The sequence below is a fragment of the Crotalus tigris genome, unplaced genomic scaffold (assembly GCF_016545835.1).
Source record: "Crotalus tigris isolate CLP2741 ecotype Arizona unplaced genomic scaffold, ASM1654583v1 scf7180000024340.7048381, whole genome shotgun sequence".
NCBI lineage: Eukaryota > Metazoa > Chordata > Lepidosauria > Squamata > Viperidae > Crotalus > Crotalus tigris.
In genome coordinates this window covers 6085485-6157573 of record NW_024100510.1, presented here as the reverse complement: position 1 = coordinate 6157573, position 72089 = coordinate 6085485, and the positions used below count along the sequence as shown (strand labels likewise).

Sequence of the window (72089 nt, the reverse complement as noted above, 5' to 3'; positions counted from 1 at the left end):
GCCAATAAGGGCGGGTTTCCAAATGGCTGGTAGGCGGGAGGTATCATCTCGCTTGTTCATGCTGTGTGGACGTTTTTCTATCTCGATGGCTTTTCTGATTATTCTGTTATTAAAATGTTCACTTTTGGCAATGGTTCTGGTATTTTTAAAGTCAATTTCATGTCCTGTGGCTTTAAGATGTTGGACCAGGGAAGATGTTGGTTCCTCTTTTTTGACTGAGTTCTTATGTTCTTCAATGCGTGCACTTATTCTTCTGTTGGTAGTTCTTATGTTCTTCAGTGCACGCATTGAAGAACATAAGAACATTGCTCCTAGAAGCACGAAGCCGAAAGCACCAGCCTGAAGATGACGAATGAGATTTCGTCGAAACGTCGCCAAGACACTTCCAATTTTACGTGGGAGAAAACCCGAATAACCAAAGACCTACATACAAACACCCGCGAATATATATATATATATTACAGCTTGCAACACAGAATTACACTTGCAACACAGAAACTACGATCAAAACGCAGGTGGATTGGCTGGGACCCATGACGAGGTCAAGAAGCCGGGCGCAAAGAACGCCATATATATATATGATCGTAGTTTCTGTGTTGCAAGCTGTAATTTCCTCACTTTCCTTACTTGTGCTGGTACCGCAGCTCTTCCTCCCTTCTTTGCATAACTGAAAAGTCGGGGGGACTCCTTAATTCCACGTAATTAGATGTGCACTGTCTTTGTTTATGTTGTTTATTCACCTCATCCTCCTTCTTGGTACTCTCTATTTCTCTTCTCCTCCCCCTGTTTCTCTGTTTACGATCCTCTTTCAAAACTATATCCTCATTGTTTGTCTCTGTAGCCCAAGATTCCATTGTGTTTACATCATCCTGTTTCCCGATCCTTCGTATCACTTTATTAACTCCCCTTTCTATTTTCTCTTCAATGGGGGTGATTTTAACACCCTCTCCAGAATTCGTGGCACCCACAAATTGATTGCTGACCCCTTTTTCCGAGGGAGCTGTCCCTTCACTATTGTTTGTGTATTCGCTCATTACTTGGGGGTATGCAATCTTCTTTAAAAGGAGAGGGGCGGAATCCTTACAGTTGTGACTTGCATCTCCTTGTGCATTCCTACGGGGAGTCGTACCTCTCAAATGTCTGTAGGAGCGTGCGGAAACTCTAAGATTATAGCGAACAGGCTTCTCATCTCGCCGTTGTTCTCCTGCGTTCCCAAGGCAATAACAATTCAAACGAGAAATGTCATTAATAAAGTTAGTTGCATGATCGCCGGTGGAATTACACGTGGCATTCCAATCCTTCGAATCATGATTGTTTAATAACCCAAAGTCTATACCAGATCGCTTTTTTGTCAAACTCCTCGCTGTTCCCGGGGAGACCCTCAATTCATCGGCACTTGGCTCTTGGTTGTCAATCCACTCCTGTATCCATGAGGGAGGGGCATATGTTTCAGCAGGTAGGGAGTTACTCTGCTGCTGGTTATTCCCTGTCTGGGTGTTTCCAAGGCCCGTCTCCTCCGTCAACCCTCTTTGCCAAAGGCACGTAATGTTACATCGTTTTTCTCCGGAGGGACGGTCGTGCATTGCCCATGCTCTTAATATTACATGTGCTGGGCATAGGTCCACATGTCTGTTGATGGATTCTTCGTTAGAGAGCCACGCCTCTTTAAGGAGCCGCCCCCCCTTCGTGCTGTCACTGGCAATCACCTGCACGTTGCTAAAATCGAACCTATGCCCAGATTCTAGCATATGCGCCCCGATTTGGGAATACTGGTCGCCTCTCCTTACTGCCAACTTATGCTCGTGAATTCTACTTTTGACACGTTTGGAGGTCTCCCCCACGTAATTAGCAGAGCAACCTTCACAGTTGATCCTGTAAATGACATTGGACTTCTCTATGGTGGGGAGTGGATCTTTCAATCTCATCACCTTAGATCGCAGCGTCTGGTTGGGGTTATGTGCCACCCTCACATCATAGGGTGCCAATATCCTAGCCGTGGCTTCTGAGATGGTGTAATATACGGAAGAGTGATACGAAGTCTCTGTGATGTATGTTCTTCTGTTTGGGACCTGATGGGGAGGGAGGGTCTGGATGATAGTCCATGGCACCTGATGAACTTCATAGGGTAACCATTGTGCCTGCACACCTTAAAAAGGTGCTTCTTTTCTTCCGTCCTAGCCTTGGCAGTGCTGCAGTGGGAGCCTACTCTCTTGAAGAGTGTTCTAATACAGCTGGCCTTGTGGGCCACTGGATGGTTGTTATCATAGTGTAGAATTCTATCTGCGTGCATGGACTTGCGGTAGACCCTGATCTTCAGGGTTCCATTAGGTTGGCGGTGGACCAGGACATCAAGAAATGCCAACTCACCCTGGTGCTCTTCCTCTTCCGTAAACTGTTAGGACGGAAGAAAAGAAGCACCTTTTTAAGGTGTGCAGGCACAATGGTTACCCTATGAAGTTCATCAGGCGCCATGGACTATCATCCAGATATATATATATATATATATCGATGGCTTCTCTGATTATTCTGTTAATAATAATCAGAATAATCAGAGAAGCCATCGAAATAGAAAAATGCCCACACAGCATGAACAAGCGAGATGATACCTCCCGCCTACCAGCCATTTGGAAACCCGCCCTTATTGACAAATGACTCCCTAATACAAAAAATGATACCAGACCCACACTCACAAAAACCACACAGGATGTCACCACCACACATCCACGCAAAAAGCAAACCCAAAGCCACACCGATGATGAGGCACGACCACAAACCATAAGCCAGACCAGAGCTGCATCATTAGCCACTTTAAAGCCCTCCAATCCATACATGAAGCAAACTGACACCCTCCATGAAAATGAGGCACGACCACAAACGCGAAGCCAAAAAATAGCAAGGCAGCCCAAAATATTAAACCCCTCTGCAACTCAGACTAACCTGAGCACAACCAAACAGAACACTCCCCCAGCCAATCAGAGCACAGCCAGCCCCCCAGCCAATCAGAGCACAGCCAACCCCCCAGCCAATCATAGCACAGCCACGCCCCTAACCAATCAGAACACACCTCCAACCAATCAGAACACAGCCAAGCTCCCACCCAATCAGTTCATACCCCCACTGGCAGTTAAAAGGAAGAAATAGCTAAGACCACACATTGCTGCTCGAAGCACGAAGCTGAAAACACCAGCCTGAAGATGACGAATGGGACTTCGTCGAAACATCGCCAAGACACTTCCATATATATATATATATATATATATATATATATATATATATATATATATAATAAAAGCAGGGCACCCAGAACGGAGTTCCGGCACCTTTTTTGGATGGAACCTTGTAGGGTAGGCAAGGCAGATTGTATGACATGTGTGAATTCCGGCACCTTTTTTTAAAAGAAAAAAAGCACTATATATAAGCTAAAAACCAATTGATGAATGTAATAAATATTTTTTAATCTAGCAGTAATAATAAGAATTATTAGCTTAAATGTGAGATAGTAGATATTAAGAGAAAAAGACAGGAAGTATTAAATGTTTAAATAGGAGGAATTTTGGCTACTAAATTTACGATATATGGAAATTACCAGAAAATAAGAATATTATATTGTATTATTAATTAGTTGGTGTAAGATGGTGAGAACTCAAATAGATAAGATGTGTATTCTGAACATTAGATCTTGTGATGAATTGTGATAAAGGGAATTGGGGTTATTGAAAATTTGGATTATAACATGAAATATAAATATTAATGGGAAACCTAGAGTAATGTAAGCGGGTCATGAGTCAAAAACCGCTGGACACATTGGTTTTGTAAATTCCTTGCATCTTGTTAAGAGACAATTCTGGTTGCCTGCATTAAAAAAGGACATAGAAAGTTATGTGGCTAACTGCCCCACTCCTGCTGCAGCAAAAAGACAAAAAGGGAAATCCCCTAGGTTACTGCAGCCAGTTACCAGTCTGTCAGCACCCTGGAGAGATATCTATGGATTTCATTGTGGAACTGCCTGAAAGTGCTGGCAATACTGTGATTTGGGTCGTAACAGATTTGTTCTCCAGACAAGTTTACTTCATCCCATGCCCTAAGATTCCTACTGCAAAAATCCAAACAAACTTTTTGTACAGAATATATATCAATTTCATGGGGCACTACATCACATAATCTTAGACCGGGGAGTACAATTCACTTCCAAGTTCTGGAAAGATTTTCTAGACCTAATGAGTTCTAATCAAGGGTTATCATCCTTCCACCATCCCCAGACAAATTGGGGGGAGGGACAGAGATACTTAACTTAGTTCTAGAACAATATTTGAGATGTTTATTAATTATCAACAGGACAACTGGACTGACTTGCTGCCATTTGGTGAGGTTGCTTACAATAACACTGTACATTCAAGTATCCTTTTGAGACAATGCCTGTTTCAAGAGTTCTGCTTTCTTGGGTGATTAGTTGAAATGGGTCCTTACAACTCCTCTCTTGACTATGGTTTTATTTGAGTTTATGGTTGATGGTTTGCATTGTTTGTTTGGGAATCAACACAATGTGAGCACATGTGCTCATTCAATACTATGGTAGAAAATAAGACTTTCTCTTCCAAAACCTGTGTGGAGGTTTAGCCCATGGGATATGGGGCTAGGTGAATTAACAAAATTGACTATCCAAAGCTAATTCAGCCATGTGATCTGCTTATTACTCCATTTTGTAGACTTGGAGAACATAACAATGTTTGAGATGTCTATCTGAGAAATTAAAAGTTTTCACTTCCATAATATGTGTTTTCCTTTACCATTGTTTCAGCTATATAATTTGTTTCCCAAGTTGGGGGTCCTTTTGGGTGCTCATCAAATAATAATGAAGAACCAAAAGGAGCTCCATGATTTCATACATACCACCTTCATAGAATATCTCCAAGACGTTGATGAATATAACGAGAGGAATTTTATTGAATCATTTCTTATTCGGCAAAGACAGGTAATGGATTATTTCATACATGTCTTTAACTCAGCGGTTCTCAACCAGTTGGTCGCGACCCCTTCGGGGATCGAATGACCCTTTCACAGGGGTCGCCTAAGACGATTGGAAAACACATATTTTTGATGGTCTTAGGAACTGAGACACTATCTCCTCTATCTCCTTGCCCTCCTCTTCCTCCTCCCCTTCTTTCTCCTGCTGCCCCCCAGTGGGCGCTGGGACAAGAAGGGTGCCTGGAGAGGGAGCAGCCGGGCTGGCGGAGGGGCTGGCAGGGGCCGTGTGGCACCAGCCCCCACTGCAACTCCATCGGATGGGCAGAGGGTGAGGCCGGGCAGCGCGGAGTCCCGGATGGGGCGGCAGTGGCTGCTTCCTTGCCCTCCTCCTCTCCTTCTTCCTCCTGGTGCCCCCCAGGTGGCTCGGGCGGGCGCTGGGGCAAGAGGGGTACCTGGGGGAGAACAGCCGGGCTGGCGGAGGGACTGGCAGGGGCTGCGCGGCACCAGCCCCCTCCACAGATCCATTGGATGGGCAGAGGGCGAGGCGTAGCAGTGCGGAGTCCCAGCTGGGGCAGTGGCAGCAGTTTCCTCACCCTCCTCCTCTCTTTCCTCCTGGTGCCCCCCAGGCAGCTTGGGCGGGTGCCGGGACAAGACAAGTGCCTGGGGAGAGCAGCCAGGCTGGCAGAGGGGCTGGCAGGGGCTGCACGGCAGCAGCCCCCACCGCAGCTCCATCGGATGGACAGAGGGCGAGGCCAGGCAGCGCGGAGTTCCAGCTGGAGCCACTGCCTCCCGTCCTGCTCCCCCTCCCCACCTGTTCAGCTGAGGACACGGCGGAGGCCGGGCCGGGGGGGGTGGCGGGGACCCCTGACGATGCTGCCATAAGAGAGAGAGATAAAGAGGAAAGAGAAAGAGAGAGAGGAAAGAGAGAAACAGAGGAAAAGAGAGAGGAAAGAGAGAGAGAAAGAGAAAGAGAGGAAAGAGAGAAAGAGGAAAGAGAAAGAGAGAGAGAAGAGAGAGAGGAAAGAGAAAGAGGAAAGAGAGAAAGAGAGAGACAGAAAGAGAGAGAGGAAAGAGATAAAAAGACAGAAAGAGAGGGAGAGGAAAGAGAGAAAGAGAGAAAAGAGGGAAAGAGAAAGGAAAGAAAGAGAGAAGAGAGAGAGAGGAAAGAGCAAGAAAGAGAAAAGAGAGAGGAAAGAGAAAGAGAAAGAGAGAAAAGAGAGAAAGAGGAAAGAGAGAGAAACAGGAAAATAGAGAGGAAAGAGAGAAAGAGAAAGAGGGAGGAAAGAGAGAGAGAAAGAGAAAGAGGAAAGAGAAAGAGAGAGGAAAGAGAGAAAGAGAGACAGGAAAGAGAGAGAAAAAGGAAGAGGAAAGAGAGAGAGAAAGAGAGAAGAAAAAGAGAAAGAAGGAGAGAGGAAAGAGAAAGGGGGAGAGGAAAGAGAAAAAGAGAGGAAAGAGGGAAAGAGAGGAAAGAGGGAAAAGAAAGAGAAAGAGAAAAGAGAAAGAGAAAGGGGGAGAGAAAAGAGAGAAAAAGAGGAAAGAGAGAGAGGGGGAGAGGAAAGAGAAAAAAGAGAGGAAAGAGAGAGAGAGGGAGAGGAAAGAGGGAGGATAGAGAGGAAAGAGAAAGGAAAGAGCTGAAAGAGAGAGACAGAGAGAGACCATTTTGACATCTAAAATGAAGATAACACTGCATATATCCTTGTTTACCTTTATTTTATATATACACACACAAACACAGATACATACATACATACATACATACATACATACATACATTAAAGGTAAAAATATATGCAGTGTTATCTTCATTTTAGATATCAAAAGGGTTTTGCGGCTCCCAGTGTTTTGTTTTCGGTGGGAAACGTGTCCAAGTGGCTCTTTGAGTGTTTTGGGTTGCCTACCCCTGTCCTAAGGGAGGCTGTGCTGCTTCGCAGCCCTTTCCGCGGAGGAGGCTGAACTAAGCTCTGCTGGTGCTGTCGCCCTCTTGGCACTCTCTCTCTCTCTCTCTCTCTCTCTCTCTCTCTCTCTCTCTCTCTCTCTCTCTCTCTCTCTCTCTCTCCCTCTCCCTCTCCCTCTCCCTCTCCCTGCCTGGGTGCTTCTCCAACCAGGCTGGGCGGAGCCAGTGGAGCAGCCTTCCTGACCCCCCTTCCGGTCAGCTGGATGGGGGGTTGGGGGTCACCACAATATGAAGAACTGTATTAAAGGATCGTGGCATTAGGAAGGTTGAGAACCACTGCTGTAACTACTGGTTATATTTTTTTACATATTTTAAAATAAGTCTCCATATAAACTATCTGCTGATTGATTAAGACCCTTGTTTCAGAAATGTGGAAGAAAACAAATTTCTAAAGCAATTTCTAAACTCTTCAATACTTTATTTCAGAATCTGCAGCTGCTTAAAATTACACCCAGATTGCTTTTTTTCTCTCTATTAAAATGCCATAAATATTGATCCTTTTCTGGAGGAATGTCTCCTAGTAGGAGTGGGAGTGGGTGATCCAATGTTTTCTCTTTCAGTATAATTGTTTTTTTTAGAGTTTTAGAGTTTTCCTTCTGTCCATCCCAAAATTCAGTTTGGGCATCTGTAACCTTTGGGGGAAGATATTATCCATATATGAAGTCTCTTAGAATTCAGGAATATTGAGTATGCAGATTCCCTTACAGTATTTTCTTTAAATACTTCAGGAGAATATGAAGATGACAAAAGATGGTTATTTCCATAATGAAAACCTTAAATCCCTTGCACTTGATTTATTTGTTGCTGGTACAGAAACGACAACAAGCACTCTGCACTGGGCCATAATCCTAATGATGAAGTATCCAGAAATTCAAAGTAAGTACTTTCATTTCATTGGTTTGCAATAAATATATAAAAATGACTGGAAAAGTATTGTTGGCATCTGTAGTGTTATTTGAATGAAGAAAAAAGAGATGAAGCAAGAATTAATTTTAGATAGGGAAGGCAACACTGTACTCACTAAAGGAAAATAGACTAAACTTACATCATAAATAGAAAGAATTTTAATAAACTCAAAACATTTAAAGCTGATAATGTTAATCTTAAGAAACACACAGAAAACAAAGCATGTCAAATTGATGAAACAAAGAAAACTGGGCTAGGAATATAGAGTACATGTATATTCATGTATATGAACTGGCAGATGTGATCTCAGAACTATTGACCCATATCTTTTAAAGTTCTTGGAGCACTGGGGAAGTATCTGAGGACTGGAAAAGAGATGTTGTGGTTCCTATCTTCAAAAAAGGAAGAAAAAAAAAAAAAACAGATCCAGGAAACTTCAGATCAATCAGGCTGACATAAATACCTTGGAAGATTTTAGAAAAGATAAGCAAGCAACAAATCTGCAAACACCTAAAAGCAAACCAAGTTATAACTAGAATCCAACATGGATTTGTTAAAAACAGATCATGCCTGCAAATCTTATTTCATTCTTTGACTAAGTTACTAAATTAGTGGATCAGTGAAATGCTATGGACATAATATACTTAGAACTCAGTAAGGCATTTGACAAAGTAGACTACAATCCACTTTTTGTTAAGCTAGAAAAATGTGGGATAGACAGCAGCACCACCAGATGGATTTGTAACTGGCTGACAAATCATATTCAATGTGTAGTCCTTAACGGAACTACATCCACATGGAGGGAGGTGGGCAATAATTACACCAGGTTTCCATTTTAGGCCCAATATGATTCAATATCTTCATCGATTATTTCGATGAGGGAATAGATGGGGGATTCATCAAATCTGCAGGCAACACTAAGCTAGAGGAATAGCCAACACCACAAAAGATAGGCTCAAGATCCATATGGATCTTGACAGATTTGAAAACTAGGCCCTATCTAACAAAATGAAATTCAGTGTAGATAAAAATAAGATTTTACACTTAGTCAAGAAAAAACATTTGTACAGATACAGATTGGGTGAAACTTAGCTCAATACTAGTAACTATGAGAGGGATCTTGGAATCCTAGTAGAAATCACTTAAATATGAGCCAACAGCATTCAGCCAAAAGGGGCGTTGTCTTACCTGAATGCCTTTTCTCAGCATAATGATGGAGAATCCACAAGTGGGTTGTCTTAATCTTCCTGCTCCAATAAGACTAAGTCTGAAGTGTAGATACGCCTCTGCTATGCAATTGCACCCCAGTTTGAGACTAAGGCGATACATAGACGTTAGTCCGATACGTGTGCTTTCCTAACATCGGAACCAGGGACAAACTGACCCTAGATGGGACGGAGTGGATTCTCCATCATCATGTTGAGAAAAGGCGTTCAGGTAAGACAACACCCCTTCTCCAGCATGATTGGATGGAGATACCAGATTGGATTGGACATACCAAAGCCCTGTGTCCCTAAGGGGGGGAATTAGTTTGGGCCTGGGTCCCACTAGATAACAACACATGTTGCAACACCCTGCAACTAAAGGAGGCCTCTGAAGAAGCATATTTGTCAATCTTATAGTGACGGACAAAGGACGAGGGCGAGGACCATGTAGTTGCCCTGCAAATCTCTCCAATAGATGCCTGGGTCGCCCAAGCTGCTGAAGTAGTGGTGCTCTGGGTAGAATGAGCCGTGATATGCCTAGGAACTGTCAGTGATTGCATCTTGTATGCTAGGGTGATGCAGGCTCTAATCCATCTCTCTATTGTTGAGGAAGAGACCTTCTGGCCCATGGATGAAGGTTGAAAGGATACAAACAATGCTTCGGATTTACGGAAAGCCGAAGTCCGTTTGATGTAATGTCACAGAGCTCTGTGAACATCAAGTGTGTGCCACTGCTTCTCAAGGTCATTGGATGGGTTAGGACAGAAATTTGGTAAAACCACCTCCTGGGACCTATGGCATAAGGAATTTATCTTGGGAATAAAGGAAGGGTCTAGTCTGAGGGTCACCCTGTCGGCATGGAAGATGCACAAGTCCTCTCTGATAGAAAGAGCGGCCAGTTCTGAAATTCACCTGGCTGATGTGACCGCCATGAGAAAAGCCACCTTCATAGATAATAGTTTAAGCGAGAATGTGGTAATAGGCTCAAACGGCGGTGAAGTGAGGGCCTGTAAGACCTGGAGGGCCTGTAAGAAGGGTAACGGTGAACCATTGGTGGCTTGGCATTAGTCGCTCCCTTTAAAAAGGAGCGCACCATAGGGTGGTGTGTCAAGGGAGTGGTATTGTCATGCACGAGTACTGTAGAAAGAGCTGCAACCTGTCTGAGGATGGTGCTTGGAGATAGTCCCTTGTCCAACCCATCCATCAGAAATTCCAAGACAATTGGAACAGAGATGTCTGAGAGCTCTACTTTATGACCTGAACACCAAATGCAGAAACTCCTCCATGTGGCATCATATATCCTATTCGTTGAGGGGTGCCTGGATTGTTGAATCATGGCTATCACCCTCGATGAATAAGAATCTCGGCTCAAGGCCTGCCTTTCAAGTGCCAAATGGTTAGCTGGAGCCACTGAGGATCCGGAAGTTGAAGTGTCCCCTGAGTGAGGGAAATACGACCTGCTGGAATCCTCCATGGTGGGGAGACAGAGAGCTCTACCAGGTCGGCGAACCATGGACGTCTCGGCCAATGTGGTGCAATCAGGAGGATCTCCGCTCCTTTGTGTAGAGTCTTGCGGATCGTAGCGGAAAGGAGTGGCAAGGGAGAAAAGGCGTAAAGCAGTTCCCTGGGCAAGGGACTGTGAGCATGCTGCCTGCTGCCACCTCCAACTCCTCCAAAAGTCTCTCTCCCTTCCTCTGGGTCTGCTGACAGCCTCATCCATATGCATGCTTTCGAACTGCTATTGTAGGTAGGCAGGAGGTGGGGCAAGAAAGAGAGCTCACCCTGAACCTGGGCTGTCAGCTTTCCAGCTGAGAAGCTCAGCATCTTTAACTACTGAGCCACTACCCCCCCCCCAGTTATATTTTAAGGATCTTAAAATATAACGAATATGAAGAGAGAGGTATAAGATATTTCTGCATTAAGGATTCACATCATCACCCCATTATTATTTCTTAGAGCATCAAGCAGATCACATTCGAATATGAGCCAAGACTGAAGAGACTGTTCCATTAAGAATAATGTATTCCAACCATGATATGACCTTGACTCATCTCTATGTGCTGCACCCAACATCTCATTCTTTGAGGGTGAAGGTTTGTTCTCCAAGCTTGTGGATTGGTTTCCAAACGTTTCATTGCCAGACCAGGTAACATCTTCAGCGGCATTTAGGGGATTTCATTCTTTGTAAGATTTGAAATGTAAACTCATAGCAATCCTTAGTCCATCTCTCTTCTGGATACAAATATTCAATAAAAAAGGAAAAAGATGGGGAAATGCTTACATAAAAGATCATAGCTTTGTATTATTTGGTGTGAACCACCAATGTATTTAGATTACAGCCTTACCTTCTCACCTTGAAGAGGAAACATTACTGAATATACTTAAGCAAGTCAAAACCTCCAAATAAATTCCTTATGACTTTTTAAAATTATCACTAACAGTTTTATTTTCTTTACCTTTATAATATTTTCTTCTCTAACATACAACCAAGGTCCTTCAGGTTTTAGGACCAGTTTTCCAAACTGTTCAGGCATCTTAGTTGATGACTGTGGAATCCTTTAAAATTTGGAATCTTTGTCTAAACTTCCATTTAAAGCACAATTCAAACAATTTTGGGCCAATCTCTCTCAGCCCAACCCATTTCATAGGGTAGTTATTGTGGGAAAATCAGAGGAGGGAGGAGCACTGGGTATGTTCATCAGTTTGAGTGGTTGTTTATAGAAATAATAGACAGAAAATAAACAAAAATATAATAAAAATAAGTAAAGGGCGTAATGGATATATATATATATATATATAGTACTCCTCATTTGTCACTAAACTGAGTCATGTCTAAATATGAGTAGGGAGGGAAGGATAAATAAGTTTCACCTCCTTCTCACAATCTGTTTTGCTGGACAGTGGCTGCAACAGCTTCACCTGCCCACAAACTCTTTCTGTGCTGCCAAAACAAAGCAAGGATGGGACAAAATTAGTAAATTCATGTCCCTTCTACCTGCATATATGTAGAAATTCAAGGGTATAATTCCCACATCAATTAAACAGATGTTTGGGCCGTTTTGCTCAGAATTTTAAAAACAAATAAATTGAAATACTCACTTGGGATTCCAGGAACAGAGTTTTAGGGAGATTTAAAACTTTTGCAAAAGTTGGTGGTCTTAGTCTCTCTCAGGAGATCAAGCCACATCAATAATTGTTAAAATCACATTTTAAAACCCTTTTCACGATGCTGGTTTTCCCCAACCCCATCGCACTCCAGCCCATCTGCTTCTCCTCCCCCCCCCCATATGCTAATCCGAAGCATCTAAACAAAATAAATTTTATTCGTACCCTCCCAGGAAAAAGCCCCTCACACCTGTTGTACCATTTAACCATAACCTTTTGCTAGCCTAAGCCCTATCTTTATTTTTGTGTTTCCTCTGCTTGCGGTTATGCCTAGCTTCCTACAGAACCTACATGTTTCAGAGTAATTATCCTGCATGTGTCAAAGCCCCTACTTCTAAAAGCCCAAGTTACTCCATTCTACAACTGTGCTTAAGCTTCAGCTATGCCATTAGGATTAATTTTCTTCATAAGATCATTAAACAGTTTCTGATCTTATTATCCCTTACACAGAGAAAGTAAAATGATCTAGCTTTTGATCCACCCACTGCTGTTTTGTGAACCACAGTCTTTTTGCGAAGAGGACTGTTCTGAGGCAGAGTTCCCTGAACATGGTGTTCCAAAGTCTCTCTACTTTTGAATAGAACGTGCACTGTATCAGTCAAAGCCAGGGAACAGAATCAAGGACTGAGAACAAGAGGCGCTGAACTAAAGAGAGCCCGTCTTCCCAAAATATTCAATCTCACAACTATTCCGTTCTGCAAAAATGAAAAGCATATCCTTAATTTCCACTTGACTGATAGACAGATTTATATACGTCTAAACATCTGGGTTATTGTGTAGTACAAATATGTGAAACTGGTTTGGTATGTTTTTTGCCGATTTCACTAGTTGTGTAATACATGCAAGGACAGATCAAATTTCTGTGGAAAAAACAAGGGTAAAGTTCAGAAGCCCTTTATTGAACAGAGCAGTCTGAGGATTCAGCAGAAAGAGAAGCTGGGCTCTGCTTATACCTTGCTTTCAAATACATGCTGGGATCATTTCAGTTTTCAAAATTCCTTGTAATTTTTACTGAAGACTACTTACTAAAAGGAAATGGATTGGACTGGAGCAACTTTAATTTTATTACTATTTGTTCTTGCAATTATGTTCCTTTTGAAAAAGGGCAATTCCAGGAATAACAGCTCCCCCAATCTCCCTCCAGGACCCAGGACCATACCTATTTTGGGAAATCTGCACATGATGGATCTGAAGAGGCCTTACAGAACAATGATAGAGGTAAACCCTGATTTTCAGATTCATTTGTAGAATATCTTTTAAATTCTGTCCTTAATGAATTCTTATGATTACTTTCAAAAGCTACTAGGGACACCGTTGGAAAGTGATCTTTTCCACAACATATCAGAGGCTCAGTTTCTCTTTTACGAAATTCCAACACAAAAGGATTAATGGCATTTTCCAAACTGAGGAATATAAGTGCATCTCTTGTGCAGGCATAATTATCATGAAAATGGAGGACTCAAGTTATACTTGCCATAAATATAAAGTGGTTAGATAACTTGAGGAAAAACTGGAGGCAAGCCAAAGCACTAAAACTCCATTTGCTCTGAGCTTCAGTGGTGAACATGATAAACATGACAAATTCTTATTAAATTCAGAGGTCTCTGTAAACAGAGCATACCAAGTAAAATGAATCAGAAGTCTCTGTCCAAACAAAACACAGTAAAGAAGATGGATTAGATGACCTAGATGATCTTCTTTCTCTTTGAGTCTCAATATAAGTCTGTCCATTTCAGCACAGTCCAATATCTTCTTGATTATCTCTTCGTCTAGTAGCGTTTCTTCATTCTTCCAGTGCTGAGCAAATACAATCCTCTTTGCTGTTAGTACATGCAATGTTAAATATACACTTTCCTTATCAGATTTTTCTGATATTATACCTAGTAAGAAAAGTTCAGGTTTAAAATCTACATGTTTTCCTAAAATCTTTTCTAACCAGATGTGTATTTTAGTCCAAATGTTTTTTGCTTTAACATAGGTCCACCACAAATAATAATATGTGCCAGATTTACATTTTCAACATTTAGTAGACATATTTTTAAACATTTTTGCTAATCTAGCAGGTGGTAAGTGCCATCTATAAAACATCTTATGTAAGTCTTCTTTATAAGAAGTTGTCATGGTTAATTTATAATTTCTTTCCCAAAGATTTTGCCATTTCTCTAATTCTATTTTATATCCAAAGTTTTTTTGCCCATTGTATCTTTCACTTGTTCATCCTCCATTTTCAAATTTAATAGAAAGTTATATAGTTTCTTAAACAGTTTTTCATCAGAGGTCAACAATATCTGATCAAACAATGTCTGTTCTTTATAGAAGCCATATATTTTCACATCTTTATCATATCTCGATTGCATTTCGATTGAATTTCTTACATAGTGGTTTTGAAAGTATCTATGAGTTTTATACTCCTCATACCCTAGAAATGCATGCCATCCCAGTTGCAGTTGCAGTTCACTTTCTTAAACATCTTCTACATATAGTATGTAAGTCTAATTATTGATCAAAATGGTCTCTTTGTTTTTCTTCTGTTTAATTCCAGTGGTCAAAAAAATATGGTCCCATTTTTCGCATCAAACTGGGATTCCAGGAGATGGTGGTGCTGACTGGCTATGAAACGGTCAAAGAAGCTCTAGTGAACCAGGCAGATGCATTTGCAGATAGGCCTATCGTCCCCATTTTTGAAGATGCAGTGAAAGGATTTGGTAAATTATTTCATTCTGTATTGTAGTTAACAAACCTGAAAAAGTGACCTATGACTATTTTACACACTTAAAACCATTGCCGCATCCCAGTGGTCACATGATCTAAAGTGGAATGCTTGGCAATTGGCATGTATTTATGACAGTTGCAAGGTCATGTGATGGGCAAGCCAGTTTCAGTAATCATGGTTGTGGTATTAACTTAAAAACTGCAGTGATTTGCTTAACAATGGTGGCGAGATGAATGATTTACCAAAGATGCTATTTCTATTTCAGACTTTACGAATACTTATAACCCATACTCTGTTTAAAGTATGGCAAATGGACAGTTCATATACTGTAGCAAGAGAAAAAAACCAAATATTACATATAAATTACTGCAAGATGCTAAAAAAAAAGAAGAGTTTGAGTTTATCGGATTTGAAACTGTACATTGATGTCTGTTGTTTGGTCTGGCTTAAAGAGTGGGTCACTCTCCAAATCATGGCTTGATCTGGAGGGTTATGAAGTAAGATTTGAATGGATTGCCTACTTATGGTATGATAAGGATAAAATAAATATCGATTTCAACATCCATTTTGTTATACATGTTATTCTAAAGGTTTAGAATTAATGCAAAGTTCTCCATAAATATGCCTGTTTAGATGTCACCCCAGGAATCTTTCTTTCAAAAAGAGATAGTGGTGAGGACAGACTGGTGGACCTATGGCCAAATAATACTTTTTAATTATGATAATTTTAATTAAAATTAATAATTTTAATAATTTTAAATTTTAATTTTGAGGGTAAACCTACCCTCAAATTGAAAGGGGAATTGGGTTTAAAAGGAGGTGTCTGTTATTGGTTATTTATAGTTGAAAGAAAGGTTAAATTAGATAAAAATATGTTATGGATTTGATATGATTGATTAATTGAATTTATTTGCCACCCATTTCATAACTAGTGATATTTATAGTGATAGTTATCTCATAACTATCTCATCTCATAACTTTCACTGATAACTAAGAGAGACATGATAGCAGTGTTCCAATATTTGTGGGGCTTCCACAAAGAAGAAGGGGTCAACCTATTTTCCAAAGTGCTAGAAGGCAAGACAAGAAGCAATGGATGGAAACTGAACAAAGAGAGAAGCAATCTAGAACTAAGAAGAAAATCCTTGAGAGTAAGAACAACCAACCAGTGGAACAACTTGCCTTCAGGAATTGTGGCTATCCAACACTGGATGCTTTTAAGATGTCTAAGATGATGTAGGGTTTCCTGCTTGAGCAGTGGGTTGGACTTAGAAGACCTCCAAGATTCCTTCCAACTCTGTTTGTTCTGTTCTGTTCTGTTCATAACTAAATGACTCTGGGTGGCTTACAGTATTAAAACATTAAAATCCTAACAAAATATTTTTAAAATAATAAAAATGGAAATCTCAATCAAAACAAAATTATATTTAAAAGATGGGGAGGGAGAGATCAAGATGCAAGTGGGGAGATGTCCCCTCGTTAAGGCCCCAGGCCATCTGGCAGAGCCAGGTCTTCAGGTCAGAAGAGTGAGAGTAAATCTCATCTCAGTGGGTGGGATGTTCCAAAGGTCAGGAGTCACAGCAGAGAAGGTGCTTTTCCTTCATCTTGCCAGCTGGAATTCCTTGACCAATGGGGCCCGGAGCATGCCTCCTCTGCTGGCGGGGTGAGATGGTTCCTCAAATAATCTGGACCCATGCCATGCAGGGCCTTAAAGTTAATAACCAGCATCTTGAATTGCACCTGTAAGCAGACCGACAGCTCCCAGAGCATTTGTGTAACCTGGGTCATCCTAGGGTCCCCAAAGGACCCCAAGAACTGCCTGAGCCACCACTGTCTGTAGTTGAAGCTTCTGAATGCTCTTTAAAGGTAGCACCAGTGCTTTTTTTGTAAAAAAAAAAAAAAAAGTGCCAGAACTGACACATATCATACAACCCACCTTGCCTACCTTACAAGGCTCCATCCAAAAAAGGTGCCGGAACTCCGTTCTGGGCGTTCTATGAAAAAAAAAAAAGCTTTGTGTAGCACCATGTACTGTAGACAGTATTGCAGTAATCCAGACCTGCGATAACCAGGACTTGAATGATTAAGCTGTGGGAAACAAAAATATTGCCTATTGATCTATTGGATTCAATGAGGCCTAGGTGAATTAAGACAGACCCCAAAGAAAAGGCGCCGCGCTGTCTGGTCCCGGGCAGCTTGCTGCAACCATGGGACCATAGCAAAGTCCCAAGCCTGCTTTTGCAGGCTCAGGATACAACAGATAGCAAAGCATTTTGCATTACAAAAACTCTATGTTATATATTTATATCAATGTACACACACACACACAGAGAGAGAGAGAGAGAGAGAGAGAGAGAGAGAATATTATTTGTTGGAAATAGGTGACCTGAATAAGAAACTTAAACATTTTCCTACTGGCAACTGATAAAAGACACCAGATATTTACCATTAATAAAATATTATTAATGAAATCCCAATATTTACGGCATCAGTGCAATTTTTCCCATGCTATGCAGAGAGCCAAAATATTGGCCAGCAGGAAATCCCATGGAATGGGCTCACAAAGTGGCTGCTTTCATTGGGCAAGTTTTAGAGCCCTTCAAAGTCCTTCAATTTACACATCCACAAGAGAAGACAATATGTGAGGGAAGATTAGCTATGCTGTTAACTGTACTCTGTGAAAATACTTTTCACTTCCTTTAAGCTCCATGGCAGTCTAATGCCTTGTGAGCTTTTGCATCCTTAAATTTACTGTAAATTTGATGTTCAAAATGTGATTTTTGGACTATGCAGCAAAAGGATGGCTAGTATATGAATTTTTGAAAATTAATAACAGATTAAGGGTTCAGAGGGATTTGGAATTATAGTTTTGAATAAATTGGAAGGTATGTGTTCATGAAAAAAAATGGAGATTGCTTTCATTTTTATTTTGTTTATTTTGTCTGGATAATGAGGTATTGAATGTTGGACACCAAAGGCAGAGGATGAAGAAAACAGAGTGGAAATCCTTAGCACAAATTTTGAAATACCTTTCGGCCATGTTTTTGCACAGAATGGATGAAACACTTGATCAAATTAACAGAACATGTTTTAATGAAGCAGTGAAACAAGAATGAGTTGTGAAAGATAATAAAATAATATTTCACTATTTTATCCCTTTTTTCTTGAGGTGTTATTTCTGCTCGTGGTGAGAACTGGAAAGTGATGCGACGGTTTACATTATCCACATTACGGGACTATGGAATGGGCAAGAGGACCATTGAAGACAAAATCACTGAAGAGTGTAGTGTTTTAACAAAGACAATGGAGGCTTATGCAGGTGGGTTGGTGTTTGCTCCTATTGCTCTATTGCAGCAGCTTCCAGAATAAATGTAGATTGGAAAATAATTGGGTCAGATTTTTCAAATTAACAAGAAGTGTGTTGGAAGTATCTTCTTTCCAACAATTCTTAGACACATTGTTTTCTTCCCATAAATATGCTTCCTTGTCTAATTTATGCAAAGTATATTTACAGAAATGTGACTTATGGATGGCAGAATGGTTCCATAGGACTTGAATTGTTAATTCAGTATAACACGACAGTCTCTAGTTAATAACACTTCTAGAATTACTCTTCCATAGTGTTATGTCCTTGGCCTGTGATTGACAGAGCAGATGCAGGAAGCTGCAGAGAGACCCGGGCAGACCAGGTAGCCTGTCTGGGCCAGACAGGCTGTCTCCAGCCTATTGCACATGCACAAAGCAGGAAAATACGTTGCATTTATTGGCTGATGCTGTTCCCTGCAAAAGGGTATAAAAGGGATCAATGCCATTTTTGTGTTGTTCTGTTGGAGTTGAATAAAGAAGCATCTGTTGTTACTCCTGCCTCATTTCAATGCCTTACCAACGCATAGAACAGAACATTGGCAACAAGGGTGGGATTGTTCTATAAGAAGAAAACAAAAGAATAGTAGGCTGACTCACCATGGGAGGCCGAAGTGCTTGGAAGTTCAGCATTCCAACTTGTGCGATTCTGTCTGCCAGTATGAAGACGCTGGAGGAGAGCTCGTCAAGATTCATCCTAGAACCCCTTCGCAAGCCTGAGCAGCATGAGGAATTGGACGAGGCTGCCAAGAAGAAACTATGGCTAAGATTGGACATCTGTCTGAATTTGACACAACCTATCCTGAACGTTGGAACTTCTACGTTGCCAGAGTGGAGAACTACATTAGAGTAAACCAAGTTTGGGAGGACAGGCTCAAAGCTGCAATGTTACTTTGTGTCTTTTTTTTTATTGAAAATTTTTAAATTTTACAAAAACAAATCCCCTTCCCATACCCCCCCACCTCACCCCCCCTCCCCCAACCTCCCAAACCCTCCCCCTGGACTTCCCAGAGCTGAGTACAGGCTTAATTGAAAACAAAACAAAACAAAAACTTAAAACACTTTTAAAACCTAAACAAATCTAAATACAATCATCATTCTATATAAACTCCCTCCAAAAAACACAAATTTAAACATTACTTTCTTTGAATATCTATACCTATAATATAAAGTCTAATTTCTCCCTCTTTCTTTATCCTAAAACAAACAAGAAAAAAAACCTTTATTATACCATTAAAACTAAGTACTCTTTAGAAACTAAAAATAAGTACATATTTCCTTCAATCTTCATGGTCTTCTCTCCTATCCAAAAAAAAAAAAACTTAAAAAACATATAAATCCTAAACAAATCTAGACACTTTTAATTAAGCAAATTATTTTCTCTTAAAAAATTAATAATAATATTTAAAAAGACAATTTTAAACATTTTAAAACTTAAACAGGTTATACTCCCTTCAAAACACAAAAAACTTAAAACATTAAGGTCCCCTGGCTAGAATAAACAAATTATACTCCCTTCAAAACACAAACTTAAACAATACTGAAAACTTAAAACATTAAAATCCCCTTATGCAAATTTAATCAAATTTCATCTTATAAGTAATAATAATTACTAATATTATCATTATTCTTTATAAACTCCCTCCAGAACACAAATTTAAAACTTGAAACTTTAAAATTCCCTTATACATCTATCTACAATAAACACATTAAACATTTCAATCTTCACCAATAACAAATTCCATCCATAAGAAACTCCGTCCTTATCAATCTCAATTATACTAGTGTCATTATTATCAGTCTCAGTTATCCATTGTCATCGATCCTCGTATCATACTCAAGAGAAATGCTGCAAATTCTGCCTTAGAAGACTGCTCCAAAATTCCTGAATCTCCCAACGACTCCGGGGCCTTCCCAATTTCCATTTCAGACAGCAATTCCACCCTTGAAGATTGCTCCAAAGGCTTTGTAGATCTAGCTTCTCCCAGAGATTCAGAAACCACTGAATATGAAACCTCCTTAACCTTGTTCTGTTGCTCCAAAATTCCTGAATCTCTCAACGACTCCGGAGCCTTCCCAATTTCCATTTCAGACAGCAGTTCCACCCTTGAAGATTGCTCCGAAGGCTTTATAGGTCTAACTTCTCCCAGGAATTCAGAAACCACTGAATATGAAACCTCCTTAGCTTTCTTCTGTTGCTGCTTTTCTTTACAATTGTATGCTGCACAAGTTGTCTTCTGCTCCTCAACCTGAACTTGTTGGGGCCTCTCAAGCAGGGGTTCCCCAATTTTCATAAATATAGGCTCTTCAAACTGTAGCTTAATAGATGGCGATGCGCATACTCCCAAGACCGAAATATAAAAATCTTTTGCTTGAGAAACAGTATTAAGTCTATAACATGTCCCCAGATAATTCACCACCATTCCAGTCGGGACATTCCATCTCAATAGAATTTTTCTCTTTTTAAGTTCATTTGCTAGAAAAGCAAACTCCTTTCTTCTTCTTAAAATTTTGGATGGGATCTCCTTAAAGATTATAACGTCTTGTGAAGCAATTTGAAATCTCTTCTTATAATAAGCTTGTACAATTTCATTGCGTAAAGATCTTTTGCCAAAGTAAATTACCACATCTCTTGGCAAATTCTTTTGTGTTGCCACCACAGAATTAACCCTAAATAATTTTTCAATTTCACTAAGTATTCCCTCTTTTTCTTTGTTCAAAATCAATGCAAAATCCTTTGCAACTATCTCTTTCAAATCTCCTTGGAGAGACTCTCCCAAGCCCCTGATTCTTAAAGCATATTCCATTTATCCATATTGAAGCATAAGAATCTCATTTTCCATTTCTTTTTCCATACTTTCAATTTTCCCCTCCATTATCTCCACTTTCTCATCTACCTCTTCCACATGGGAGTTCACCTTTTCAAGAACAGAAGCAACTCCTTTTAAAGCCAAAACAAGATCTCAAGATCTTATTATTTTCCTCTAAACCCTTTTTCATTTCTGCCCTAATTTGAGTTATAACATCTCCCATCATATCTTGCAAATCCTTCATAGTTGTTAGCTGACCCCCAGAAGAGGGTGGAACTATTGATTTAGAAGCTGTAGAAATCCCTAGACGCTTTGGGGCCATCTTAAAAAAAAAGCCTTTAATCCTTCTTAAAAAATTTTTTTATAAGAATTCCTTCAAAAATCATAACTCCCTCCAAAGAAGGTCATTACAAAAATAATAATTCTAACAGTCCATTCCAATCATAAGAAAATAGAAAAGGAAAAAGGAAAGGGAAAAAAAAAATAAGCACCAAAAAGCCTGCCTGTCAGCATTCTAACTTCCGAAAAAAAAAACACCGAGAGGTTTGCCGATCGCCATTTTACTTTCCCTTTCAACAAAGAAAAAAAATAAAATAAAAAGAGAGAATAAAAATAGAAACAAGTCTTAAAACTTAAAATCCAAATAAATCAAAGAAAGCAAAAACCAAATCCTCTACTCAGCTCTGTCCGTTTAAAAAAAAAACTCACCAGTTCTCTTTAATCATGGAGGTGTTTGCAGCGGCTCGTTTTGTCCCTGAGGACAAAAACAGCTGGGAAGCGGAGACAAGTCTGAACTCCGTGGGAGCATTCCTTTCACCCCCCCCCCCCAAAAAAATTTGGGGGGTGCAAAAGAGGCTCTACCACTATTCAGACACTCTCTGCCCCCCCTTTGCCCGGGAGGGGGATTTTGAACTGCTGAACAGCTGATGTCTGCTGTTCATAGCGGTTCTTACACTTGCCCAGGAGGACGGCTACAAAGTAGCCGCCATCGCGCGCGCAAAATCCACCGGAAGTCACTTTGTGTCTTTGACATTGCTGAAAACTTGGTTGCCCAGCACCTTTGGAATCCATCGCTTATGCAGAACTGAAGAAAATGTTAAAGGAACATTTTGAACCGAAGCTATCAGTGATTGCAGGGCATCATGCATTTGAACAGCGGGACCAATATCCCGGTGAGTCTGCTGCGGACTTTATTGCTGCCCTGTGTCAAGCTGCAAGGCCCTGTGAGTTCAAAGACTTGGATGAACGGTTATGAGATCGGCTAGTTTGTGGTTTGAGGAGAAGAGAACTGCAGCAAAAAGATTTTCACAAAAGAAGACATTTCCTTCCAAGATGCCCTAAGGGAGATCAAGGCTGAAAAAGCAGCAGGAGGAGCTGTTAAGGCCTTTCCAAGAATCCTATGTGTTCGGGCTCAGTCCATCAAGAGGTTGCTCAAGAGATATCCAAACTGGATTCCGAAAAGGAGGTCAATCATCTGCAGCAGCCATCAGAGAGAAGGTCCCAAGAACAAGCTGACAAGGGGTCTGACAAGACAGTTCCATTCCCTCAGTGTTTCGGATGTGGAGGTGCCACAAGCGCTTTAACTGCCATTTTCACTCTGCTACTTGCCGGGCATATGGCCGCAAGACCACATAGCCGCCATCTGTTTGGGGCACAAGAAAGACCATCCATCAGAAGAATTGTCTTGGAAAAGTATCAGGGTCCCCAGCCAAAATAGGGTGGATTTTTGTGCATCCCAAAGGAGTGTATTGAGAACAAGGGCCCACCAGCCATTGAAGAAGAAGCTGCATATGTAACGATACTAAGAAAAAGACTCAGGCATGTCTTGGGCAGAGGTTTGAAGCTGCATGACACATCTTCACACAGCTTGACAAACTCTGAGTTTATTGTTTCTTATATACTTTTTACATACATAGGCTTTACCATTAACTGCTGACATTTTACATTTAGAAGTTTAATCTTTAGCTGTTGACATAAAGTAATTGAAAAATTCCTTCATATAAGCAATTATTTTCTAGTAACACATTACCTGTTGAGAGCAGGTAAAACAAATACAGGTAAATTAGGAAAGGAGAAAGAACTGATAAAGACAAGAAGAGATAAAGACAGGAAGAGATAAGGGGGAACTTATTATTTAGGTAGGTAAGATATTAAGTCAAAAAGGGGGTGATCTTTTGGCTGCTTCCTTGGGACAAAGGGTATCAAAAGGTTATGAGGTTTGTGGGGGGCAATGCATGGCAGTTTGCTGCACGTGCAAATTCCTCCACATGCGTATTGATGTCAAATTGCAGGGGGTCCCCTTAATGATGGAGCTGGACATGGGTTCAGCTCTGTCAATCATTTCCTAGAACACCCTCAAGCAGATCTGCTGTAGAAGCGGCCAGAGAGTTAAACTCAGGCCGTCAAATCTTATCCTAACAGACTTCCAGAATTCCCAAGTCAGTGTGAAAGGGGAGGCCACACTCAGAGTGCAGTGTAGGAATTTTGAAGGGTTTTTGGACGTTGTTGTGATTGAGGGTGACTGCACAAGTCTAATTGGATTCGATTGGTTCGAGGCACTTGGAATTCAGGTGACTGGCCTACACAGTTTACAAACAACAGGTCTTGCAGAAGTTAGCAAGGAGTTTGCTGACGTGTTCAACCCAGAATTAGCATCGTACAAGGGGCCTACAATTGCTTTATGGCTAGACCCCTGCATTGCAACGATTAGGATTAAGCCTTGTCGAGTGCCTTTTGCGCTTAAGCAAAAGATCAATGCTGAGTTGGATAAACTGCTACAGCAAGGTATTTTGGAACCTGTGGATAGCAATCCATGGGAAACACCCATAGTCATGCCACTCAAGGCCAACAGGGAAGTCCGTATTTGTGCTGACTATAAATGCACGCTAAACAAAGCATTACAACAGCACTCTTATCCGGTGCCTGTGGTGAGCCACATTTTGGCCTCACTTAAAGGAGGCCGAGTTTTTGCTAAACTTGATTTGGCCCAGGCCTATCAACAGCTACTGGTTGATGATGCAATGGCAGAAGCCCAGACGATTGTAACACACCAGGGAGCTTTCAAAGTCAGAAAACGGGTTTAATGTTTGGCATTTTCCAAAGCATGATGGAGTGAATGCTTCATAACATTATGGGAGTTTGCCCATATTTCAATGATGTCCTCATCACAGGGGAATCAATTGAAAATCTATCTGAAGGGCTTCAGTCCATTTTGCTATGTTTCCGCAAAGCAGGCATGAAGCTTAATCAGGAAAAATGCAAAATTGGAGTAACTTCCACTGAATTCCTGGGGTTTCACATAGATGCTGAAGGCATCCATCCTGCTGAATCTAAGCTCAAAGGGATTCAGTAGCCCCCTAGTCCCAAGTTGAAGAGCGAGCTTCAAGCCTTCATTGGACTTCTAAACTTTTACCATTCCTTTCTCCCCCACAAGGCCACAGTGGCAGAGCTGTTATACCAGCTCTTGGACAAACAGTCTCCATGGAAGTGGCCTGACACGTGTCCTGGCACCAATTTCCAGAATTTCTGGAAAAGGAAGCATGAGCTATCCACCTTTAAGGGTTGTGTCCTATGGGGTAGAAGGGTAGTGATCCCAGCCTCATTGAGGACTAGAGTCTTGCAGTCTCTGCATGAGGGACATCTGGGAATAGTCCGGATGAAGGTGCTTGTGCACAGCTATCTCTGATGGCCTGGGCTTGATAAAGAGATTGAGACCCAGGTCCATGGGTGCCACATTTGCCAACAGCCAAGGCCTGAAATGCCATAGACTCCGGTGCATAAATGGGAGGACACACATACTCCTTGGTCGAGGGTTCATATTGACTACGTTGGCCCCTTTCAGGGGCAATTTTTCCTCATTGTGGACAATCACTCTAAATGGCTAGAGGTTGTTCCAGTGTTCACCACAACTACTGCCAGGACCATCCAGGGGAATCTTCACCTCTCACGGGCTCCCAGATGTTCTTGTCTCTAACAACGGACCTCAATTCACCTCTTTGGAGTTCCAGGCCTTCCTGAAAGCCAACATGATTTGTCATGCTACTTTGGCACCCTTTCATCCAGCTTCTAATGGCCAAGCTGAGTGCATGGTGTGCACCACCAAAGACGCCTTGAAGAGGCTCACTCATGGGAGCTGGCACCACAGGTTAGCTGATTTTCTCCTTTGCCACCGCACCATACCTTGCACAGCTACAGGCAAGAGCCCAGCTGAACTCTGCTGGGGTTGCCATCTTATTACCAAATTAGACAGATTGCACTCAGACTGAGTGGCTTCACAGGTGTCATAGCTGCAGGCACCGAGGAGACTACAGGTGGACGATCCAGGTTAGGCAAGGAACTATGGACCTGAACATCTTTGGGTAACAGCAGTGGTCTACAAAGTCACTGGGTCACTATCATATGAAATGGCCTTGGAAGATGGTCACGTGCTGCGTTGGCACATTGACCAGCTGTGATGGAGTCTACCTAGTCACCCTTCCGTTCCTGACTCTGCTCTTGGGCGGGGGGAGGACCATGATCATGATTGTGGATCTCAGTATCTCTGCGAAAGCGGGGGTTTACACTCTCCAAATAGGGGTTTTGCCAATGAGGCGGCTCCTGATTCTGGCACTGGGTCAATGGGACATTGCACATAATCGGCTTTTTATGCCACACCTACCTCAGGCCTTGTGCCTATGGGACAGTGTTCCCAACTGGGGTCCCTCACTAATCTGGGAAATTCCACCCCACTGAGGAACTCTGGTCTGGGCTTACCAGAAAGATCCAGCCGAAGTCAAATGGACAAAGGGTTGGGCCTACCGGACTAGGCCAGCCAGCAAGTTCCGGGTTCGCCCACCTCAAATGGGTCTCAAAGTCCCAGTCTGCTGAGCCTGGCAGGCGAGCTTACAGACCGGGCACTTGCAGGCCTTCCAAAGTTCTTACAAGATTATGCAAGGTTCCTGTCAGTAAGCGGGCAGGCCTAGTATTTCCCTAGAAATCAAAACATACTCAAAAGTGTACTGTGATATGTAAAGTATTAAGTATGCTATGGAGAGTGACTTGTAGTAGATGAAATAGTAGTATCTATTTTTTTTAACCAAGAGGGGAGGGGTGTTATGTCCTGGGCCTGTGATTGACAGAGCAGGTGCAGGAAGCTGCAGAGAGACCCGGGCAGACCACATGGCCTGCCCGGGCCAGACAGGCTGTCTCCAGCCTATTGCGCATGTGCAAAGCGGGAAAATATGTTGCATTTATTGGCTGATGCTGTTCCCTGCAAAAGGGTATAAAAGGGATCAGCACCATTTTTGTGTTGTTCTGTTGGAGTTGAGTAAAGAAGCACCTGTTGTTACTCCTGCCTCATTTCAATGCCTTACCAATGCACAGAACAGAACACATAGATTCACAAAATTCTCATCATTGGCATTTTTATGCAGTTTCTCTGCATTTTTGTAACCCAGAAATGATATGGATAAAATTGAGTTGAGGAAAAACAAATAAGAGGCGCCTGTGATTAAAAAAAAATAATCCAGAAGAGGAGTCCCCAATCCCCAGTTCAGAACTGGGCTGCATGAGTGGTGGGTGAACAAGTGAGCGTGCACACAACTCTACTCCCCCTCCCCCTGCTGGCCACCAAGCAGAGAGGTTGGGAACATTGATCTAAAAAAGGGGCATTGTCTTACCTGAACGCCTTTTCTCAGCATGATGATGGAGAATCCACGGATGGGTTGTCTTAATCTTCCTGCTCCAATAAGACTAAGTCTGAAGCGTAGGACCGCCTCTGCTGTGCCATTTGCATCCCAGTTTAGACTAAGGCGATACTCAGACTTTAGTCCGACGCGTCTGCTTTCCTGATATCGGAACCAGGGCCAACTGACCTTAATGGGAGGGAGTGGATTCTCCATCATCTTGCTGAGAAAAGGCGTTCAGGTAAGACAATGCCCCCTCTCCAGCATGATTGGATAAAGAATCCACAGATGGGACATACCAACGCCCTGTGTCCCTACGAGGGGGGAAGCAGTTTGGGCCTGGGTCCTGTCAGATGTTAATGCGTGTTTTAATACCCTGAGACCAAATGAAGCAGTAGAGGAGGCATATTTGTCCATCTTATAGTGACGGACAAAGGGAGAGGGTGAGGACCATGTCACTGCTCTACAAATCTCCTCTATGGAAGCCTGGGTCGCTCAAACAGCTGAAGTAACTGCGCCCTGGGTGGAATGGGCCATGATATGTCTAGGAGCTTGCAGTGACTGAGTCTGGTATGCCAGAGAAATACAAGCTCTAATCCATCTGTCTATTGTGGATGAAGAAACCTTTTGTCCTAAAGACGAAGGGTGAAAGGACACAAACAGAGCCTCAGATTTGCGGAAGGATGAGGTTCTCTGTATGTAACAATGCAGGGCCCTGCGCACGTCCAGCTTGTTCCACTGCATCTCTATGTCATTGGATGGGTTAGGACAGAAGTCCGGTAAAATTATTTCTTGTGATTTATGGTACAAGAAATTTACCTTGGGCACAAAGGAGGGGTCTAGTCTAAGGGTTACCCTGTCATTATGGAAAATACACAGGTCTTTTCGCACTGAAAGAGCAGCCAGCTCAGAAATTCTTCTGGCCGAAGTTACAGCAACAAGGAATGCCACTTTCATCAATAACTGTTTAAACAAACAAGTGTCAATAGGCTCAAATGACAAAGAAACGAGTGCCTATAAAACCTGGTGAAGATCCCACGAGGGATATCGGTATATAGTCGGTGGCCTGGCATTGTTTGCTCCCTTTAGGAAGGAGCGCACCATGGGGTGATGTGTCAGGGGAACGTCATTGCCACAAGTAATTACCGTGGCAAGTGCTACTACCTGTCTATGGATGGTGTTTGTGGAAAGCCCCTTGTCCAGCCCATCCATCAGGAACTCCAATATAATCGGCACGGAGATAGCCAAGAGGTCAATTCTGTGATCTGAACACCAATTACAGAAACTCCTCCAGGTGGCATCATATATTCTATTCGTCGAGGGTCGCCTGGATTGTTGAATCATGGCTGTGACCCTTGACAAATATAAGTCTCGGCCTAAGGCCCGCCTCTCAAGTGCCAAATGGTTAACTGGAGCCACTGAGGGTCCGGATGATGTAGTTCCCCCTGAATGAGGAGATACAACCTGCTGGGATCCTCCACAGAGGGGAGATGGAGAGCTCCATCAAGTCAGCAAACCATGGACGTCTCGGCCAAGTTGTGCAACCAGGAGGACCTCTGCCCATTCGTGAAGAATCTTCAGGATTGTGGTGGGAAGAAGTGGTAAGAGAGAGAAGGCATAGAGCAGTTCCCTGGGCCAGGGACTGCGGAGGCATCTGTCCCTTCTGCTGACAGAGACAGGAACCTGGAAAGGAATCTCGGGAGTTGGGAGTTGGTTGGGGAGGCAAAAAGATCTAAGGTTGGGGAACCAAACCTGTCCACGATCTCTCTGAACACTTTCAGGTCCACTTGCCATTCGGCATGGTCCACAGTGGCTCTGTTCAGTGAGTCCGCCTGTTGATTGGTCACTCCGGATATGTGCTGTGCCCTGATGGAAGCAAGATTCAATTCCACCCAAGACCCCAGCAACTGGGCCTCCTGCATGAGAGACATGGACCTTGTTCCCCCCTGTCTTGACATGGGCCTTGGCTGCAATGTTGTCGGTAAGAACTAGGACATGCCAACCCTGCTGAATTTCTTTAGGGCCATATGTATGGCTCTGAGTTCCATCCAGTTTATATTGTTTTTTAGATCCTTTTTGGACCACCGACCTTGAGCCCAGTGTGACTGGAGGTGTGCCCCCCACCAAAATAGGCTGGCGTCCGTGGTGAGAGTGATCCTGGCTGGCTCTTTGAATTCTGTTCCTCGTGACAACGCTGGGGAGTCCCACCAATGAAGGGAGTTCAACGCCAACCGCGGAACTCGGACCTTCTGGTGGGATGCGCTGGTGTGAAGCCTCTGAAATGGAAGGAAAAGCCACTGTAATTCTCTGGCATGGAGATGTGACCATGGCACAATTTGCACGCAGGACACCATCTTCCCCAGGAGCTGTGATAACAAGGCCAATGTGACTACCTTGTCCCTTCGGATCCGACGTACAAGGGCCTGAATGGAGTCCCATCGGTCCTGTGATAAGTAGACCATACAATCGTTTGTGTCTATAATGGCACCCAGATGGAGGAGCCGGGTTGTTGGTACGGTATGGCTTTTCTGGAAATTTACAGAAAACCCGTGCTCCTGAAATGTCTTGATGGCTAAGGTGAGGTCTGACTGAGCACTCTGGAATGAGGATGACTGTATTAATATAGCATCTAGGTAGCATTGAACCTGATTGGAAGTTGTCTAAGGTGGGCTGCCAGCACCGCCAGTACCTTTGTGAATACTCTAGGTGCTGAAGAGAGGCCAAATGGTAAGGCTCTGTACTGGTAGTGGCATTGGGCATAGCTGAACCTGAGGAATTTGCGGTGGTCAGGAGGAATAGGAATATGCAAATATGCCTCAGTCAGGTCTATTGATTAAGGAAGTCCCCTTGTCTGATGCTGGCCAGATTGACTGCAGTGACTGCATCTTAAACTTCCTATACATCAGGTAAAAGTTTAGACCTTTTAAGTCTAAGGGAAGTGCGAGATGTCTGGGCCCAGTCCCAGGATGAAGCTGGCTGAAAGGGCTGCCTATGGTAACTGCCCTGCGATAGACCGGCCCCCAAATGCTTATCTCCTTTTCTTGTGTTAACAAGAGTCTTGCATTTATCCTTACCTTCTACTAGGTAAGGATCGAGGGCCTTACTCAAAAAGATGTCCACCTGTATAAGGTTTAGAGGTGAGACGCCACTTGGCCTTGGTGTCTGCACGCCATTTCCTGAGCCACAGAAGTCTGCATGCTGAAATATCCGCAGCGATGGTCTGAGCAGTGTATCTGGCCGTGTATAAGGAGGCGTCAGCCAGATACTGGGATGCAGCCATCAACTTACCCAGATTTTGATGAACTCTGATCTGGTCTGGAGGAATCATGTCCTGGAGTTCACGTAGCCATAGGACTGAGGCCCGGGCAAAGAAGGCCATGGATATTGATGCCTTGGTTGCCCAGGCTGATGCCAGATGGGACCTACGTAAGGCAGCCTCAATTTTTTTATCCTCTGCCTTAAGTGCCTCGTTTATGTCCCCTGGAATGCTAGCATTGGGGAACAGTGAATTTAGAAGTTCATCAACCTGAGGAATTTCCAATAAGGAGGCCAGGGAAGGAGCCACATTGAACAAGATTTTTTCTATGGCTCCAGGATTGGAAACAGATCCTAAATTGTGCCATTGCTTCTGTACTGTGTTAAGAAAAAATGGAGGGCAGGGAATATGATTTTGAGAGACCACCGGTTCAGCATATAGGGGATTAGGGCCCTTGGATGAAGTTGTAGGTGGGTTCTCCTGTTCCTGAGTAAGATTGGCAGTTGTGCAGACCTTGAGCAATAAAGAGTTAAAAAGGGAGTGGTCAAAGAGACCGACAGGAGGAACAGGGTCAGATGGAGAAATACCTTCATCATCTGACATGATCAGGCCTGATGGTTCGGCACCTGCTGATTCTGAGTCAGATGAGTCATCATCAATGAGACCTGGTGATTGGGAGTGAGGTAGGGACTGTGGGGGTACTGTGAGTGGCTGTGTAGCAGAAGAGGCCATGAACTGAGCCACAGCTAGGGCTATCATGGTCTGAAGCTGCTCAGAACTCAATGCTTGAGCTTCGGGAGAGTGGAGGCCCTCTGCAGTGGGGGTGAAGGTAGCCTGAGGTCCCAATGGAACAGTGTCCTGACCGGTTGCCCCCTGTGCCCCTGGAACTGCCCTTGCGATGCCTAAATCAGTTTGGGAACTTCCCCTGGGGGGAGACCAGGCCCCTGGGGCCGAGGCACAGTGTGAGGAAAGGGGCTCAAAGATGGACCTTCCTACTGTGCTGGTGCCTGTCTGGCCTGGGGAGACTGACCTCAATCTGTGGGATTCCCCCTCCAATATATGGTGGTCTCCTTGTTTGATTTGGCTTGTTTTGAGACACTTCTCTCCCCCCCCCCCGTAGTGTGCTTCCTTTTGGCGGGTTCAATGGAAGATTTTTCTGCCATGGTGAGCTGCTATAAGGCTCTCTGAGGGCTCAGCTTCAGTGAAAAGTGCCCCCCTCAGCGTTGCAATTTCGCTGAAGGAGCGCAGTCAGATGACAGTCAGGCCCAGGGGAGGGGGGGCAGTGGGGGTCAATTGATAGGCAATGCATCCTTATGGAACGAGCTTGCCCTCCCCAAGTTCAGCCGGAATGTTTGCAGTCAGTGAAGCAATGGTGGCTGATTCAAATGGAAGCCACAACAGTTACTCAAAATGGTGGCCGAAGCTCCACGTGCACCAGAATTGCCATTTAGAATGTTCTGCAAGCAGTTAAGTAATGGTTGCTGACTCAAAATGGCAGCCGCAACTGACTCAAAATGGCGGCCGCAACTGTATGCACTCCAAAATTTCCATTAGGGAAGCCTCAGAGGTAGCGAGCTACCTAGCAGAGGCCTATGAGGCCTAAGGCACTCAATTGCAACGAGCCCTCGTTCCGAGGAAACGCCTGGACTCCTATTGCAGGCTGAAGGCAATTGCGCTGATCAGCTGGGTGGCAGTAATATTAGAAGAGGCAGCAGTCAACTCACAATGTTCCGGAGAGGCCGAGGTCTCTAAGCGAGGCCTCCAGGCCTGAGTAAATCCTGCACTTCGCTTGCAGATCCCCCCCTTCACTCTGATGACCGGTGTGGCCGAGGGTCCTTGAAAGGATCCCTCTAGGCCTGTGCGAAGTCCGTCGCCCGCTTGCGGATCCCCCCGACAATCAGCGGAGCTTACCCTCGCCTCTGGATTCACTGGAGATCAGGAGAGCTTGCCTTCGTAATCGGAAGCCTCCGACAATCAGCTGGCTGGTGGGGATTGCCTCAGTGGCAATTCAAAGCTTCAGTGCTGAAGTCCTCAGGAAGGTGAGTAAAGCCTCTGGGGGATCGTAATTGAAAGAAGAGGGCACGTAAGAATGTGTGCAGCCTGCCAGCCTGGCCGAGCAGGCAGTCCTGGACAAGAAAAAACTAGCTTTATCTCCAAGGATGATCAGAATAATATAAATCAAAAGGGAAAGGAATAAGAATAACTACTGTAATCTTCTGCTCCAGGAGCTGAAGAAAAACGCGTCCTTAGAGCAAAGAGACTAAATCTAAAATGAGGTGCAAATGGCACAGCAGAGGCAGTCCTATGCTTCAGACTTAGTCTTATTGGAGCAGGAAGATTAAGACAACCCATCCGTGGATTCTCCATCCAATCATGCTGAAGAACTAAAAATTCTCCACCAAACTGCCAAATGAGTTTGCATTTTTTTTTAATAAAGTTTTTATTGAGTACAAAGAAAAAAAGGATTAAAAACATTGAACATGGTAAATCATCTTTGACTGACATCTCAGTCCATGTTGTACATTAATTACATATAATATATCTATATACAAACTATACATTTCTGGTCTCTATCTTAACTTATCTCTTTATTTGTGACCTCGATTTTTTTCCCTTCATCTATAAAATTATTCCATATAAGATAACATTCTGTTTCTTCCTGATTTTTTAATCTTTTAGTTATCCTATCTAGTTCTACACAATACATACTTTTCTTTATTAGTACTTCCTCACTCAGTACTTCCATTGCTTTCCACTTTTGAGCAAATAGTATCCTTGCCACCGTAACCACGTGAATAATTAAATATGTGTCCTCTTTATTTACATTTTTCTCTAGTACTCCTAATAGTAATGTCTCAGGTTTGTGTTGAATGTTTTGCCTAGTCATTTCTATTGCCTATTCCCAGACCATACGCCAATACACCTGTGCTTCTCTACATGTCCACCATACATGAAAAAAGGTGCCCTTTTCTTTTTTATATTTCCAACATATAGATGAATATCCGTTATACATTTTGGCTAATCTGGCCAGAGGGAGATGCCATCTGTAAACCATCTTATACAGGTTTTCTTTATATGATGTTGCCAATGTGATTTTGTTATTTCGCTCCCATACTTGCTGCCATTGATCGATTTTTATATTATATCCTAGATCTATTGCCTACGTCACCATTGTTTCTTTAACCTGCTCCTCATATAGCTTATGTTCCAACAGGTTTTTATAAATATTCTTTATTTGTTTTTTCTCCGGGCCTAGTAGTATTTTATTTAACCCCGTATCTTGTCTGTTAATACCCCGTTCTTGCTTATCCTTTATGTATCTTGCTTGTATCTGGAGATAAGACCACCACTCCATGTCTATTCCTTGTTGTTTTAACTCTTGTTTTTGTTTTAAGTAACCTTCTTCTGTCAAGATGTCTTTATATATAATAGCCTTGTCTTTCCTATTCAAATTGGGATACGTGATTGCCTCCAATGGCGATAGCCAAGCCAGAACTTTTGTGTAATATTTTTATTAATTCTTGCCGAACCTTATGTCTTAAAAAATATTGGTGGTTTCTGCTTTGCCCCATCCATATGTGAGCATGCCAACTCTGCTGTAAACATCTTTTATTTTCTAAGGTTATCCAGTGTCTAATCCATGTTAGGGCCACTGCTTGGTAATATAGCTCCCAATCTGGGAAACCTAAACCTCAACTCTCTTTGGCATCCTGTAATGCCTTTAATTTTATTCTTGCCTTCTTACCCTACCACACAAATTCTAAGGTTAATTTATTCAGCTCCTTGAAAAATTTTTTGTCTAATAATTGAATTGGGATAGTCTGAAACAGAAATATCATTTTAGGTAAGATGTTCATTTTCACTGCAGCAATTCTCCCAAGTAATGAGAGATTTAAATTTTTCCAGCGGTCTAAATCTACTTTTATATTCTTTACCAATTTGCCATAATTGTCTTCTTTAATTGATAAGCAGCGTGCTGAAATAACTATCCCTAGATATTTTAATTTGGAAACTACTTGTATACCTAATTTTGCCTTGAGGTTTCCTTTTTGTATGTTAGTCATGTTTTTTGTTATAATCTTTGTTTTGTTTCTATTTATTTTCAAACCTGCCAGATCCCCATATTCTTCCAATATTTCAAATAGTTTCAGCCCTGATAGTTCTGGGTCTTCTAATATAAATGCTAAGTCATCTGCATAAGCTTGAAGTTTGTATGTTTCTTTCTTAATCTTAAGCCCTTTAATCTGCTCTTCTTGTCTTACTACTCTAGCAAGAATTTCTAATGTATATATAAATAACAACGACGAGAGAGGACATCCTTGTCTTGTACCTTTCTGTATGTTGAATTTATCAGTGGCCTCTCCATTTATTATGATCTGGGCCTTTTGTTCGGAATATATTGCGGTTATCATGTTTAAAAAATGTTCCCCAACATCCATTAATTTTAGTTTTTGGATCATAAATTGCCAATTGACATTATCAAAAGCCTTCTGTGCATCAAGGAACAGAAGTGCCACTTGACGATCACTATGCGATTCATAAAATTCGAGAATGTCTGTTTGGTAAATTCCGCTTAGTCTGTCTGTTTGGTAAAAACCCATTTTGATCCAAATGTATGAAATCAATTAGGTACTTTTTGAATCTCTCCACCATTACTGAGGCAAAAAAATTGTAGTCAGAATTCAATAATGATATAGATCTATAACTTTGTATCCGTGTTTTTCCGCTTCTTCTTTTGAAATCAATATTATATTTGCCTCTGACCAGGACTTAGGTATTTTAGCATCGGTTAATACAGCGTTGAAAACTTCTAGTAGGTATTGATTGAGTGCACTTTGTTGTTCTTTATATAGTATTCCATCTGGGCCAGTCGCCTTATTGATCTTTTGTTTATTTATAGCCCTGATTATTTCAGCCATTCTTATTTCCTCATTTAACATAGATTTTATTTCCTCCAGAATCTTCAGTATGTCTGCCTTCTCTAAGTATTCTATTATCCTTTCTGCATTTTTTCCCTCATTTCTCTTATATAGTTTTTCATGGTATCTTTGAGCGATTCCCCGTTTTATTGTCTCCTCCTCCTGAATCTCTCCTTTTTCTTCTTCCAAATTAATAATCCGTTGCTTCTCTTTCTGCCTACTTAGTTTATACACCAGCCATCTTCCGAGTTTCAAAGTTCAAAGTTATTTTGCTTAGCTGCCTGTAATTTTTGTGCTAACTTTTCCGAATCCTCTATACATAGTTTATGTTTAATTAAATCCATTTTGTTTTTCAATCCTTTGTTTTCAGGATCTCTCTGAAATTGTGTTTCGGCCTGTTTGTATTCTTCCTTGAGCCTCATCCTATATTGTTTTTTCTCTTTGTTTCTCTTGGCCATGTACGAAATTGCTACACCCCTCATGTATGCTTTTGCCGTATCCCAAATGTTCTGCAAGGATATATCCTCATTGTCATTCGCTTGAAAGAAAAGGTGCACCTCTTTCTCTATTCTTTCCTTAAGTTCTTTTTCTTTAAGAATCGCTCTTTAGAAAGTCCATCTTGGACTTATTGGATTATGGTCTGCCCAGAGGCTAGGTTCGATATCAATTTCTTGAATTTCCAAGGCTAATTCTTTTGTAAACCATAGCATATCTATCCTGGTCCATGATCTGTGTCTATTAGAAAAGTATGTGTATTCCCTCTTATCATAATTCCTTTCCCTCCAAACATCATGTAAGCTAAGGTCTGTACAAATCTCAAAAAAGATTTTGGGAAGTGTTTTTTTTTTGTTTGTTTCTTTGTTTGTTTCCTTTCCTTTCCTCTGTACTTTTATGGTCTTTTGTTTTATCTGCAATCACATTAAAATCTCCGATTATACAGAAACCATCTCCTTCTATATCACTCAGCTTATTATGAAGTTTTTTAAAAAAGGATACTTGAGCTCCATTTGGGGCATATATTGCAACAATTATTATATTTTTTTATTCAGCTTAGCCTCAACTATCAAGACCCTTCCCTCTTTATTGTTATAGATTTGTTTTGAAATTATCTTCTGCTTAACATACAGAGCTACTCCTCTTTTTTTTCATCTAATGAAATATATAGCCTACCTAATTTAGGTTGTTCTAATAGATATTCTTGATCATTTTTTATGTGAACCTTCTGTAAGGCGATAATGTCCGCATTTAGTTTAATAAGCTTACTGAAAACTTTCCTACACTTCACTGGTGCGTTCAACCCTCTAATATTTGTTGACCAAATCTTATACTGTTCTCCCATTGTCCTGTTCTTGTCATGTCTTTGTGCTTCTAGTAATTCTTATTTCCTTCGCCTCTTCTGAGCTTCTCCCCTGTTGTTCTAGCCTATCTTGACCTCTTCCCCCTCTCACTTCCTCCATGCTTTGCTCTGTCCCTCTTTTCTCCAACATTCGTTCAATATCTCTTCTTTTTTCAACTACAACTCTTTCTTCTCCAAGATCTCTCAGGTCTTCCTCTGAAGCACAATATTGCCTGTAGAAGTCTTCCACTTTCTCTACTATATCCAATCTAAATCTCTTCTCTTGCCAAGTCACAATAAGCCCCTCTGGTATTAACCATTTAAAATGTACATTGCTTTGATGTAACCTGGACGTCAGGACGAGGTAGTTCTTTCAGATGTCTCTCATCCTTTTTGGTATCTGTTTTAATACAATAATTTGTTTTCCTCCATATTCTAACTGTTCATCACATGTTCTATATAATAATTCATCTCTAATTTTCTTTTTTATAAACTTTACATGGACCTCTCTGGGAAGGTTATGTCATCTCCCATAGTTTGTCTGCACCCTGTACATCTCGTCCATTCCAGCAATCATCTCTTCTTTGTCAATCTCCAGAGCTCCAGCCAACAAACCCGCCATCTTGTCTGGAAAGTCTTCTCCTCTTTCCTCAATAACATTTTGGAATCTAAGATATTGGGTCGCCTTCTCCGCTTCCAATAACATCACCACTGTCATTAATTCTTTATTAGCCTCAGTTAAATTTTTGTCCCTCTCTTCCATCTTCTTTTCTTCATTATCCAATCTTTGCTCTATTGCCAGCAACTTCTGTTCATTTTTTGCGATTTGCTGCTGAAAAGCTTCAAATCTTCCGTCCATTGCCTGAATCTTCTCTCTCATTTCTCCAGTAACATTCTTTACTACTTCTAGTTCAATTTTGATTTTCTCATGGTTCTTCATCATGACTTCCTGGATTGTCTGCATCATTGCCTACAATTCTTTAAGGGAATTGGAACATTCACTTTGAAGCATGTCATCTAATGATCTTTGGCTCATAGGGCTGGAACCTTGTGTTACGTTTGTTTTCCCCCCACCAATCTTAGCTATGGATTGCTTGCCATTTTAAATAAACTTTCCCACCACTTACTCTTCTTCCAAAATATCCACTTTCCACTTCCCTCTTTTCGTTCTTCCACTTTCTCCCCTTTACATTATTCCCCCTCCAGGTGTTTAAACAACAACAATATCGTTGGTATATTTCATCTACGTAACTCTATCAATATAATACTAATACAAGTACAGGTTCTAATAGTTCAGTTTCAGCTGTTAACTTTAAGCTTTCCCAGCGTTTTCCTTTTTTCTTTATATACCGTAAATGCCGGCGTACAAGGCGACCCGGCGTATAAGACGACCCCCGTCTTTATAGCCAGGCCGCATTCCTAGAATGTCGTCTTATACGCCGGAAACTACCAGTATTTCCGGCGTATAAGACGACTCGGCGTATAAGACGATCCCCATCTTTGGCGCCGATTTCAGGGCTCGCGGAAGTCGCCTTATACGCCGGCATTTACGGTAATCCAATAAACCCTTCAATCTCTCTTTAATATCCTTTGTCTTTTCTTGTTTCTTCTGTCTCACACCATACTGTTCTATACCTCCATATAGTCACCTGCTATCTCCTCAACAACACTTTCCAAAGTTGTCAGCCTCTATATTGTTCCAGTTCCTTCTATCATTTATTCTCTTTCCGGGGAGAATAAAAAAAACACTAAAAGAAAGAGATCAGACACCTTTCTGCCGGCCAATCCACTCAGCAGACAAAGGCAAAAGCCTGAGGCCATAAGACAAGGTTCTTAGCTTAAATGAAGGTTAATTCCTGTCCTTTTGTATGGCTTTTAAAACGCCAGGTCTTTAATCAGGGCAGCCTGGCTCCTCCACATCAGGCTTTTCTGGGCATTGTTCCTTCCACTTTCAATCGCCGCTATCTTTCCACTCCTTCAGCTTCTCTCTTTCCAGGCTTCCCCTTTCCACATTCTCTTTTGATGCATCTACCAAAACCGCTCACAAAGCTTTGGGAAAAGTCAATTTAGTCAAATCCAATTTACTGTCATTCTGCTATTTCCTCACTTACTCCGTCCAGCTGTCAGCTTCAGCCGCCATTTTTGGTCGTCTTCTTCCCGAACCACTTGGTACCGGGTTTATCTGCTACCCTTCACCAGTCACCACTGACGGCAGAGCAGCAGATCGCCCACACCTTCCGTCACCCCCACGAGGCTTCTTTCAGCTCGGATGAGCCCCACAGACCTAGGACAAGCATTTGGCGGTGCCGGAGAAACCATTCACACCATCGCCCGCTCTGACAGCTGGCTCCGCCCCCTGTTTGCATCTATTGAGCATGTCTGCATATCTACAAGCTCATTAAAAAAGCTATTTGCTTTTTGGTACACTAGCTGCAATAAAACAAGGAGTGAGATCAAAAAAATTACAATATCTAGTTATTAAGCAATACATACGAATCAAAGTCTACATCAATGGTTCTCAACCTTTTTAATGCCATGACCCCCAACCAGTCGTAAGTCGAGGACTACTCAACTGGTGCAGCACCATTTTCAGAATGGGACTTTTGGGGGCTCAGCAGGGCAGAGACAGCCTGGACAATTCCTATTGGCTTTTGAAAGCAACAGAATTAGACTCTATTCAATAGAGTCTATTCTACTGGCTTTCAAAAGCCAATAGAATAAAAGGGAGTAGCACAGCTAAGGAAAAGGGGGAAAAATGGTGGACTGCGTTGTTTGGCGACCCCCGTGAAATGGTCGTTTGACCCCAAATGGGGTCCCGACCCACAGGTTGAAAACCACTGGTCTACATGCATCTGCCTTCCAGAGTTAAATTCTAGTCTTTGGCTATTCTGTTCAGAGATTTGGGAGTGTGAAGTGACTGTAATATTATCTTAATCATTTTGTCCTACCTTTTGGGAACTATTGGGTATATTCAACCAAAAGTATCTGCACTGAAATCTGTTATAATTTCCTCCCATATAATACACCTACTTTTTTTTTCTTCATTTTATGAAGCTCAGTAGCCATTTGATCTTTAAAACTGCAATCATTTAATGAGGAAGGATTGCAACAACTTTGCCAAGTGTTTTATCTTCAGGCAGTTCCACAGTTGCAAAAAAACCATCATGGATGTATTGCAATTCTGCCTTTGAGGAAATGAATTACTCTTTAAAAATCTTTGCATATTTTTTAATCTAAATATTTCCAATGTCATCAGCACTAACTATAGTTTTCTATGATAAAGGCTCCATTTGTGCAAGCTGATTTTGAAAATAAATGTAGTAAAACACAGATTTAATCCTGTTTTTTTTTCTTTTTGATCTATTGTTTTGCCTAGGAAAACCATTTGACATCACAACAATTCTGACTGCTGCTGCTTCCAACATTATAGTTTCTATTCTATTTGGGAAACACTATGAATATGAAGATGCCACATTTCTACGACTACTGAAGTTAATTGGGGAAAATATTCAGCTTTCGGGAAGCCCTGCTGTGTTGGTAACCTAATTTCTTATTTGAAAAAAAAAATGTCATGAAAAACAGGCAGCAGAATGTGTGTCATTCAAGCTTTATTGAGAAGCAAAGCAAAGTTGCTTCACATGGGCATCTGCAGCAAGATTTCATCCAAAGACAACATGAACATGATGACATCAGGATTCAAATCCTACCCTGACATAGTTTTATGTAAACATCTCATGCAAATATGGAAATCACTTTTTAGCATCACAACCTCATAATGCATGGTTCATCACTTCCTCTCCCTTCCTTGCAAACGCTTGTGAACACACTCAAATTGGAGGAGTGGAAGCCTTCACTGCAAATACATTTACATCATTCTTTTACTCTTTACAGTGCTATCTAACTTTACATATACTAAATAGCTCTCTTGTTTCGGTCTTTTGTTGAGTTTCTTTTATTGAGCATTCCTGTTCCTTGTTTGGGAATCAGCACAATGAGAGCTTAAGAGCTCATTCAATAGTATGGTAGACAATAGACTCCCTCTTCCAAAACCTCTGTGGAGGTTCAGTCCATAGGATTTGGGGCTTAGTGAATTAGCAAAATTGACTATCCAAAGCTCATTCACTCGTGTGATTTTGCTTCTTATTGGGTTTTTTTTGGGGGGGGCAGACTTAGGGAACATAACATAATATCTGTTTTCTTTTATCATTCTTTCAGCTATACAATTTGTTTCCCAAGTTGGGGTTCTGTTTTGGTGCTTATAAAACAGTAATGAAGAATGAAAAAGAGCTCCATGATTTCATACGGACCACCTTCATAGAATATCTCCAAGATCTTGATGAAAATGACCAGAGAAATTTTATTGAAACATTTCTTGTTCAGCAAAGACAGGTAATGAATTATTTTATCCATGTCTGTTATTACTGATTTTTTAAAAAATATATTTTAAAAATGCATCTCCAGATATACTATCTGCAGGTTGATTAAGATCTTTCTTTCAGAAATATAGAACAAAACAAATTTCCAAAGCAGTTTTAATCATTCCCTCTTCATTACTTTCAGAATGTGCATCTGCTTAAAACTATACCCAGGTTGATTGTTCTCTCCATTAAAAATGCCAAAATATTTATTCCTGTCTGGAGGAGTAGGTCCAAGTGGGGATAGGAGTGGGCAATCCCTTTGTGCCAATCTTTGCTCTTTCTGTATAACTGTTTGACTTTAGAGTTTTTCTTCTAGAAATCCAATAGTCTTGGGGTGACCATAAGCTCTCGGTGAGGCTATTACCCACATATGAAGTGTCCTCTTAGATTTTAGGAATATTCATTATGTGAGAAGATTGAACTTTCTTACTAGTATTTTCTTTGTACACTTCAGGAGAATATGAAGACGACACATGGTGGATATTTCCATAATGAAAACCTTATAAGTCTTGTAGATGATTTGTTTGCTGCTGGTACAGACACAACGGCAAACACTCTGCGCTGGGCCATACTCCTAATGATGAAGTACCCAGAAATCCAGAGTAAGCACTTTTTAAAAATTGTATTGAGTTTTATAGGGTTGGGGATAGAATAGGATCGGGATAAAGATTAAGGTTTACGGTGGGGTTGGGATCAGGATTGGTCTTGGGAGGGGGTTGGGGTCAACATTGGAGTTATCCCCAATAACATTTTCAATCTTTAGCAAACAGACTATTGTCTGGGTACATATGTTCAGTTAACAATAGTTAATATAGTAATAAGTAACTGCAATAAGTGTAATAAATAATAATCATAAACAGTATCAGTTAATTAATGCATATCATTCTTGTTACTAATATATATTCAAAATAACATATCACATTCATTTCTCTCTAGTTTGTTTTCCTAACCATTGGTAAAAATTATCCCATGTTCTAAAGCAAACTGAATCTTCTTTCTCTTTAATCTCTAAAGCCAATCTATCCATTTCTGCACATTCTAAGATTTTTTTAATTAAAACCTCTTCAGCTGGTAAGTTTTCATTTTTCCAATATTGGGCAAATACTATTCTTGCTGCTGTCAGTATATGCAATATTAAATATTCATTCTCCTTCTCATAGTTAGATCCTAATATTCCTAACAAAAACAGTTCTGGTTTAAATTCGGTCTTTCTTTTAATCATTTTTTCTAACCATGTATGTATCTTACCCTAAAACTTTTTTGCTTAGGGCATGTCCACCAGATATGATAGTAAGTACCTGACTTTTGTTTACATTTCCAGCAATTATTTGAAGTATTTTTGCTAATCTTACTGGTGTCATATGTCATCTGTAAAACATTTTATACAAATTTTCTTTATATGAGACTGCTTTAGTCAATTTGATATTTCTATCCCATAGTGATATTGGTCTATAGTTTTTTATTTGTGTAAGGTCAGTATCTTCTTTAGGTATTAAAGTAATATTAGCTTCAGTCCACGACTTTGGTATTTTAGTCTCCAACAAGATTTCATTACACAGTTCTTTCAACGTCGGACTTAATACATCTTGTAATGCTATATAAAATTCTGCAGGAAGTCCTTCTGGACCAAGAGTCTTATCTGTTTTTTGCCTTTTTATGGCTTCTATAATTTTCATCATTGATATTTTCCCATTTAGTATATTTCAAATATTTTCCGGGATTTTTAGCAAGTCTGCTTTTTTAAAGTATGACTGTATTTTTTCTTTAGGAACTTTCTCTGCCTTATAAAGTGTCTCATACTAGTCTTTAATGATTTTTTTCATTGCATCATTTTGGAATTGTAATTCTCCTTTTGAATCTTGTAGCTTATTTATCATTCTTTTTTCTTCTTTTTTTTTCTTCAGTCTATATGCTAACCATCTCCCTGGCTTATTAGCATCTTCGAAGAAATTCTGTTTAGTCTGCTTAATCTATTGAGACATTATTTCCGTCTCAGCAAGGTTTAATTTATTGCTTTATTATCTCCATTTGTTTCTTTGTTTTGTGGGTCTATTTGTAACTCTAGTTCCAATTTTTTAAGTTCTTCTCTCAGCTTTAAGTGTAATCATTTCTTTTCTTTATTCTTTTTAGAAGCATAAGTTATAGCCAGCCCTCTGTAGTATGCTTTGGCCATGTCCCATACATTTTGGAGAGATGTTTCTTCTTTCTTGTTTATTTTTTTAAAAAATCCATTTCCTTTGTTGCTAGTTGTAAGAATTCATTTTCTTTCAATATAGATTTATTCAGAAACCATCTTAGTTTTTTCTTGGCTTCTTTCCAGATCATTTTTATTGGGTTGTGGTCTGCCCAAACATTAGTTTCTATCTCCACCTCTTGTATTATCATTTTCAAGTCAAAAGATATCCATATCATGTCAATTCTAGACCATGATGTATGTCTATTTGAACAAAATGTATATTATAGTTTTTCTGGGTTTTTTTATCTCGATATGTCTTGAATACACAATTCTTCTTTCATTTTTAAAAATGCTTTAGGTAGTATATTTCCTCCTTTTTTCCCTTGTTTATGGCTTTTATAATCCAGTTGCATTTGCTATTGCATTAAAGTCTCCCATTATACAAAGATTTTGATAATTTAATCCAATATTTCTTGTGTAGTTGTTGATAAAATTGCTCTTGCTTATCATTAGGTGCATATATTGCTACCATCAATATCTGTTTTTGATCCACCATAATTTCCACCATTAATATTCTCCCCTCTTCATCTGCATAAATTTGTTTGGAATTCATCTTTTCTTTAATATAAAGGGCTATTCCTCTTTTCTTTTGAGATGCAAGTGTAAAATAAAGTTTGCCAATTTTCAGTTGTTCTAGAATTTTGGAATGTTGTCTCTTAACGTGTGTCTCTTGGAGGCAAATTACATCCATTTTTAGTTTTTGCAGTCTCGTAAAAAATCCCCTTTATGGATTACTGCCTTGTCATGGCGAAGGGGCTTGCGTAACTCAATGAAGCTATAAGCTATGCCATGCAGGGCCACCCAAGACGGACAGGTTATAGCAGAGAGTTCTGACAAAATGTGATCCACTGGAGAAGGAAATGGCAAACCACTCCAGTATCTTTGCCATGAAAACCCCATGGACAGTACTAAAAGGAAAAAAGATATGACGCTGGAAGATGAGCCCCTCAGGTCGGAAGGTGTCCAATATGCTACTGGGGAAGAGCAGAGGGCTAGTACTAGTAGTGCCAGAAAGAATGAAGCGACTGGGCCAAAGCCGAAAGGACACTCAGCTGTGGATATATCTGGTGGTGAAAGGAAAGTCCGATGCTGCAAAGATTTTTTCTCCATAGGAACCTGGAATGTAAGATCCATGAATCAAGGCAAGCTAGACGTAGTCAAAAAAGAGATGACAAGACTGAACATCGACATCTTAGGAATCAGCGAACTAAAATGGACAGGAATGGGTGAATTTAACTCAGATGACCATCAGGTATACTACTGTGGGCAAGAATCCCTCAGAAGAAATGGAGTAGCCTTCATAGTCAATAAAAGAATAGGAAAAGCAATACTGGGATACAATCCTCAAAATGACAGAATGATCTCAATTCGAATCCAAGGCAAACCATTCAATATCACAGTAGTCCAAATCTATGCCCCAACCACTGGTGCTGAAGAGGATGAAATTGACCGGTTCTATGAAGCCCTACAGCACCTTATAGAATTAACACCAAAAAATGATGTCCTTATCATCATGGGGGATTGGAATGCTAAGGTAGGAAGCCAAAAGATAACCGGAATAACAGGCAAGTTTGGCCTTGGAGTACAAAATGAAGCAGGGCACAGGCTAATAGAATTTTGTCAAGAGAATACGATGGTCATAACAAACACTCTTTTCCAACAACCCAAGAGACGGCTCTACACATGGACATCACCAGACGGTCAACATAGAAATCAGATTGACTATGTGCTCTGCAGCCAAAGATGGAGAAGCTCTATACAGTCAGTAAAAACAAGACCAGGAGCTGACTGTGGCTCAGATCATGAGCTTCTCGTTGCAAAATTTAGGCTTAAATTGAACAAAGTAGGGAAAAGCACTAGGCCACTCAGGTATGAACTAAATCATATTCCTGATGAATATACAGTAGAGGTGACAAATAGATTTAAGGAATTAGATCTGATAGACAGAGTGCCTGAAGAACTATGGATGGAAGTTCGCAACATTGTACAAGAGGTAGCAACTAAAACCATCCCAAAGAAAAAGAAATGCAAGAAAGCAAAATGGCTGTCTGAGGAAGCTTTGCAAATAGCTGAGGAAAGAAGGGAAGCGAAAGGCAAAGGAGAAAGAGAAAGATACACCCAATTGAATGCAGAATTCCAGAGAGTAGCTAGAAGAGATAAGAATGCCTTCTTAAATGAACAGTGCAAAGAAATAGAAGAAAACAACAGAATAGGGAGGACCAGAGATCTCTTCAAGAAAATTGGAGATATGAAGGGAACGTTTCATGCAAAGATGGGCATGATAAAGGACCAAAATGGCAGAGACCTAACAGAGGCAGAAGAGATTAAGAAGAGATGGCAAAACTACACAGAAGAACTATACAAGAATGAGCTTAACATCCCAGATAACCACAATGAGATGGTCATTGACCTCGAACCAGACATCCTAGAATGTGAAGTGAAATGGGCCTTAGAAAATCTGAGCAACAACAAAGCTAGTGGAGGTGACAGTATTCCAGCTGAGCTATTCAAAATCTTAAAAGACGATGCAGTAAAAGTGCTACACTCAATTTGCCAGCAAATTTGGAAAACTCAACAGTGGCCACAGGATTGGAAAAGGTCAGTTTACATTCCAATTCCAAAGAAAGGCAATGCCAAAGAATGTTCAAACTATCACACCATTGCACTCATTTCACATGCTAGTAAGGTTATACTTAAAATCCTACAAGCTAGACTCCAGCAGTATGTGGATCGAGAACTACCAGAAGTACAGGCAGGATTTCGAAGAGGCAGAGGAACTAGAGATCAAATTGCCAACATACGCTGGATCATGGAAAAGCTAGGGAGTTCCAGAAAAACATCTACTTCTGCTTCATTGACTATGCAAAAGCCTTTGATTGTGTGGATCACAACAAATTGTGGCAAATTCTTAAAGAGATGGGAGTACCAGACCATCTCATTTGTCTCTTGAGAAACCTATATGCGGGTCAAGAAGCAACAGTGAGAACTGGACACGGAACCACTGATTGGTTCAAAATTGGAAAAGGAGTCCGGCAAGGCTGTATACTGTCACCCTGCCTATTTAACTTATATGCAGAGCACATCATGAGAAAGGCAGGGCTAGATGAAACAAAAGTTGGAATTAAGATTGCCGGGAGAAATATCAACAACCTAAGATATGCAGATGATACCACTCTAATGGCAGAAAGTGAAGAGGAACTAAAGAGCCTCTTGATGCGGGTGAAGAAGGAGAGTGCAAAAGTTGGCTTGAAACTCAACATTAAGAAAACCAAAATCATGGCATCCGGCCCTCTCAATTCCTGGCAAATAGATGGGGAAGAAATGGAGGTAGTGACAGATTTTATTTTTCTGGGCTCAAAGATCACCTCAGATGGGGACTGCAGCCAAGAAATTAAAAGACGCTTGCTCCTGGGGAGGAAAGCTATGGCAAATCTAGACAGCATTCTAAAAAGCAGAGACATCACCCTGCCAACAAAAGTGCATATAGTCCAGGCCATGGTTTTCCCAGTTGCAATGTATGGCTGTGAAAGTTGGACCATAAGAAAGGCTGAGTGCAAAAGAATTGAGGCCTTTGAACTATGGTGCTGGAGAAGACTCCTGCGAGTCCCTTGGACTGCAAGGCGTTCAAACCGGTCAGTCCTAGAAGAGATCAACTGCTCTTTAGAAGGCCAGATCCTGAAGTTGAAACTCAAGTACTTTGGCCACCTAATGAGAAGGAAGGATTCACTGGAGAAGAGCCTAATGCTGGGAAAGATTGAGGGCAATAGAAGAAGGGGACGACAGAGAATGAGATGGCTGGATGGAGTCACTGAAGCAGTAGGTGTGAATTTAAATGGACTCCAGAAGACGGTAGAGGACAGGAAGACCTGGAGGAACGTTGTCCATGGGGTCGCGATGGGTCGGACACAACTTCGCAATTAACAACAACAACAAAAAAATTCTCCTTTTTAAGGGAGAGTTTAGTCCATTTGTATTTATTGATAAAATTCCAATCTCCTCCACCTCTTTCAATTATATCTAGATCTCAGTCTTCTAGTCGATCTTATCTGTCTCTGGTCTCTCGGTCTTGCTCCTTCTTCTGGGTATGTATTTTTGACTTCTTCCTCCTCTGTTTGTTTAGCGGCTCCTTCAACTACCGTTTCTTCTTGCTTCTTGGGTTCAGGATCACCTTTTTCCAGGAAAGCTCTGTGGTTGTCAAAAAAATCCATTGCTTTAAATAGTGTGTCCAGTCTGTATCTTTTCATGTCCCAGTAGATTAAGATCCCTTCTGGAATCAACCATCTAAAATTCACTCCTTTTTCAGCCAATTTCCTGGTTAGAAACTGATAGTCTCTTTGGGCCTCTCTTGTCCTTCTAGGAATTTGTTTGAGAACTACTATTTCTTTTCCTTTATATCTTAGCAGTTAATCTCTTACTTTTCTCAAAATCTCATCTCTTATGGATCTTTTAAGAAATCTAACATGGACTTCCCTGGGTACTTTATTTCTTCTAGCATAGTTTGAGTTGACTCTATAGATCTGATCTAATTCTTCTTCCATTTGGGTCTTCCCCATCACTAGAACATCTGCCAGTAACTCCGTTATCAAATCCAAGAGATACTCTTCCTTGTCTTCTATTATATTTTGGAATCTTAAAAAATATGAGGTCCGTTCCATTTCTATGACCACCAACGAATCTTCCAATTCTCCATTTATTTGGGCCAATTTTTCATTTTCATCTTTTAAAGCTTCTAATTTCTGGTCAACTTCAACTGATGTATCCTCCACTTTTTTAATTTTTTGCTGATTGTCTGTAATCATCTGGTTAAACTTTTCAATTTGGGAATCTATATTAGTAATTTTTTGGTTCATTTTGTCAAGATCATTTTTCAAGTCTTCATGATTTTTCGTTGAAGTTGTCATTCGGGCTGCAATTGCTTGCAAAATTGCTTGAGTTTCTTTTTGGTGAACACCCATCTTTTCCTGCTACAGCATTGTCACAATTGATTTCTGATATACTGGACTTGCAGAAGTCGAGGCAGGAGCAGAAGATCCTTTTGTCCCAAGTTTAGATAGATTTGAAGCGCTCATCTTTGTCTTTACTTCTTGAATTGTAATCCACCAGATAGCCAAAAGGCCAGCTTTTATAATCTCATAGGCTCCTATTAATTAGGAGGGGAAATCCACAGAAGTAGTTTAAAAAGTAATAGTAAAGAAAGGAAAAATAAAAATAGCAACAAGGAAAAAAGGAGGGGAAAAAAGAGAGCAAAAATGCTTCCAAAATACCCAGGAAAAAAGAAAAAAGAAGAAAAAGGAAAAAGCAAAAATATCAAAATTATAATCCACCAAGATCTGTTCTGGGAAGTTTCTTAATTTTCAATTCTTCTAGGGCAGCTTGTTATAGTTCCAAAAGACAGAATATTTATAATCCAGGGAGGCAGATGGCTCCAAATACTATTTGTTTGTAAATATAGTCTATCTTATAAAGGCACGTAAACCAAAAGAAAGTCTTTTCTCCGGCAAGTTTTCAAGGACTTTCAAATAAACATTGTCTGGGCATGCAGCCAAAATTCTAATCTGAAAAAGCTTCAGTCAAGGGAAAGTGAAATAGTTCTCAATTTAACCACAAGGTGGCAGTAAGTATCCATTCCTAACGCATTTAGAGGAGGGGAAAATGGTGAAAGTAAAAGTAAAAGATCAGGAAATTCCACTCCTCCCTAAAAGTAAAAGGCATGCTCTCAGGTTGTAAAGTTGCTATTTGCCAAACAGGAATCCACTTCCAGTGAGAAAGGAAAAGTATTCTCACCCAGCTCAGCTGTTTGCTGTCAGTCTAAGCTTCTTCTTCATTTCTGATGAAGTAATGGCAATGGCGGACCGCATAAATGTAGTCTGCCTTTCTGCTGATTCCGAGGGCTCCTTTGGCTCCAGTGAGCCGGCTATCGCTGACCCATGGTCCCCAAAACTTCACCCCTTGGTGGCCACCTCTCCGGGCAGCTTTCAGTTTAAATGGACCCACCAGCAGGCGAAAATTGGACCCAGGGAGAGGAAAATATTTCCCCCGGGTCTATTCTTCAGCTACGTCACGGGAAAGCACTTTCATTTCATGGGCTTGCAATAAATCTATAAAAAATAACTGAAAAAGAATTGTTGGCATCTGAAATGTTACTTGAGTGAAAGGAAAGAGATGAACCAAGAATTAAGTTGTTTTTCAAATGGACAACATTGAATTTGTTGTTTTTCAAATGAAATTGAATTTTAATAAACTCAAACCATTTAAAGCTACACAGGGATTATTAGAAAGTTTCTTATATGTTTTTGTTGAGTCCTCAGCTTAATGGCAATAAATCACAGAGCATCTCTAAGTGTTAAGAAGCCTTTGTTGTTGTTTCTTCAGCTCCGTTTCAGCTCTGAGGCATGCAGGCCTCTCTGCCTCTCTTAAGAACTCTTCCCCGGACCAAATGGCAACATTTGGCATGCTCCGCTCCTCACGCATGTGTGCGAAGCCGGCGCCAGCCAGTCTGGTCCTGGGCAGCTTGCAACTGCCCGGGACCGTTGCAACGTCCTGAGCCTGCCTTTGCAGGCTCAGGACACAACACCCCTTCCCCCCCGGCTAAGACTAATAAACTATATGAATAGTTACACGCAACCTCAACACGAGCATGGTGTGCCAACCCATGCTCCAATGGTACTGGGCTATTGTTCTGGGCATTAATACCCAATGCCCATTATTTCCATTGCTCCCAACAGCAGATACCTTCTCACTGTTTCTGCTTTGCCAGCAGAGTTACAAAGTCCTCAAGGTACTTAGGAGATCTCTTGACTCTCTATGACCTCCTTAGACCCTGAGGATCCCCAATTCCATTTTGCCTAGAGGATGACATGGATTTGCCCCCTCTATCAGATCCTGGTGGTCCCCATGGACTGTGCCCCATTGCCTGGTCTGCTTGCTTGCCCACCGGGCTCGTCAGATCAGGACTTTGTTCTCCCAATAACCTGGTTGACCTACCTAGTTGCAGGCTCTCTGGCCCCTCTATAAAACTGCCACTGTTAGACAACTCTGTAGTGCCTCCCAGGCCCACACTGGACCTATCAGGGGGCTGCATTCCTTCGCTCCCCAGTCCCGTAACGGGACTGTCTGGGGTTTCAGTATTTCCCCAAAACTCAGTTGCCCCCTCCATCTGTGCCGGAGGTGTCAGAATTGGGATGTGCCTCTCCGGCTACCGCCCTGTGTGAATACCTCCTTCTGGAAATAGTAGCAGTACTGGGCCAATTAAACTGGTTGTGTGCCAGCTCTCTTGCAATGTTTGAGTTATTAGGATGCTCCCGGTTATTCTCCCTGACTGGAGTGCTGAATGGTATGGGTGAATGATGAGTATGCCCCCTGGGTGACTCCCTGGCTGGAGTAGGCACTGGTGCCTGTGTGCTTCCTAGTTCCCATGGATTCCTATTTGGAACACTCATGGAATCTTGGAGTAGGCCTTCTGTGGCCTCTCTGTTGGGGCCCGGCTGCTGCCAAAACCCATCCCTTTGCCCATTGAGGTCCCCCTCCCCCCCTGGAAAAGGCCCAGGAGATTCTGAGGGTAACTCCAGTCTTGTACGCAGCTGGTCAATATGCCGCCGAAGGACACGACCGTCATTCAATGAGACCTCGTACGACAAAGGACCTGTAACCTTGCATACTACAGCAGGAACCCACAAGTGACCTGGCCCATAGTTACGGGTCCATACAGGGGCACCCACTTTCAATTGCCTTGGTGCCCTGGGTTGTGTAACCTTAGGAGGCAGTCTGTCCGGGTGCAACCAGTCAAGTTTAGTAATCAGTTTGCACCCCCAGCGAAGTTCAGCTGGGCTTTTCCCAGTAGAAGTTGAAGGTATGGTGCGGTACGCAAGAAGAAAGTCTGCCAACCTGTGGTGCCAGTCCCCATAGGTCAGTTTGTTTAAAGCATCCTTGGTGATGCGGACCATCCGTTCAGCCATACCGTTGGTGGAACGGTGGAAAGGTGCAGAGGTGGCATGACGAATCATGTTGGCCTGTAAGAAAGCTTGGAATTCGGAAGAAGTGAATTGAGGGCCATTGTCAGACACCAACACATCCGGAAGCCCATGTGTAGCAAAAATCCTCCTCAGTACTTGAATGGTCTTGGCAGCAGTGGTTGAAGAGACAGGTACAACCTCAAGCCATTTTGAATAGCTATCAACCAGGACCAAGAAGAATTGACCCTGAAAGGACCCAGCGTAATTGATGTGCACCCTAGACCAAGGTGACTGTGTTTCCTCCTCTATGCACAGGAGCCTGGGGCATTTCTGGGCGTGAGCGCTGACAAAGGTGGCAAGCGTGCACCTTAGCCTCAATTTCCTTGTGTAACCCAGGCCACCACAAATGGCTGCGCGCAAGCGGCTTCATTCTTACAATGCCAGGATGACCCTCGTGAAGGGAACCTAAGACTCTAAACCTCATTGAGGTAGGAATGACAACTCTGCTGCCCCACAACAGGCAACCCTGAAAAATGGATAACTCATGTTTCTTAAGCCAGAAACTCTGAAACTCAGTACCTGGACAACTTTCTGGCCATCCAGACATAACCCAGGATAAGACACGAGAGAGTGTGAGATCTGTGGCTGATTCAGCAGCCACATCCCTGGCATTTAAAGGTGACTCAGGCAGCGCCTGAATGGAAAGGATATTGATGCAGGGACAGGATCAGCCTCCACTACTTGTAAGGATAATCTACTGAGGCCATCAGCATGGCCCATTTCTTTGCCAGGTTTGTGAACTAAAGAAAAATCATAGGCTGACAGAAAGATTGACTATCTCAGCATCCTGGAAGAGATGATATGGGGGGTTTGTTTGTATGTAGTAAACAACCCCAACAAAGGCTTATGGTCAGTGTAGACCGTGAAATGTCTGCCATATAAAAAATCATGGATTTTTTTAATTCCAGCAACAATAGCTAAGGCCTCCCTGTCTATCTGGGCGTAGTTTTGCTCAGCAGAAGACAAGGTTCTGGAGTAATACGCAACAGGAACCTGAGTTCCACCAGGTCTAAGGTGGCTAAGTACTGCTCCACCCCATAAGGGGAGGCATCACAAGCGATGCACACAGGGAGAGTTTCATTAAAATGTGCAAGCACATTATTAGATGTGAGTAAGGCCTTAACCTCATTGAAGCTTGCTTCATGTGCTTGTGACCACTGCCACACTGCCTGTTTGTCCAGAAGCCTATGAAGTGGTTCAGCTACATTAGCCTTGTTAGGAATGAATGAATTATAGAAATTCAAGAGACCCAGAAAAGCTTGTAGTTCAGCTTTGGACTTAGGCCTAGGAGCTTGCATGATAGCTTTTAATTTGGACTCAGCAGGATGAATCCCATTGGCATCAATTTTGAATCCCAGAAAATCTGTAGAAGGCACCCCAATTTTATATTTGTCTTTTTTAAGCTTGAGGCCTGTTTTCCGGAACCGCAGCAGGACACCCCTCAATCTCTTGGCTAAATTTTGAGTGGAATCTCCAGCAATTAAGACATCATCAAAATAGGGGCAAATCCCTGGTATACCCCTCAAGGTATTTTCCATTACGCTTTGGAAAATTCCAGGAGCCACATTTACTCCAAATTGTAGTCTTTTAACTTTGAATGCCCCCCTGTGTGTTACAATAGTTTGTGCTACAGCAGCAGCTTCATCAACAGATAACTGTTGATAAGCCTGTGCTAAATCTAGCTTTGCAAAAACATGCCCCCCCTTAAGGGAAGCCAGAATATGGCTGACTACAGGTACAGGATAGGAATGTTGTTGCAATGCCTTGTTTAGAGTGCATTTGTAATCTGCACAGATGTGAATGTCCCCATTAGCCTTAAGAGGTGTGACTATGGGAGTTTCCCAAGGACTGGAGTCAACAGGTTCTAAGACTCCTTGCTGAATCAATTTGTCCAATTAAGCATCAATTTTTCCTTTTAAAGCAAAAGGTACTCTCCTTGCCTTTACTCTGATAGGAGTGACAGTAGGGTCCAATTTTAAGGAAACTGGGGGCCCTTTGTATGTACCCAGCTTTAGGCTGAAGACATCTGCAAATTCTTTGCAGACTTCTTGTAGACCTACTGTTTGCAAGCTATTGAGCCCTGTAACTTGTATTCCCAAGGCCTCAAACCAATCGAGTCCTATGAGACTCGTGCGCTCACCCCCAACTATCAATACATCTAATGGACCTTCAAAATCCTTATATTGTACGTTAAGGGTAGCCTCCCCCTTAACACACACTTTGGAGTTTTGAAAGTCTGTTAGAACTATATTGGATGGCCTAAGCTTGGCCTGGAACCCACTGCTAGAGCAAATCTTTCTGAATGTGTGAATGGAAATAATTGAAAGTGCAGACCTAGTGTCTACTTCCATGACCAATGGAACTCCTTGCAACTTCACTTTAAGTGACAGTTTCTTTTTGAGTGGCTTGTGTGTGCCTGTCCTATAAATGCTTCTTCGTGAAGCACAGAAACCCACCCTGTTTTGGCTGGGGACCCTGGTACCTTTCAGGCACAATTCTTCTCGGGGTTGTACCTTCTGACAGCCCAGACACACAGCTGCTATGTGGCCTTGCTTCCCACATGCTCTACAGATTGCAGAACGAAACCTGCAGTCGGTCCTCTTGTGGCGACCTCCACACCCGAAGCACTTGGGTACAGCTGAAGACTTTTCTTTGCCTTCCTTCTGCTTCCTTTCTTTGGCTGGGTAGAGATGATTCACCTCGTCTTCAGGATCCTCTTCCGAGCTCTCCTGGACTCCCTCATGGTGCACAGAAACAGCTTCTGGAGTACTTCTGATAGGCCTCATATTCTTGATTGCCCCACCTTCTGCCTCTTCTGCAGTAACCTCTCTCAAGGCATCTTGGAACGATCTGTCTTCCTTTGCAAAAAGTCTCTGCTGCAAGTCTCTGTTTCTAAGCCCACATACAAATCTGTCTCTCAGCCTTTCTTCTAAGTCTTTAAACTCACAAGGCTTAGCTGCTCTTCTCAAAGCTGCAATGTAGTCTTTAGCTGATTCACCAGCCGATTGATCCCTCTGTTCAAAAGTACGTCTCCATGCAATAACAGACAACTTGGGCTGAAAATGTTCTTTTAGTAATTTTTTTAAATCTGTGTAGGTAACAGATTCAAGAGGCGCAGGGGCTGCTAAATTTTCAGCAATTTCAAATGCATCTTGACCACAAACACAGAGCAAAGTAGCAGCCTTTAAGCCATCTTTTCTTACTTGGTTTACTTTCAAGTAGTTTTTTACTCTGGCCACATAAGACTCCCATCTTTCTGGGTGCATGACATCAAATTCAGAGAGCCTTCCTATCTTTGCCATTTTCTCTTTTGTAAGGAAAGGGTCGATCAGCCAGCTTACCTCCAACAATGCTGTATTGGCAGGCAGGTGCTGAATTTAACGCCATCTTCCTAGCTGTTCTCTGGACTCCTGGGTAAGCTTACAATTCTTTTAATTGATTGTAAGGCATCCCATCCTCGTCTCCAGTTGTTGAGTTCTCAGCTTAATGGTAATAAATCACAGAGCATCTCGTAGTGTTAAGAAGCCTTTATTGTTGTTTCTTCAGCTCCGTTTTAGCTCTGAGGCATGCAGGCCTCTCTGCTTCTCTTAAGAACTCTTCCCTGGACCAAATGGCAACATTTAGCGCGCTCTGCTCCTTGCGCATGCGCGCAAAGCCGGCGCCAGCCAGTCTGGTCCCAGGCAGCTTGCAACTGCCCGGGACCATTGCAACGTCCCGAGCCTGCCTTTGCAGGCTCAGGACACAACAGTTTTGTTTCCATTTTTATTTGTTTTGCACTTTTAAATATAATCATGTTTTCATTTTAATCTTCACTCTAGCATAATGTATTTTAAATATGTATATATATTTTCCCTTATTTTTCCTTTTATATTAGCAAATTAATAAGAAATAAAATCAGGGAAAATTTGCCCTTCACACCCTAGTATGAGGCAAGTGAAGTGACTTTCTATTAAGAATATTGCATTTCAGTTGTGATTAGACTTTGATGCCTCTCCATGAGCTTCAATTTAAATTTCATTCTTTCTCTGAGCTGAAAGGGTAAACTGAGAGTCACTCATTAGTTCATCTCTTCTCTGAATGGAAATATTCTTAAAAGAAGGAGAAAGAAGAGGAAAAAGTGATCACACAGGAGAGAACAGATTAATATCCTGAGATATGCAGCACAAACTTATTTGGCTTCATGACCTTATCTTCTAATAGGGGAGATGAAATATTTCTGAATCTACGCAAGCAAATTATGAACTCCACAAAAGATAACACTTTTAAAATTACCACTAATGATATTTTCTGTATCCTTATTATAGTTCTGTCATATATGAATTTGTTCTCTGTATATTTGTGGCGTTTCCTCCTGTATGAATTTGCTTTGTTCCTGTAATATGTGACAAAGTTCCTTTATGTTTTAGCACCAATTCTCCAAAGATTTATTTTTATTTTTGATTTTATTGAGCAATTTGGAGACCACATGACTCCTGGTTGTTCTAGGTTGTTTACAGTTTAAAAAGAACAGGACAAAAAGAAAAAAAAAAGATTCTCAAATGGCCTGAGGACCTAGAAAATCCAAAACCTATCTAACTAGGCTCCAACCTTAACCTATCACAAAGTCTAGGTTTTTTGGACGTCATCAGAGTGCCAGCGATTTGGATCTCCGGGTGATACCTTTCCAGAGGGCAGGCATCAGTTCCAAGAAGGCACGCTTCCCATAGTGCCACTAGATGCCTTTAATTGGTGGACCCAAAGTGTGCCCTCTTGCCTAATCACACCAGCAGTTGAATTGCACTCAGAAGCAACTAGTCCAATGACTAGGCTCACATGGGTAAAATGAGGCATGTAAATCACTTTCTATAATCCATAATCTATCATCTTTTTAGTGGCCTACAGATTACAGTACTCTATCTGTAAAGTAAATAATGTATGAATGACTCTCTGAAGGGCCTTGATCCAAGAATCTCAGTTAATGAGTACTCTATCACTTAAAATATAGAATTTATGCATTATCTCCCATTTGAAGCAAAATTCAAAAAAGGAATCATCTTGTTAGATAATATCATTTTTGTTTTCCCAGGAAAGGTCCAAAAAGAAATTGCAAAAGAGATTGGTGATGCCCAGCCAAGGACAGACCACCAAGCCCAAATGCCTTACACTAATGCTGTGATTCATGAAATTCAAAGGTTTGGTGATATTGTTCCAAGCAATTTGCCACATGCAACCACCATGGATGTAACTTTCAAAGGCTTTTTCATCCCCAAGGTGATCAGTCTAAAATTAATGCATTATGTAAGATCTAGGCTTTCATGTACAGTGTGGTGGGAAAAAAACAGTCCTTAAACGAATGGAATTGGCTAAATTAAGGTATAAGGCCACAGACTGCTATTGTATTAGAACAATTTCCATAGATGCCTCTCTAATTGTCTATGGGAGATGTTTTTCTTTGGCATCTGGCATTCCCAAACTGCCCCACCTCTTGATTTATGAGAGATGCTTTTCTCCTTTGTTTTATTCTTTTATTTCTCTCTCTCTCTTACCTTATTGCATAAGCGTTGATTATTGGTTTTGAGCCTTGCATTTTGATTCTACAATTTTAAGGTAAAATGTTTCAATATAGTAAAATACAGGTTATTTTTTATTCTTATTTTTTATTTTAAAAAAATGTATATAGCTATCTACTTGCTCATGGTGACTTTAGGCAGCTTACAACCAATAGAAATATAATAGAGAAAAAATAAAAATTAAATTAAATTTTTAAAAAAACAATGATGCCACCAACCCACCCCAGCAAAAAACACACAATTAAATAAGCCATTTGATGGGCTCCCTCACACTCTGGGTTGCCCAGGCCCAGTGGCTTAACTACATCTTCAGGCCCTTCAGAATAGTTTTAGATTGGGGGCCAGTATAATTTCTGGAGGGGTTCCAGAGAGAGGGAGCCACCACAGAGAAGACCCTTTTTCTGGGTCCTGCCAGTGTACCTCCTTAAGAGATGGGACCCACAATATTCCTTGCCTCCCCACTCTAGTAGGTTGGAAGGATGTAACCAGCAAGAGATACTCCCTCAGATAACCTGGTCCCAAGCAAATTGCAACCAATGCAGCTCCTGCAGCAGAGGTGACACATGTGCACATTGAGGTCTGCATAAAACTATGTGGCCCACTGCATTTTGGATTAACTGGAGCTTCAAGGATAGGTCCATATAGAGCACATTGCAATAGTCAAGACGGGAGGTGACTAGGGCATGAGTGACCATAATGACTTAGCTTATGCCCCCTAGGGCACGAGTGACCAAAGATGACTTAGGGATTGTTGGTCCAGGAAGGGGCATAAGCTAAGTCATCTTTGAGTAGGATGACTTAAGAAAAAGCCCCAGATTACACACTGGGTCTGTTTGTGGCAGTGCCACCCCATCTAAGACCAAAGATGGAAATTTTCCATGGACCAAAAAACCCCACACCCAGAGCCATTCAGTCTTGCCAGAGTTCAGTTTTAACTCATTGCTCCCCATTCAGCTCCTGAGGGAGGTCATGGGATTGTTGGGCCCTGGATAACGTGGTCCCACAGAAGTCATGGTTTCAATAAAATCCCAGGCTACCTCCAACCCCATCCCCAGGGATGGCAGGTAGAAGCCCCCCAGAATTAAAAATCTTGAGAATTCCACCACAGTAAGGTCCAGGAACCCAGATAGAGTAGCTGCCATGCAGGCTTCTGGTTTTACGCAGTACCACAAGTAGCCAAGGGATCATGGGTTCCCTACGCCGATTCTTCTCTGTTTGGGGACCCTAAATGGGCCAAAAGTCACCCCAAAGAGGTGGCAAAGAAGGAAGGAATGCCAGCAGACTATGGAGACATGGCAGTTTATCCAGTCGGTCAGGAAAAGTCCTCCAGAAACCAACAGAAGAAAGGATAGCGTCACTCCAGAGTCAGGAGGAACTGGGTAAGAATGTTGATTCTTTCTCTTCTACCTGATTGATCTCCTGGAAAAAAACACCCCAAGAAAACAAAAATCCTCCAAAATTGAGAGGAGGGGGATTTTTGCTCCACCCTCCCATAAATGGAAGTGGCAAATTAAATTTATATGGGGGAATGAAACATATTGAAATGAAATAAAAATAAGACTTAAATTTGGATAAGTGTGAAATTGGTGGAAATAGTTAAGATTTTCCTGGCAAAAGATTATTAATGAAAATAAAAGGAAATTGCCTGTTTTGAAAATTGAAAAATAAACTGGTGCTGATATCTAGTGATGGATGAAAATATATATGGCTGAACTAAACACAGGGATTGGCAAGTCTAAGAAAAGATAACTTATTATTGTGACCTTCAACACTTTAACTAAACAAAGAACAGTCATAATAAAGAAAAGAAAACATTTTGGGCTATCTATAAAGCGAGAATTATAAAACTAAAAAAATGATCTTCTTGGATTATAAATACTTATTGAGCTGTGACTTTAAAGCTGTTTGCAGAGAAAGGAAAACTTTGATTTTTGGCTATCATGGAACATCAGAGATCTGCAGAAAAAACATATCAAGAAAAGACAAATACTTTCCAGGGGGAAATGTATATTATGTTACAACTAATACAAATCACAATGATTTCAAATCACGAGAAAATCAAAAATAATTTCGAAAATTTAAATGAACATATCCTGAATTTAACTTCACAGCAAACAAACTTTCAGAAAACAACAAAAGAGAGTGATCAAGTAAAGCAGATAACTGAGCATGAACCAGAGGAAAGAGGCTTAAAGATGAAATTTAACAATGGATGAAACTATGATTTAACCCAGGTGGAGAAAAACCTGCAGGAAAAGACCATTTATGTTTCAAGATTGCAAAATAAGTCTAAGGACAAGAAATATAGGAGAACATGAGAATTGGAGAGACAAAAAATGATAAGAGAAACTATGAGAGAAAGAAAGAAGAGCCACAGCCCTCGCCCAGCCCTGTGGTCTAGACTAGTGCCATACTCAATAACCCACTGGGCACATTACTGAGAGGGGAAGACCTCCCGGCTCCTAAACCTGCTCATCAGAAAAGGCTGGAGGCAACTGGGAGCAGCTAGAAAGACTGGTTGAGCACAGAAAGGCAGTCAAAACCAGGGCAGAAAGGAGAGAGATAAATAAGGAGCAAATTAAGAAAAGAAAGGATAGCAAAGAATTTTTAGGCAGAGAGCAGAAAGCTAAAAGCAAATTCCTTTGTGAAGAAGAAAGCAGCCCTTCCCTTCATTAAATAGCCCTATTCCAACACTTAACTTCAATATAAACTGCATTTTTTTTCTTCTAAAACCAAAGGGCCTACTACCACATACTTATCTAAACCAAAATAGCAAGGCAGAAAAACAAGCACAAACAGACAGAAAAAACAACAGAAAAATAGGCATAATTATCCAGAACAGAGAAGCTAGAAATAAGGCTAACAGCAAAGCACATCCACCAACCAAAAAGAGGGACTTTCAAAAAACATACTTATGGAACAGATGACTGACACTATTGTGCTATGCAATATTCGCTCATGCCCAAAGAACACCCAAATTATACATGTATTAGATTCAAACTATGTGAACTGCTACAGTAAGAAGTAAGGCACTTAGAGGCAACTCTAGCCAAACCCCAATGTACAAAAGAAAGCTTTACCCAAACAGAACCAATTAACGAACAAATAATTCCCAGAGGATTTGACCCTACTGATAAACCCTCAGAGGAAGACAAATGGAGGTATGTCACACAAAGAAGGAAACACAATACCGAAAGAAAGAAGCAGCATACAACTAACAAGCCCCTTCTGCCCAATCCAACACAACCATAAGCAGCCCCACTAAAACTGAGCAATTGTTTTCTCCCCCTAGATAGAAACACGCAGACCCACAACCTTCCCCTCAAAAAAAACATGCAGATACTTAGCAAGGAAATAACTTCAAATATCCCTTAAAAAGTCACATCAACAAACAAACCAGAGATAAACAGACAAGCACCCCAGACAGCAGCCCTCCCCCCAAAAGAAGGCAAGTGATGGTAATAGGAGATTTTATCCTCAAAGGAATGGAATCATCCATCTGCAGATGGGACATACAATCCAGGGTGGCATGTTGTCTCCCTGAAGCAAAAATCAAAAATGTGGCTGAGAACCTAACCAAAATAATTAGGCCTACAGATTACTACTCCTTCCTCCTCCTCTGTATTGGGATGAATAATACAACAAACAATCTGAGTACAATAGTGAGAAACTACATACAACTGGGCAATAAAGTTAAGAAGCTAGGAGCACAAGTAGTGTTCTCATTACTACTCCCAATAAAAGGCCAACACCCATTGAGGGAAAGATGAATTGACTAAAGGGTTGATGTTGCCAAGAAAACTTTGGTTTCCTGATCATGGACTGCATTTCCTTCTCATAGGACTCTTGGCAAGGGATGGGCTGCACCTCATGAAAACGGGAAAATGTACTTGGAAAAAGACTGGCCCAACTCATCAGGAGAGCTTTAAACTAAAACTGAGGAGAAGGGTGACCAATCTTCAAAATTTCTAGAACCCAAAACCAATCATAAATCCCAAGAAAACAAATCAAACAATGAGGTGGGCAAAGATGAGAAAAAAGAAAAATTCAAACAACATTCAGGAGATGCAAGAAACATATCCACGGACAGGCATAAAAGCCTTAAATGCTTATATACAAATATTCAAAGCTTGGGGAACAAACAGGGCGAACTAGAAGAAGAGTACATGACGGAGGGTATGACACAGTTGACATTACAGAAACCTGGTGGGACGAAACCCATGAATGGAATGTACTGATGCATGGATACAACTTTTTCAACAGAAACAGGTCTACAAAAAGAGGAAGGGGAGTTGCACTATATGTAAGAGAACACTACATATCTACAGAAACGCACATGATCAAAGATAAAATCTCTCCAGAATATATATAAGTCAATATAAAAGAGAAAAAAAATTGACATTACCATAGGTGTATATTACAGACCACTCAACCAATCAGAAGAAATAGATGGACTCTTTGCCAACCAGTTAACAAACGTATGTAGGAAGCATACCACAATAGTAATGGGTGACTTCAACTATCCAGATATCAACTGGGAGACAAACTCTGCAGCAAGTGGGAGATCAAATAGATTCCTAATCAACCTAGCTGACAACTTTGTCATCCAAAAGGTGGAGGAGGGAACTAGACTTAAAGCCATACTGGACTTAATTCTTATTAATAGAGAAGAAGTGATAGAGAGAATTGAAGTTACCAGAACCTTGGGCGAAAATGACCATGTCATACTGAAATTTTTTTATTATTATTATTATTTATTTTGCGGTCACAAACCAAAATGCAAGTGCAACAAAAGAAAACACAAGAAAAATATAATCACAAACAGTTAACACCAGAAGCCATGGCTAAAGGGAATTACATTTAATATAACAAAAACACTAGCAACAGAAAACAGTCCAACCAGGGTCTTAAACATCAAAAGAGCTGACTTTAACAAACTCAGAGAGAACCTAGGAAAGATCCCATGGATGAAAATCCTAAAAAGGGAAACAACCCAAGAAGCATGGGAAACCCTGAAAAATGCGATCATAAAAGCCAAGTCCAGCACAATACCATTGAAAAAGAAAAACAAGAAATAGAAGAAGAAACCAGCATGGCTGCACAAAAATCTCTCTGTCAAACTGAAAGACAAAAAGGACAAATACAAAAAATGGAAAGAGAGTCACATAACTAAGGCCAATTATCAGCAGACAGCCAGAATATGCAAAAATGAAGTTAGGAAAGCAAAGGCTCAGCATGAACAAAGACTTGCAACAGAAATCAATAATAATAATAATAATAATAATAATAATAATAATAATAATAATAATAATAATAAGAAGAAGAAGAAGAAGAAGAAGAAGAAGAAGAAGAAGAAGAAGAAGAAGAAGAAGAAGAAGAAGAAGAAGAAGAAGAAGAAGAAGAAGAAGAAGAAGAAGAAGAAGAAGAAGAAGAAGAAGAAGAAGAAGAAGAAGAAGAAGAAGAAGAAGAAGAAGAAGAAAGATGCTATCATTTTTTTGGGAAAAATACATTAATTGGACAAAAAAGATGAATGATCTGAAATTAAATCTGAATAGTCTATAAGACAGGTAATTACAATAAGATAAGGGGTCCTCTAAAGCATATAATACCCTATGTAATATTCCTCTGAAACTAAATGAAAAGAAAGGATGTGGGTTACAGGTTGCTCTTTTAATAGGCAATATTAGTATCAACAGGTACTAATGGACTAATGGAGTAGTTTTTTTTCCTCCAGTCAATTGTGTCTGATTCTCAGAGAGTACCTGAACAAGCCCCTGCAGTTCTCTTGACAAGATTTTTCAGAAGTGTTTTGCCATTGCCTGGCCCAAAGTCACCCATCTGGTTTTGTGCCTAAGGCAGGACTAGAACTCAGGACAAGACTCCCACTTTCTAACCTGATGCCTTTAACACTACACCAAATTGGCTTTTAGTGAAGTAAAAGGACAATGATAATGCCACTGCCGTATCAGTTGCAGTATTTGAAAATACAGTTCTTATTTTGGTTGCTAAATACAAGATTCCCCCAAAAAACTTTTAATTATCTTTGTTCAAAGTCAACTTCCAATTAGGCATTTACCTATTTGTAATTAGATGGCTACCTTTAAAGACTTGCTCACCAAAGGTTTCCAGAGCAATGATTCTATCCCCCCTGTGTGTGATGGAAAGGAATGAAGTAGATTTAGAATACAGAGAGAAATGTAAAAACAGCAGTGGAAGTTAAAATGTGGATCAACAAAAGCAGATGAAGATGATGATGAAGAAGAAGATGAAGAAGAAGGAGGAGGAGGAGGAGGAGGAGGAGGAGGAGGAGGAGGAGAAGGAGAAGGAGAGGAAGGGGAAGGGGAAGAAGAAGAAGAAGAAGAAGAAGAAGAAGAAGAAGAAGAAGAAGAAGAAGAAGAAGAAGAAGAAGAAGAAGAAGAAGAAGAAGAAGAAGTTTCTTCCAATTTATTAACAACAGGAAAAAAGTCAAGGAAACTGTAGGTCCATTAAAGAAAAAAGATGGCAAGGAAATAACAGGCAATAGGGAGAAAGCAGAATTGTTTAACTCATAATTTGCATTAGTCTTCACACAAAAAGAAATCATAGCCCAACATACCAAAAAAACCCACTGAAAAAGACATACTAGAAACAAACATTAAAATAAGTAAGAAAATGGTAAGAGAACACCTATCCAACCTTGACGAATATAAATCACCAGGATCTGACTGATTACATCCCAGAATTCTGAAGGAGCTGGCAGATGTTATCTCAGAACCATTGCACCATATCTCTTAAAAATCCTGGAACACCAGGGAAATACCCGAGGACTGGAAAAGGACTGATGTGGTTCCCATCTTCAAGAAAGGAAAATAATGGACCCAGGAACCTACAGACTAATCAGTCTAACATCAATACTTGAGAAGATCCTAGAAAAGATAATCAAAAAAACAGATCTGTGAACAAATAGAAGCAAACAAAGTTATAATTAGTAGCCAGCATGGGTTTGTCAAAAACAGATCACGTCAAACCAATCTTATTTCATTCTTCGATAAAGTGACTAAACTTGTTCTGTTTCTCGTGTTGGTAGGCATTGAACAAGGCAGGAGTAACAAATAGGTACTTCTTTATTTCAAGTTAAACAGAACTGGAAACAAGATGGCTCTGCCCCTATTTATACATTTAGCCTGGGGCATTGCCAGCCAATGAATGCAATATATTTTCCCACTCAAATGCATGCTCAGTAGCTCACAGGCAGCCAGTATGGCTCAGCAGGCCATGTGGTCTGCCAAGGTCTCGTTGCAGTTCCCTGCACCTGCTCCATCAATCAAGCCCAGGACATAACAAAACTAATAGACCAGGAAAATACTGTGGATGTAGTATACTTACACTTTAGTAAGGCATTTGGTAAGGTAGACCACAACCTACTCCTTGGTAAGCTAGAAAGAGGTGGAATAGACATCACCACCAGATGGATCTATGGCTGGCTGGCAAACCATACTCAACAAGTAGTCCTCAATGGCACTACATCCACATGGAGAGAAGTAAGCAGTGGGGTACCACAAGGTTCCGTCTTAGGCCCAGTGCTCTTCAATATCTTCATCAATGACTTAGATGAGGGAATTGAAGGGGAACTCATCAAATTTGCAGATGACACCAAACTGGCAGGAGTAGCCAACACCCCAGAAGACAAACTCAGGATCCAAAAAGATCTTGATAAACTTGAACAATGGGCCCTGTCTAACAAAATAAGTTTCAATGTGGAGTAAAACAAAGTTTTACATTTAGGCAGGAAAAATCAAAGGTACAAGTACAGATTAGGCGAGACCTGCCTTAATAACAGTAACTGTGAGAGGGACCTTGGAGTCCTAGTGGACGATCACTTGACCATGAGCCAGCAGTATGCAGCAGCAGCCAAAAAAGCTAATACAATCCTGGGTTGTATAAACAGAGGCATAGAATCAAGAACATGTGGAGTATTAGTACTGCTTTATAAAGAAAAGTACTGCAGCCAATTTTGGTCAACATATCACAAAAAAGATGTTGAGAGTTTGGAAAAAATTCAGAGAAAAGCAAGTAAGCTGATCAAAGGCTTGGAGACTAAAACATATGAAGAATGGCTGCAGGGCTTGGGTTTGGCTAGTCTAAAGAAAAGAAGAAACGGGCAACATGATAGCAGTATTCCAGTATTTGAAGGGCTGCCACAAAGATGAGGGGGTCACGTTATTTTCCAAAGCACCAGAGCACAGGACAAAAAACAATGGTTGGAAACTGAATAAAGACACAAGCAACCTAGAATTAAGGAGAAATGTCCTGAAAGTGAGGATAATTAACCAGTGGAACAGCTTGCCTCCAGAAATCATAGGTGCTCCATTATTGGAGATTTTTAAGAACAGGCTAGAGATGGTATAGTTCTCCTGCTTAAATGGGGGGCTGGACTAGAAGACCTCCAAGGTCCCTTCCAGCTTCTATTCTATTCTATTCTATTCTATTCTATTCTATTCTATTCTATTCTATTCTATTCTATTCTATTCTATTCTAACGTCTGGGCCCAGCCAGTTTTTGGTGATACAATCCAGACCAGCCTTCTCTTTAAGAATCAAATTGGCAATGAGGCAAGCCTTATTACATGCTGATCTGACATTTAAAAGTAGCAGCCTAAAACCAGGGCCTCTACAGATTTGCTGGCCAGGTAAATGAGATAAGTGTAAAGGGGCAGAACACAAAACTGGTACTAAATTCTGAGGTTGTGTTCCCCATGGCCGCCCCCTCCTACCTCTTGTATCTCCCATTACCCAACACCATTGAAATAAACCACCTTCCTCTTCCTTCCCTACAGACCATTCTATCCTCCATCTTCCACACTATTGCTTTAAAAGGGGAACCTGCTCCAACTGATAGTCAGGGGAAAGGTGAGCCCAAAGGCACTATAGCACTTGCTCTCAGTGCCCTCAAGCACACACCACCCCCTTCCTCACTGCAGCAGATGGCCATATCCAGCACCCCCTTATCCCCCAGCACACTCACAATATGTCCACTCAGTATACAAATAACACTCTGCCCAGTTGCTCTCACCCATCAAGTAGGAAGCCACTCCTCCCCCCCCCCCAGCTCTGACCCACAGGAGAGGGACCAAAACGCTCACCTGACTCTCACCCAACTTTCCCCTCACAGCTTCAGAATCTCCTGAACAGGCTTCAAAGGCTTAAGAGCTATTTAGAATTGGTCCAGAGGATACTCTATTAATTTGCCTCATGTTTTACTTTTAATAGGTTTTTTATTTTATGTTTTATTTTGATGTTACAGAGAAATTAAACAAAGCAAAACTAAAAAATAGAAAAAAATGTTCATTTTAAAAAAACCAAACATATATATAAGTTGTCCCTAGTTGAATATTGATAAATATATTTAAAACAAAACAGGCCTACAATTTATATTGTACTTCTACAGTTCTATTTCTTTAGATAATTTAACATACGATCTATTTACTGTTAAAAAAAAATAACATGAAAGCCCAAAACTAACTTCAAGGTCAGTTAACAATCTATTATTGTATTTCACACACAGAAAGTCCCCAATGGCTTCTAATCTACCGTAAACCACTGCAATTATTATCACTGTTCTGTCCAGGATTAAATATCTTCCACTGATTCTTAATAATAAAAGTTTTCCTTAAAATTATAACTGGGATCTTTTCAAACAACTGCATCTTCGTTCCCCAAAGTCATAGATCTCTGTTGTGAATATCCCTGCAACGCTTGCTGTTCAGAAGGTTTTTGTACAAGTTGAACCACAACCTCTCTTAACAGTCATTCTCTGATTGAATATAATACATCTCATCCACAATCTCCACAATCTTTTCTTAATAAAGTCCAGATCATTGCTGATCCATGCTGCATCTGTCGACCTTTTAAATTCATGCCCCTTTCAGCTTTCTCCAAAGAGCCTGCAGTTCTCAAGCAAAGCTCCTTCAATTCTTTCAGCAACAAACTGATTTCTAATCCATCCAACTGCAAGTCTGATTTAGCTGCTGTTCCTGTATCTGAGGATCGTCCTTAGGTTGATTTATGATTCGTTAAATCATCAGACCTTTCATCTAAATTTTCATTCGGAGCTTGTAAATTGAAAAGTATTTTTTGTGTTGTCCAAGAAGCCTTTGACATTAAGTTGTTCTTTCTTTTGTGTCACTTTTTGTGGGCATTGTAAAAAGTATATAATGTATAACATTCAAAATCCTTGATTTCTTGTAGTTTTCATTTTTAATATAATCCAAATTTTGTTTATACTTGGACTTTGACAACAAAACAAAAGCAATTCCTCTCAAGGACAAAAGAAGTAGATGTTCCTTAAAAAAAATGACCATAGAAAAAATTAAGATAATATTTCCCTCAATGGAGAGAAAATAGAAAAGAAAGCGAAAAATCCCATTTTTTTAGAAATAAAAAGAAAGACCAAAGATATATACAAAAGAAAAATAAAACAGCAAAGTTCTTTTAAAAACTAGTAAAACACAAAATCCTTGCAGTAGAAATCTGATACAAATATAAGTCAGATCAAATAACTTTCACTACCAAAGAGAAACTCTTTGAGCTATTGGTTTCCATAGCTGGAAAGCTAAACTGTTTCATAACTCCAAAGCAAAGCAGTAAAAAGAGATAACAAGTTCACATTTATAGACTAGCAAAGGGGGTATAAAATAAATCAGTGTACAACCAGATAATTAATTAAACATGTAAATCAAAAGCAAAAAAGTGATGTTTAAAACCGAGGTACGTCTAAAAAAAACCACTGAGAGGAAAACATGGAGATGGAAATATAGTTTTTGTATTTTTTTGAATATAAAATATTGCTCCAGGTTCAATATCTCAATAAACACTTTACAACATCCCTGTATTAATTTATGTAGATGTGCATTAAATGGACATACTACTTTCCATATCATCCCTTTTATCTTTTCATTTTGTAGGGCACGCACATCATTCCCTTGCTGACTTCTGTGCTCCATGATGAATCTCAGTGGGAGAAGCCTCACGACTTCTATCCTGAGCATTTTCTTGACTCTGAAGGAAAATTTGTGAAAAGAGATGCATTCATGCCATTTTCCGCAGGTGAGATTCTCTGATGTCGTAAAGTATGTTCTATAAAAGGAACCCTTAACGCCTTCTTTGAAAATAAAACAGTTGATAAAAGTTTGATCTTATAGACCTTGTTTTGAAAAAGTTTAGGCCAACATGTGTGGCCATGAGGCTCATTCAGGGACGAGTATGTTGATTCCAGAGTCTGCCAGGGGAATCCTCAGCTCTGTGTCTGAGTTACTGTTACTCCTGCTGTGCTGGCCTCAGCATCTCTGCATTTTGGCAGTCCAGGAGGAATCTTATCTTTCAGCCTTCCTGGCTCACTGGGGCCTTCAGATGGACATAGAGCTTTGGGTCTTCTTAGCTTGAACCATTTATTAGCTTTTCTTAAGCTTTTATTCTTAGGTCAAAGCAATGTGGCAGAGCACAAATAGTCCCCCCAAAGCCACCACTGTGAAAGGAGTAATGCTGAGGAGAGAGGTATTTTTTCAGCTTGGACTCCGAACTTTCCTCTTCACACAGTCCCATGTCCATAGTGCATCAGACCGCAGTTAAATGCAGCTACAAACTTTGCAATGTGCTTGACAGGCAAGGATTTGAATGCAACTCAAAAGAAACCTTTTTAGTTTTTTTAAAAAGCTGATATCCCACCTCATTGCTTCCCCATTTCAGAGCAAGACACTCTCAAACATTAAGCGATGCAGCTTTTTTTTTTTAAAAAAAAAAAGCTTCAGGGTGGTTTCTCATTTTGGCACCCCACTCCCTGTCGTTGCCTCCATGCCATTGCCTCCACCTCCACTCTCCACCCATCACTGCCCCCCTTTGACAGCCTGCTCACTCGCCCACCTGGCTCTCCATTCAGCACCGGAAGCAAGTTATCCCCACAGCAAAATTTCTGGTGTCGAGATGTCCTGCAAAGAGATAGCAGCAGTCAGTTGGCAGAGGGGACTTGGCAGTGGCGAGAAGGCTACCCCCAGCTGGCCGTGTTGAACTAGCAGCATTGAGTCATCCTAGACCCTTTTGATCATGTGACCATGGGGAAGTTAAGTGTGAAATAACAGTCATAAGCCACTGTTTTCAGTGCCATTGTAATTTCAAACAGTTACTAAATGAACTTTTGTATATCAAATATTACCTGTAATGGCACCAGGATGAAAATATGGATGGCTATGCCACAACAGAACATTTAATAGCATCCTTTTCAAGAAGCCTTTTTCTGAAGTTTTCTTTATTCCAAGAACTAAATTTTCCCCAAAGAGCAGAGAATTAGCTAAGTAGAAGGGATACCCTGGGGAGGCCTCAAATCTTCCCTGTGAAGTTATTTTGGATTATGTCCAATTGAGTAATAACCCACTTATCCCAACACATATCTCGTCTCCATAAATATCTCAGATATCACCTTGCCCTACAATATTTTAATTTGCCCTCCTGGAATCAAAAACTTAAGGATGTTGCCCACACCTTTTTTCCATTTGCAGGATGAATGAAATGTGATATCTAGATAGTTAAAGGAGAGGCTTTACTCCACTTGTTGGCATTAATTTTCCATCTTTTTTGACTTAATCTTTAATTCCAAAAATCTCCTGCCATTTGGTAGTTTGAAAAATGTGGGTAGTCCTCAACTTACAATCACAACTGAGCCCAAAATTTCTGTTGCTAAGCAAGACAATTTTTAAGAGACTTTTACTGCATTTTACGATCTTCCTTGCCACAGTTGTTAAGTGAATCATTACAGTAATTAAGACAGTAAGAGGGTTATTGAATGAATCTGGCTTTCCCATTGACCCTGCTTGTCAGAAGGTCACAAAAGGCGATCATATGAAACCATCATAAATATGGGCCAGTTTCCAAGCATCAGAATTTGGATCACATAAACATGGGGATACTGCAACGGTCCTAAGTGTGAAAAATGGTCACAAGTCACTTTTTTCAGTGCTGTTGTAACTTCGAGCGGTCACTGAACAAACCATTGTAAGTCGAAGAATACCTGTACTCTGTCTCCATTTCTTTAATAAATTTTTCCTTCTCTCCATATCTTTGATCTTTCATTGTTTACCTCTGTGCTGATCTCTCCATGGCCATAGGACATTGGGAAACCCTGTGAAATGGTTTTAAAAAACTAATCAACCCTCACTGTTTTCGCTATGTATGCTTTCTTCCAGGTCGGAGAAAATGTGCTGGTGAGAACCTTGCCAAAATGGAGCTCTTCCTCTTCTTTACCAGCCTCTTGCAGAAATTTACCTTCCAGCCACCCCCGGGAATTTCTAAAGATGACCTGGACCTGAGCCCTGGTGTTGGGCTTACCTCCCCTCCAATGCCTTACAAAACCTGTGCTGTGTTACGCTGATCTGACAATATATACATTTTTTATATTACATTCTCTTTATATGGAGAACTTGGGGAGATGGGGAGCGTCTTCTGTGTGTGAATGCAATGCTTGGAAACGCAGTGAATCACTGTGTTTTCAACCATCCCATCACAGAAGGAGCTCCCCATCTCCCCAAGGTCTCTGTTCAGATAAAGAGTGTTTAAACAGCAGTGGCTTGAGTTAGAATAGAATAGAGCTGGAAGGGACCTTGGAGATCTTCTAGTCCAGCCCCCTGCTCAAGCAGGAGAACTTATACCATCTCAGACAGGTGAATGTCTAGTCTCTTCTTAAAAATCTCCAGTGATGGAGCACCCACAATTTCTGGGGGTAAGCTGTTCCACTGGTTGATTGTCCTCACTGTCTGGAAGTTTCTCCTTAATTCTAGGTTGCTTCTCTCTTTGGTCAGTTTCCAACCATTGTTTCTTGTCCTGCCCTCTGGTGCTTTGGTGAACAACCTGGCCCCCTCAGATACTGGAACACTGCTATCATGTCTCCCCTATTTCTTCTTTTCTTTAGACTAGCCAAACCCAAGTCCTGTAGCTGTTCTTTATATGTTTTAGACCCTAGGACTTTGATCATCTTAATTACTCTTCTCTGAACTTTTTCCAAGGTCTCAAGATCTTTTTTGTGATGACCAAAATTGGTTGCAGTATTCCAGGTGTGGTCTTACTAGGGTTTTATAAAGCGGTACTAATACTTCACATGATCTTGATTCTATACCTCTGTTTATTGTATTAACTTTTTTGGTATTATTTTCTCTGCTCCGTCTAAAAGGAAGAAACTGGAGGTGCAGAGCAGGATTGATCTCAAGAAGACATGGGTGCCTCCCTTATTGAGAACAAACCTGCTGTGCACCTCTGTTTCTTTCCACTCAGATGGAGCAGAAAAACTCAAGCCGCTGCTGCTCAACTTTCAAGAATTAAAAGTTGGTGAAAAGTTTATTCCAGAGAATAAACTTCCTACCTTGTTCTCCTTCCTTCTGGCTTGTCTCTCCGGAAAAGAGAAAATAAAATCTTCTTCCCCCAGTCAATCTCCTCTTCCTCTTTAAAAATCCCTCCCCAAGTGCCCCACCATGCCGCCAGCGACCACGAAGGCCTCTGGAGCTCCCAACCTCTCTGCCAAATCTGCAGAGCTCTGGCAAAGCCTCCCAGCCAGCACCAATCTCTCCCCAACTCCCCTCTCCACTACACTTCCTTCCTTCCTTCTTATCTCTTTCTTTCCTCCATGCTCAGGAAGGGGTGATGGGAGGTGGAGAGATTGTCAGCACTGCCATGTTGCTACTGGTCTTACTATCCCGCATGGGGGGGGGGTCCCTGTGAAAGGAAACCTCGTGGCTGTGAGGCTGGAGGTGCTGATGAGGTGGGGGGATTGGCATTGATCTACAATCTGGTTGCGTCCATCAAAGCCAGAATGCACTCAACCTTAAATCCATAGGACAGCTACATCCCATCCCCTGGGTGCGCGCGCAAGTAGAGTCCAGCGTTCCTGCTGCCTGTTTTGCCCTGCAGGCTGACTTCATCAGAATACCGTCACTGGCTGTCTCCTGTGCACACACCCAGGGGGCAGGACAGAGGTGGCAGGGCATCTCCTTGCTGGTTCCAGTGGATCTTAGGCTGAGCACGTTCTGGCTTTTATGGATACAACCAGGTTGTGGATCAGCACCCCCCCACACACACCAGCATCTCCAGTCTCGCAGCCATGAGGAATCCCTTTCAGCGGGACCACTCACATGGTATAGGAATGGTCAGCAGCAGCATATTAGTGCTGGCAATCTCTCACCCTCCCATCTCCCCTTCCTGAGCACGGGGGAAGGAAAGAGATGAGAAGGCGAAGGAAGGAACAGAGGGGGGAAGGAAGGAAGGGTTGGAAGGAAGGAGGGAGGGAGGGAAAAGGAGGGAAGAAAGAAGGAATAGAGAAGGAACAGAGGAAAAGGAATGGAGGGTGAGATGAATAAAGGAAGGAAGGAAGGAAGGAAGGAAGGAAGGAAGGAAGGAAGGAAGGAACAAAGGGAAGAAGGAAGGGAAAGAGGGAGTGAGGGGAAAAGGGAAGGAGGAAGGAAGGAACAGGGAGGGAGGAATGGAGGGTGGGAGGGAAGAAGGAAGGAACAGGAAGGGAGGGAGGGAGGGTGAGAGAGACCATGTCCCGACACTCACCCCAGTCCCACCCTCCTCCACCGGAGACCCTCAGATCTGCCCCAGTC

General features: G+C 41.3%; 2 protein-coding genes across 3 annotated transcripts; both read left to right on the top strand.

The window, feature by feature from the left end:
* Positions 1-4848: 4848 nt before the first annotated feature.
* Positions 4849-11171, top strand: LOC120300437 (cytochrome P450 2B9-like). Its single transcript, XM_039326447.1, has 3 exons — positions 4849-4972; positions 7648-7795; positions 10987-11171. The coding sequence occupies exons 1-3, from the start codon at positions 4853-4855 to the stop codon at positions 11013-11015; spliced, it is 297 nt and encodes a 98-aa protein (XP_039182381.1). The 5' UTR covers positions 4849-4852; the 3' UTR covers positions 11016-11171.
* Positions 11172-13084: 1913 nt separating this feature from the next.
* LOC120300349 (cytochrome P450 2K1-like) lies at positions 13085-70194 on the top strand. Of its 2 annotated transcripts, XM_039326224.1 has the most exons (10): positions 13085-13413; positions 14738-14900; positions 18078-18227; positions 39632-39792; positions 40471-40644; positions 41128-41275; positions 55987-56171; positions 67413-67554; positions 69684-69885; positions 70018-70194. In XM_039326224.1, exons 1-9 carry the CDS (start codon positions 13231-13233, stop codon positions 69866-69868), a joined length of 1491 nt encoding a protein of 496 aa, XP_039182158.1. In that variant the 5' UTR covers positions 13085-13230; the 3' UTR covers positions 69869-69885; positions 70018-70194. The 2 variants fall into 2 exon arrangements, with proteins under 2 accessions (XP_039182158.1, XP_039182157.1); XM_039326223.1 differs by having other exon boundaries at positions 69684-70194.
* The last annotated feature ends 1895 nt before the right edge of the window (positions 70195-72089 follow it).

Bases quoted from the DNA above. Each gene is read 5' to 3' on its own strand.
- LOC120300437 (XM_039326447.1), top strand. From the start codon at position 4,853: ATGAAGAACCAAAAGGAGCTCCATGATTTCATACATACCACCTTCATA. The intron at 4,973-7,647 runs GTAATGGATTAT...TAAATACTTCAG, and splicing joins TTCTTATTCGGCAAAGACAG to GAGAATATGAAGATGACAAA. The intron at 7,796-10,986 runs GTAAGTACTTTC...ATTATTTCTTAG, and splicing joins GAAGTATCCAGAAATTCAAA to AGCATCAAGCAGATCACATT.
- LOC120300349 (XM_039326224.1), top strand. From the start codon at position 13,231: ATGGATTGGACTGGAGCAACTTTAATTTTATTACTATTTGTTCTTGCA. The intron at 14,901-18,077 runs GTAAATTATTTC...TTTTTTCTTGAG, and splicing joins AGATGCAGTGAAAGGATTTG to GTGTTATTTCTGCTCGTGGT. The intron at 18,228-39,631 runs GTGGGTTGGTGT...TGTTTTGCCTAG, and splicing joins GACAATGGAGGCTTATGCAG to GAAAACCATTTGACATCACA.